The sequence below is a fragment of the Nicotiana tabacum genome, chromosome 1, assembly GCF_000715075.1.
Source record: "Nicotiana tabacum cultivar K326 chromosome 1, ASM71507v2, whole genome shotgun sequence".
In the NCBI taxonomy this organism is placed as follows: domain Eukaryota; kingdom Viridiplantae; phylum Streptophyta; class Magnoliopsida; order Solanales; family Solanaceae; genus Nicotiana; species Nicotiana tabacum.
This window is the reverse complement of record NC_134080.1, coordinates 22,796,658-22,868,746: the sequence shown is the minus strand read 5'-3', so window position 1 is coordinate 22,868,746 and position 72,089 is coordinate 22,796,658. Positions and strand designations below refer to the sequence as shown.

Genomic DNA, 72,089 nt, shown 5'->3' with positions numbered 1-72,089 from the left:
TGCCAACGTGCCGGTGGAATTTCAAAAAGGGATGAAATGCCCCTCAATACAATTCTCGAGGTAGACATTTTTTATGTTTGGGGCATCGACTTCATGGGTCCTTTCATGAGATCTTGTGGAAACACTTACATTATGATGGCGGTAGATTATGTCTCCAAGTGGGTTGAAGCCGTGGCTTTGCCTAACAATGAAGCCAGGAGTGTTGTGGCATTTCTTAAAAAGAGTATCTTCACGAGGTTTGGCACTCCCCGTGCTATCATTAGTGACGGGGGATCTCACTTTTGCAACAAAGCTTTTGATTCATTGCTATCCAAATATGGAGTTAATCACAAAGTAACCACCCCCTATCATCCTCAAGCTAGCGGTCAAGTGGAAGTCTCTAACCGAGAAATTAAGAGTATCTTGTCTAAAACTGTAAATGCAAATAGGACCAATTGGTCGAAAAAATTGGATGATGCTCTTTGGGCCTATCGGACAGCTTACAAGAGTCCGATTGGTATGTCCCCATACCGGTTGGTGTTTGGGAAAGCTTGCCATCTTCCGGTGGAAATGGAGCACAAGACTATATGGGCCTTGAGGAAGCTGAACTTAGAATGGGATGTTGCTGCAAATCTGAGGGTTGAACAACTTAATGTGCTCGATGAGTTTAAATTCCATGCATACTCCAGCTCGTCCTTGAATAAGGACAAAATGAAATACCTTCACGACAAATATGCTCGGGGCAAGGAGTTTAAAGTTGGGGATATGGTTCTCTTGTTTAATTCCCGGTTACGTCTGTTTCCGGGTAAGCTCAAGTCAAAGTAGAGTGGGCCATTTGAAGTTGTGTTCGTGACCCCGTTTGGTGCTCTTGATCTTAAAAACAAAAATGGCGAAGTCTTCAGAGTCAATAGTCACCGGATCAAGCATTATCTCGGAAAGTTCGATGGCAGCCATGTAGTGGCGCTTCTTCATCTAAAGTGATGTGGTGGTAACATGCGTCGTGTCGCGACGTTAAATCAGGCACTTCTTGGGAGGCAACCCATGTGTAGCTTAGGATTTTTGAGCTAACTGTTTATGATATGTTGCAGGGATTGTGTTGAAACAGTGCAAAACAAAGTTGGAAAATGGCATAGTCTCTGAAGATTGCCAGCGCGGCCGCGGTGCATTTTGTGTGGTCCGCGCTGGCAAGAATCAAAAGGGGGACTCTCTGAAGTTCTTCATCGCGGCCGCGGTCAAGTTAGTGCGGTCCGCAGTGGACTGACGCGATCGCGGTACATGTCTGTGCGGTCCGCATAGGCTTCATCACGAGGGGTCACACAAATAAACCCAGCGCGGTCCATGGTCACTTTTGTGCGGCCGCGCTGGTAGGTGAGTACGGGTCCTATTGGGGCTCTATAAATAGAGACCAAGGGTCTCATTTTACCCTTTTGCAAATTGGAAACCCAGAACCCTAATTCTACTGTTCATCCCCGTCCAAAACTGAGATTCTTGCTTGTGTGGATATATTGCATTCATTCTTCATAATCCTGGTAACATTTCATGCATTTTTTATTATTACTCTTTTATTTTTATTTTAATTGCTTGCCAGTAGTCTGTAACTTCTTTGCCTTCACAATTGTCTTTGAATTGTTAGTTTAGGGTATCTTCCATGTTAGTTTGAAATAACTAAGGATTGGGTACATGAGTAGGGACAAGTAGGGGTAAAAGGTTGAACGAAAATATAACAAAAGCATGCAATCCCTAGTTTACTCACTAAACCTAACCCAGTGCGACCCGCGGTCGCTTTAGCACGGTCCGCGGTGCCCTAACGCGGTCCGCGTTACGCTTCCACGCAGTCCGCGATGCTTGAATGACTGAGGAACAACTTGTGTCCAGCGCGGCCGCGGTAACGTTTGTGCGGTCCGCGCTGGCCCACCGCGGCCGCGAACCCATTTTGTGCGGACCGCGGTGTGAGATTCAGAGAAGACCCTTCCTGGGGGTTTTATCAGTGCGGCCTGCAGTCGCCTTAGCACGGTCCGCGGTGCCTCCAACATGGTCGCATTCCTAATGGTGCGGTCCGTGGTGCTTGGTTCTGCAGTAGTGTCTGCAACTTTCATTTTGCTTCTGCAATTTTAATTCAGCCGCATGTTTCACTGCCTGTGCTTCAACTAACAATGTTAGATGTGTTTGTTTGCAGACAATGGTAAAACAACGAGGAAGAGGTGCTAAACAACCCGGCCGAGGTGACTCCTCCCGGGGAGGAAAAGGGAAACAAGTTAAACTCACTTCCCGACCTAAACTGAAAACAAGGAAACAAATTGCTATAGACGACCAATCGGGGAGTGAGTACGTACCATCCCAGGACCTCTCTTCTGATTCAGGGCCAGCTACTGCAGTCCCGGCTTTACATACTGCCCAATCCCCACAACGTATACATTCTGAGTTGTCTGATGGCTCAGTAGCAGGCAGTGGTGAATACTCCACCTCCCCCACAGCTTCAGTACCTAGGGAGAGTGCAGAAGGCGGGACTAATAGTGATAATGAGGTACCAAGCAGTGGGGTGCCCCAGGTTGGGGGTGTTGAGAGAACTAGAAAACCTGAAGTTTGGGAAGATCGGTTTGTCATCCAGGTGGCGTTTCACAAATTTAGAGAATGGTGGCCGGCACGGAAGTTGATACTTGAGCGGAGCTTTATTGACAAAGACCTTCTACCCCTAAACCCCAATGTGCATAGACAGTTCCAGGCTCGAGCAGGTTGGGAGTTCTTTAAAGACAATTGTTTGAAGGCAAATGAGCATATGGTCAAGGAGTTTTACAGCAATTTGGCCTATATCATGAAAGGCACTAAAGTGACGAAAGTGAGAAACAAAAATGTGGTTTTCACCGGGAAGGCGTTGAATGAGTATTTGGGGTTCATTGACGAAGATGAGTCCCTGTACAATGAAAAGTTAGCAATGGGCGAGGAGGTTTGTCCATGGTTAGCTTCGTACCTAGCAATCCCGGGTACGGTTCCAGAATGGCTACAAGCAGGGACCAAAATACTTCGGAGAACTTTCAACTTCGAGGCTAGAGGGTGGTTGACCTTTGTATGCAGTCGGCTCGACCCGACCACTCATGATCAAACTATTCCACTTGCCCGGGCGGTTCTTATTGCTTCTATTATGGCAGGTTACCCTATCAATATGGGAAACGTGATGTCCCACACCATTTCTGCAGTAGAGGTTGAGCATGATCGGAACTACCCTTTTTTCCAGCACCCTTACTATGTATTTCTGGGACATGGAGGTGGAGAAGAGACCGTTTGACGTCAAGGTAAAACCTTTGGCTCCATTTTCCTGGTACAGTTTGAAGGGGACAGACAACCCCAAAGACAAAAGTTACAAGCCGCCTTCCTCTACTTCAGCTGGCCAGTCTGAGGAGCCAGTGGCGGTAGTGTCTTCGATTGAGCCCCCCACAGAGCCTTCCACCATGCATACGGTCACCACTGATGATGATTTGCCTCCACGACCCTCCTCCTTTGATGGCCCCAGTACTTCAATTGACATGGGGGTCCCTTCTTCCCGGACTCATCCTTTCACGGCCCATCAGTTGAACCGGACATTAGCCAGTTTGAACAACTGGATGTCAGCTGCGACATCCAAGTTGTCTACATTGTCTGCTACAGTTGAGGCCCATTCAGCACCTTCCACTACTCAGTTTCCTCAGTCCATTAAGGACACACTGCAGAAGCTCTTGGAAAATCAGGAGAAGATTATGAGGACTCAGGACGCCTTGACTATGGCGGTAGATTCATATGGCAAGGCTTTGAGGGAGCTTTCCAAGGAGCACAAGAAGATGAGGAAGTCAAGGGCGTCCAAGGAGTCGGTGAGAGTACTACGGACTGATGTGGATAGGCTATTGGCAGACCAGATGCCTTTAGACTTGTTATTCGGGGATCCAGCCCCAGCAGCAGCACCAGTGCCACGGCCATGGCAGGAGCAGGAGTAGGCACCCAGGCCCCCAAGGAAGAAGAGGAAGCTCCCCAGTTCAGTTGGTGCAGTTATTGCGCTACCAGACCCACAGGAGACCCCCTCCAGTGATGCACCTATTAGTCAGCCGGTTCAGGAGCAGGCCCCAGTCCCAGCAGCTGAGCAGCAGGAGATCGGGAACCAGTCTGAGGTTCCCATACATACAGAGGACTTGGGGACCACTGATGATCCCATACAGATGGACCAGGCCTAGGGAGATCCTATATCCTTTCTGTTGTTTTGATATTTATTTGATAGTTGGCATTGGGACAATGCCAGCTTTTACTCGTGGGCGTGTGCCCTACTTTTTCTGGATGACTGTATATATATAGATTCTTAGTTTATTTTTATTGATTTTGTGTTTTTTTTTACTTTAGGTTGTATATAACATTACATTTCTGTATATATTCATCCCTCATTGTATATTCTACTCCCCTATTGTACATATTCATTCTATTTTCTATTTTTGCTAAATTTTCATTTTTAGCTTTGTAGTTAGGCTCGTAGCCACTTGTTTTGATTTTGACGTTTCCAATAAGCCCTTGGTTTTCTTAATGCCACGGTTCTTTCCAAGGGTGGAGTACAGTGCGAACCGGGTGACTCTTCCCAACGATAGATGGCGTGACAACCTTCTTAAGGGTTTGAGTCCATTTCTTTGATTTTTCTTATGTTTTTGATAAGCGTAGTTAAAGGCACCACAAACAAGGTTTCACTTGGGCCTAACACATTTGCCTTTGATCCTATGGTCAAAGATATAATGTTGTGTTCAGGATGGTGAAAGTCGTGGCTTTGAGACTTTTGTATTGACCAAGCGATCATCGTGTGGTCTTTTTTAACCATTGTGTGTTTAAATCATAACTAAGGTCGTTTTGGGCCCTCGACTCGATGTCTTTAGCAAATCCTTAGCGTGTGTGGTGAGGAATTGAAATTTGAGTCCAAGTCCCGAGCTAATGGTCTAGAACTTGCCCTGAATGTCTGTTGATGCGAAATCCTAGGTGAAATTTGACTTGAGAAATGATTATAGGCTCTCCATGATCCAAATGCTAAGTTGAACAATTTCATAGCCTTCCAATGAAATAATCCCTAGTTAACCCTTTTGAGCCTTAAACCTGTTTCTTTCAAGAACCAATGCTACAAGCCTATACCCATTCTAAACGATTACCCTCTCTTGGTACCCAAATCTTCCCTTGAGTAATGGCAAAAATCTAAGTTTGGGGGGAGAGAAAAGAAAGGAAGCAAAGCAGTAAGGTACAAAAGAAAGAAAAGAAGGCAATGAAAAAGCAAGAAAAGAAAAGGTACAAAAAGAAAGTCCCATGTGAACAAGAAAAAAAAGGGATTCAAGGAAAACAAAAGTGAAAAAAAAAGATGTGCGGAGAAAGTAGAAAAAGGAGAAATGTTTTGAATTGTATAAGAAAGAGTGACAATGTGTCTCTCTAACCCCTTGTGAAGAAGTGAAATCCTCAAAAAGAGCCAAGAAAGTTTTGCCGAAATGAATCAAAAGAAGTGCTTAAGGGAAGATTGAACCCACGTGAATAAAAATATGTCCTACCCTTGCCTAAAAGCCTTCAAAATGACTCCACAAAAGCCCTATTTTATCTCAAGTTGAAGGGAGCTTACATTAGTGGATACTACATAAGGGGCAAGCATATGTTACTTAGAGCCGGACTTGTGACCTTCCTTTTTGAGAGAGATGAGTGAAATTTTATTTGTTTCGATTTGTGTGTCAATATTTAAAAGGTGAGGTTCGCTTAGGGAGAGTTGAGGATGTGAGAGTTTGGGTTCCACAATGACCAAAGTAAGTGAGAAAAGCTCTTTGATGAAATATATCAACTCTTGATGCTCTTGTGTCGCACTTGTTCCATAGTTTTCAAAGTTTTAAATGTGTTAATGATGCATTCGTATTGAGGGCAATTGTTAGTCCCAATTGATGCTTGTTGAGGTTATTTTAGGATAGCTGGAATCACTGGGATGTTCCTTTAAGGGGTGGGTCTTATTTTGTTTGCTTGAGGACAAGCAAAGGTTTATGTTTGGGGGAGTTGATAAGTTAGGATTTTAAAGTGTTTATGTCCCTACTTGCCTATGCTTTGAGTATAAATTGATACAAAAACAGTCCCAAAATGCTCACAAGTTGTGCTTGATTGCAGGGTTGATTAACAAAGTGACGAGATGTCAAAAATCGGCTCAAAAAGGAGTAAAATCTGCTCAAGTATCAAAGATCAAGAGAAGTGAAGAAAAGGGGGCCTAGTGCGGACAGCGTAACAATGACCGCGGCCGCACTAGGAGGTTCAGAGACTGGACATTTTCGAGCCTAAGGTCACGCGGCCGCGGTAGGATTCACGTGGACCATGGAGAAGCTTCGCGGCCGCACTCCTTCTCTGTGCGGTCCGTGCTCATAGGGTTCAGCAAATGGGCATTTGTCCTCATGCGGTCCGCGGTCACGTATGCGCAGACCGCACCAGTTGCCTTTGCGGACGCGGTACACTCCCACGCGGTCCGCATCCCCCAGTTCAAGTCATCAAATAACTGAAACCCAAGAGCCAGTGCGGCCGCGGTCCGTTTTGTGCGGCCGCGGTCCATTTTGTGCGGCCCGCACTGACCCCACAGGGGTATTTTTGTCCAGTTTTTCCAGCCTAGTATAAATAGAACATTTTACTATTTTTTAGAGAGGAGGTCAGATCTGAGAATAGGAGAATAGCTACGCTTGGTGTTGTAGCCATTTTTGGCATATTTGCTTCCCATTAACAATAGATTATTGTAGTTTCTTCTTAATAATTAATTAATATGTGTAGTTCTTCATCTATTTCTTTAGTTTCTTCTTTAATTATGTGTAGCTAAACCCATTAGCTAGGGTTGAGGCTCAACCCTAGTGTGGATAATTGATGGGTGTTGCCATCTAGGGTTAGATTGATTATGGGTGTTTGTTTTTTGGGTTGATTTTATGATTTAATTTAGAATTTGTGGTTGCAAATACTGATTCAAGCTTTGTGGGTTTAACTCTTCTTGAGAAAGAGAGTTTATGACCTCAAAATTGACCCAACAAGGAACTGGGATGGACTCATGGGAAATGATAGTCCCAATTAACGGGTTAAATCTCGAGAGAGTAATCACCCTACTTGAACCCTAGTTGCTTGGTCTAATTTGCAAACCCAATTGGTCTCGAGAGAGTCAATTGGGTAAAATCATTCTCTATACCGAGAGGTGTGACAGTGGGTAAAAAATTGTGCAACAATTATAGCATAACCCCCAAACAAGTCAATCGAACCTAAGTAACATCTACCCGTCAATTAGCCACCAAGGTAATGCCACAACCCTAGTGCTCTTCCTTCATTAATTACAACTTAGTGATATTCTCCTAGCATAATCTAGCTTTAATCCGTAGTTTTATAATAGTAGTTATAAATACAAAAACTCAAAAGATGATTGAATTGACATTAGAAGCACAACCACAACTCTATGCTAGACAGAAAATACAACTCCACTACTAGCTCCTTGTGGAAATTCGATCCCGGACCTCTATTCGGGTAAAAGATATTGTGATCCGCTCTTCCTACCATAGAGTAGTGTCGAGTCGGCAGTGATCATTGGCCAAGTAGCTTATGAGTTAGAATTGCCCTCGGAATTGGAGTCTGTCCATCCGGTTTTTCACGTATCTATGTTACGAAAGTGCATTGGCGATCCTACCTAAGTGGTGCCCACGGATGATGTACAGATTACAAAGGACTTGTCATATGAGAAAATTCCGGTTGTCATCCTAGACCGACGAATCCGCAAGCTACGGAATAAGGAGGTAGCCTCCGTGAAAGTATTTTGGAGAAACAACAAAGTAGAAGAAATGACTTGGGAGACCGAGGAAGACATAAAGTCTAGATATCTGTACTTATTTCCTCTTCTAGAAAAAGGTCCGACTAAGACGTCATAACCTTAAAGTACGTGTACGGATTCTTGTGTTAGTTATTGTCATTGGTCGTGTGAGGCCATTGTCGTTATTATGGACTAGTACCATGCACGGTATCATATGACAACTAGTACCATGCAAGGTACCGTATAATCATGGAAGTATAATGTATAAAGTATATTAAAAATAAGTAGAATTTTAAGTAATTTATGGTAATTTTTAAATTATGCAGGTAATTGATTAATAACCGTATAACGGAACATTAACCAGTTAACTAATAAGTGGATAAAAATTTATAAATTACACCTCCTCAAAAAACGTGGCAGTAGGCCACAAAGTGAAGGTATGACTCTTGCTAAATCCATGACTAGGTGGTAATTGGTGGCTAAAAAAGGGATACATTATTATGATTAATATAACATCTTACCATTAGAACTTAAGAAACTTTACAAAGACAAAAGATGTTGTCATATTGGAATCAACAGAAACGTTAGTCTCCATGGAAACAGTAACCATCTTCAAGCTTTCAACAAAAGCTCCATTTCTTAGCTTCATTTCGTTCAATACTTCAAAAAAAAGAAGCATAAGCTTAATTCCATCCGAATTTTGTGGTTCTAAAAGAGTACGGTGCAATCTTCGTCAAGAATATTATACGGAGTTTTCCCTACTCTAGGTATGTTAAGGCTATCCCTTCTTTCTTTTTGGCATGATCCAAATTATACAGAACGAACGAGCAAACACACGGTTTCCATAAATTACTCTATTCATAGAAATACTAGGGATGTCTATATTCTTGATTTCCCCATGTGAACTATTATTATCTTCTGTTCATGAGTCCTGGAACAATATGTATTTGATAATGTTTGTCCGAAAGGCGTATTGATGTTTATAGCTTACTAGAGGATTTACGATCCAGCAGAATTGCGGTTATAAATTTAATGCTAGATGTCTTGTTTATAATAACCTGTAGCATGAGAATATTAGGCCTATTACTAGCAATATAATGTACTCTTTTCATATTATGTCTATAACAATGTATTACTGCAAAAATTGAAGTTTCATTTCATATAACTATTCTATGTTGAAGTTCAATTAAACTTCATTTAAGGATGACACTCCGAAAAAATTTTATTGACGTACTTTTCATGCATTGCATTCATTTACATTAACCCATGACCAGATGACATAATATATGCGTATATATGTATATTATATGTATGTGGGATATGTGAAAAAGGTTACGGCATTATATATGCACCACCACCTTTATCAGTTGGTATATGTTGATGATATTGCCCACAGTGGCCGAGACGATATGGTGGGATGCCCTCAGTGGCGTGATGATGTTATGTACACCTATACCCATGTATGACACGACATTTATATACACGTGCATAACACTATAAATGTTTCAGTATTTACAAAGTTATTCACATTTACAGATGGATTTCTTTATTCCATGTTTCATCTATGCCTTTTATGTACAGATTTTTATGCCTTACAAACTCAGTACATTTTTCATACTGACGCCCTATTTCACGGGGCATGTGTTTCATGCCCGCAGGTGCAGGTAGGTGGTTGACGGTCCCCCTTCTTAGGATCCCTGATCAGCGAGAGTTGGCGTGCTCCACTTGATCTGGAGCTGCTTTTGATTTTGGTACGATATGTTTGTATATATATAGAGATATGACGTGGCTCAGTCCCGTCTTTGTATAGTTATATTTCTATTAGAGGTCTGTAGACGGTATGCCTAGTTGGATAGTATGTGGCCTTGCCGGCTTCCGGTTTTGAGGTATATAGTTGTCTATAGTAGCCTTGTCGGCTCGCCCTACGTATGTTGCACGTATATGTATGTATGCCTTTTGGGCAGGTTTCCTTCATGTATATTATTCTCGTAATTCAGCAGATGTTATTCAGGTTTATATCTTAGACACATGCTTAGGGGTGTTTAACATGTAGGACTCGAGCACCCGTCACGTCCCATCGGTCTGGGTCGTGACAACATTAAGTTGGTAGAATAAAAATTGAAGTTATAACACATATCTAATTAACTAGAATCGAACATCTGTATATCCAAAAGCATAGCCTACACGAAAGGGAAGCAATCCTAGCACATTTCTCTTATTTGTTACAACTATATCTTATTTGCACTCTACGTGTTTGACAGAATTCCTTAGTTAAATTTTAGAAGTAACTTTAGAATTAATTGAACCACTTTTTGTTTGAAGATTACATTAAGAATCATCGAGTTTGCACGCATTTGGACAATCTAACACACACCTACTCTTGGTGGAATTCAACCCCAACCTTTGTTGGATTTATTATTGCTAACGACTGTGCTACGCTTCCTTTGGAGGCGTAGGATTGGACGTCACCAATGGGAAAGGCAAGGCAGAATGTGAGGAAGCCCCGTGGTCTTCAAGTCTGCTTTTGATGAACCAAACTGTCCTAATTGGATACACATCAAACAAATGAAACATAGTGAAAAAACTGCAGAATATATATCTTCAACCAGGCAACATAAGGCATCACTCTGCCTACAGTCCTATCTTACAGAACATATATGAACAATTAGCAGACCACCAGAAGTTACACGACTTGCTATACAAAAGCAGCAAGATCGGAAAAATTGAGCATTGAAGATGCTACCGAGCACTGAGACTCCAGCTTCCTGAAGTCATACCAAGTGAAAAAACGCAGCATGTTGGAGAGGACAAGATAACCATAACAATGCTAGCAAAACTGATAACCTAATCATGGTATTTATTTAGTCAGATAAAGGATTATCAGGGTCAATCTCTTCTATTAGAGATCCATGCCCTTCCCTCAATCTCCCTTTTCTAAATTTCTGTAAGCTTTTCTCATCCAGGTTACTGCTATTGGATAGGTACCTATATCTTGAATCCACGACAGTTGGATTCCTTCTCGAAAACTGATCCTTGTTCTCTTTGCTTAATACATTAGAATAATTGTATGGTTTCTTACAGATACACGACGATGGAAATTCATGGAACTCTCCACGGCCTGGTCTCATTTCCTCTGGATCTCCCATGAAACCTCTTTGGCATGATTTGACTTTTCTAGAGAATGTGGCCCAATCCATCTTATCTCGTGCCATGAACAAAGCACTGAGCCTTTTGGCATTTGGTCTGATCGTCCTCCTATGCCCCATGTATCTCCTTTGATATGAACAACAAAACAATGTTATCAAAAGGACAGTAATCCCTACCATGCTACGTTGCTAATGAACAGATCAATAAAAATAAGCATAAAAAAGGACAGTAATCCCCCTACCTTCTACCGGCGAGGATCTTTGCCATGTTCCCATTGTTGTTAGTGACAAAGACATCACTTTCATCACATACAATGTAGTCAATTGCAGCAAGTCGAGAAGAGTAGGGGAGAAATGGTTGAAGTTCTTCACTGGCAAGCATCTCTTTGGTATAAAAGTTTGGAAAAAGCTCTCTTAGAGGCTGCAGAGTCTTCTCTCCACCATATATTTCACCAGATGCAACATAAAGGTACGTGTCATTTTTGAAGCCAAGAGCCCGCAGCATAAGCCCGACTTCATGAGGTGTTAGTGGGCATTTCCCTCGTGTTCGCTCTTCATCGGGGCTCAACTCCTGAACCAACAAAATGTACAGAAATTTTTATTGGAGTTTCTGCTTCAGTATATCACCAAACTTACCTTTCTTGTTGTGGAAATTACTCTGAAAATGCAAGAATGAAGAATTCCCTGTGACTCAATCGCATTGCTTCGTTAAATATTACTCCTATGCTTTATGTATTCAGGCTAAACTCCAAAAGAAATAGCATTTCGAAATCCTAAAATCGCAAAGCAGAGACAATGCTCGAGAAGAATAATGAAGAGGCTGCTAGCAAGGAAGTAGGAGTTCACAAGCTTGCAATTAAATTACAGCTCTACAAATCCACCCTAATATGCACTAGACACCTGATAGCACAGAAGTGATATCACCTAAATTGGCGTGTAATAACAGGCAGAAGCGAAATTCTTTAGTGATAGAGATCTTACAGGTAAAGTAGCCCATCGTTTTCTTATCTCACCCAATTCATATCTTTCCTTGTCACCCCCACCATAGTAGCAGCCAGAGAATGCCAACATATCAGGTTCAAACCTAAAACAAATAATCAAGCACAGCACAGATGAACGACCAGTAGAAATCAAAAAGTCGAAGGGGGGTCAATATTGATGGAACATAAGTATTAAATGGCATCAGTAAGATTCTAAAGCTTCATCCTGTCTAAGTTGAAAACTTATGCCACAATTTTCTACTAATTTCTAAGCAATTGCCAATTAGTGAAAGCAGACACTCAAGTACGACCAAGAATGAAGGTCAAAATACAGGTCCCTTCTTACCAAAAGGGAACATGGATTTATAGCCGGTTCTAATTCATTTTATCTTTTTCTAGATAAGTGACTTTTTTTGTTGTCTTCATTATTATGCCACTGAGAGAGAACTACTAAGTCCTAACCACTAAATTGAATACTAGATCCCTCCCTACAGCACAGCAAACTTGAAGAGAAGTGCGTGTGAATATCTCCATTAAAAATTAGATATATACATGTCAAAAAAGATCATGCTAAACTTAAGAGACCTAAATAGTTGCAACTTCAGTTCTCAGTTTTACTTTCACTAACATTGCTTTCTTAAATTGCAAGGAAAAAATTTAAGCTCAAAGAATCAGAAGGTTTAACTGTTTAATGCACTAAGTCAAACTAACCTCAAGTGAACTGCAATGAAACGGTTTGCCATCTTTCGCATGCGCAACACAACTTTCTGACCAAGATTTCTTATGGGTTTTGTGAATCTTAAGGCATGATAATTCACACGGCAACGCAATCTTTGTAGCTCTTCGTCGAGGTCATTAGCAAGTCGATAATCAAACTTTGTCAACTGAAGAACCTGCATGCAATTCGGAGCCCAAACATCAATAAAATGGAAACATAATCATGCACTTTCTAGAATTTTGTTTTTACTTTAATAAGACTTGACCAGCTTAGGTGAAATTGATGGACAAGGGAAAAAAATGAAAGCTCAATTTGAAGAACATACTAAAATAGTAGGCATACCTAGTTTGTTATCTAATTGGCTAGGTAGACAACCTTCCAAGAATGATACTTTTTAGGAAAACATAGATAGATATGACTAACTCACTTAGAGAAAAATTGATCAGCTGCTAAAAATATCTGTTAAATTAATTAACACAGAAATTACAAGCATCTTAGGAGTCATTTGGTTAAACGGATACACCCGGGATAAAATGTGGGATTATTTTATCCCGCATTTGACTGAGCTTTTGATTCTGGTATAAGCAATCCCGGGACGGTTTATACCACAATTATGGTTTTATTTTTATGCCACTCTATGCGGGATAACAATCCCGTGATTACTAATCCTAGGATAAACCAACAAAATGACATATTTGCCCTTCTCCAAAGTTCTTTTCTGAAGTCCTTTAAGAAAGCTAAAGTTAAAACTGAAAATAAAAGTTATCTAGTGTAAAACTAAACACATGTTTTATAGTATACCCGTATATTACATCAAACATCTACGGACAAAAGTATATCCACTAAATAATCCAGTCAATATTTAATCCCTGCATTATAATCCCCATATTATAATCCCAATATAACTTGCTCACAGACCAAACGACCCCTTAGTAGCTCAATTTATTACTCTCTTTTTTCCAATAATCGTGATGTACAGGCCAGTTCGCACACACCTCGACTAACTCTACTTCCCCATTTACCGAGCAATATGATTTATTATCCTTTACACACAACCTACTACAGATGTCATGATCAAGTTAACGAAATGACTTTAACAAAAGCCTTAACGCTGAATAGATATTTATGAAACAAAAGACAATAAATAGCCAGAGTGTCTGACCATGCCATTCATTATCTTTAATAAATTCCAAGCCTGCTATTATACGGCTAGGCCCAAAAATAAATGCAAAAATGATAAATTTATTGCAAAAGAACTGACTGACTTGCAAACAAGTTTAGCCATGTCTGAAATTGAGAATGGTTAGGTCAGACAATGGCCTAAGCTAATATCAGGAAAACAGAGAGAGATTTAGATCTTATTCGAAGTGCATCTTTGGCTCTTGCAACTCGACATAGTGCTCACTTAATAGGAGGTCAGGAAGCAAATGACACAACATATCCTAAAGTGCATTACTATTTCTTGGAATCATCAGCTCTAACAAGAAAATAACAGCTAGCTTAGTACGTTATTTTGTGTGTTCACTTACCCGTCTTCTTAAGAGTATAGGCAATACTTGCTCTAAATAATATTCAGGCTCCGATTTTCTAGGAACTCGCATGGTATATGGGGGTTTTTCCATTGACGTCATGACCTTCTCTGGAACCCTTTTAACAATTGTGACATCTTTTGCAAGGTAAGAGATGAACCAACCAACATCAAAAATGTTGACAAAATCACTGCAAGTAAACAAGCCTCAGTAAGAAAAAATCACACACTTGCTTAATATACCATGACGTTAAGAAAAACACATTCTCTACCAATAAACTAAAAGAAGCAGACAAACCTGTCATCCTTCCAAAATGAATGATGATCCAATTCAGGTACAACTAAAGTGGCATTGAGTATCCGTGCAACAACTACAGCATCAGTTATCTGATAAGCAAGATACACATTTCAAATTTCAGATCATTGTGTGGAATTAAAATGATTAAAACAAGAATATCACAGAGGCCCCAAAGATAAGTGAATCAATAAATGTAAAGTCAAGTAAAATATACTTACACCAGTTCTTTGCTGGTTGAGACCTCCACTAGTTGCAATAAGCAGATATCCATTTGAAGACCGCTCATGCACAGCAGCTACGTTTCATTTTGGAAACATTATAGTGTCAAGTTAACTCAAGCCAATAACAAAAGGAACATAATTGATATAATATTACATACCTTTAGACTTCTGGAGAAAAACACTATGTACCTTTAAAAGTAGGCAAGGATACCATGTAAAAGCACTAATAAACTTACAAGCAAAATGAAGGCCTCTCTCACTGCATCCATAGTAAGAACTTGAATATCTTGATTTCCAAATGTCAATTTGTGCACGATGACCTCCATCCTGAAACATGTCATAGAACCAAAATGTGATGCTCAAATATACCTAGACACAACGCAATAACTTAGCCTTCGCTGGCATGCATGTTAGTGTCATAGCCACAAACATTTGCTTTTCCAATTAAAGTTTGGGTCAGATTACCGGCAATGGCAAACTTCTGCAGTATTTTTTATCTACAACAACAACAACAGCAACATACCCAGTATTAACCCGCACTGTGGGGTCTGGGAAAGGTAATGCGTACGCAGACCTTACCCCTACCTTATGAGGATAGAGAGATTGCAGTATTTTTTATCTAAAAGAAGAAAATCTTTCGATGACTCCTCTACAAAGATCTAGCACAAGAAATGAAGATTTCTCTCTTTAATATCTATGAGAGTTCATTTCCACATGAAGACACATCCCATCTAATTCTTCTACTACAACTATATGCCTCAATCCCAGGCTAATGAAAGGGGCTAGAATCCTCAATATGCATTCTGTAGCATTTGGACCACTCTGTTGATACTAAATAATTTAAGTGTTAATGCTAATTAGGGGGTCTTCGAGCGAAAAAAAAAGAGCCAAATTAGGAGAGCGTTCTAACGCTAGTAGTTTCCTACCAACATACAAATCTCTAACAAACCAAAAAATAAGGGTAATATAGCATTTTAAGTGTATTGACATTTTCTTTTATTAAGTACTGCAAATCTAACAGCGTTACTAAGATTTAATCCTAACTTGCAGGTGTCCCCAAAGCAGATCTTTTTTTTTCCATTGTGTTATTTTCTTCAATGAGTCCGTGTGTATTTCTAAGAGATAATAGGTCAACTAGCACCTAAGGATGTTGGATAGCGGTCAATAAAGTGAGGAGACCCATGAGGTCTCAGGTTCAAATTCCAATTGGGGCAAAAAAGAAAACAATGTGTGATTTCTTCCCGTTACCTAAGCTTTGGTGGACAGAGTCACTCGGTGTCTTTGCTGGTGGGAGGTAGAAAGCAAACGGTGGAATAGCCGAGGTGTGCCCAAGCTAACCGAACACCACCATTATAAAATAAATAAATAAATAAATAAATAGTAGGCCAACTTGTGCAGGGTTTCTCAAAAGATAGAAGAGCTCCCACCTCCCTTAACAAGAACACTAACACATACATTGAAAGAGGCCGGACATCAGCACTTATTTTCCACATTCTAGCTATATGTGGGAGTAAGGGTTGAAAAAGATCAAAATTTTGAAGACTGCATTATCAAATATATCAATTGTAGCTCATACTCATTTAGCTAAATGGAACATTCCCCATTTCCTCAATTTTCTTTTTTCCTTTTTTTCAGACCCTTTTCATCAAAAATTACACTGAAGCATAATGTTGCCACAACAAACAAAAGGGTGAAAATTTAACATTTTTGTTACATTACCAGCTTATAAAACCAGGCCCGTTTGACGAGTCGCTGAGAGTACCATTCAAGATTAGATGCCACGTGTCCAGTGAAGAGTGAAATCAACCCCAAAGCAAAAAGCATAAACCCACAAATAGCTGTCCATGAGATCGGCCGACGCGATGGCGCCGCCGCCCCCAACGACGGCCCCGACGGCCAAATCTTGAAAATGACACTATATCTCCACACTTTGGCCACCCCCATTTGTAAAGATACTAACTTTTGATCTTCTATTACCTTTTTTTCTCATACTATTACCATTACCATCAATAAATCATATAAAAACTAATAAAATGATGTAACTAAATTACACTTTACTGTGCTGTCTCAATAAATGAACTTTATTTCAGAAAACCCTAATTGGGTTTTCACTGTAGAGGTGGGGTTTCAACACAAATGACAAATCTGTGTTAACGAAACTGTGTAGAGCTTTTCTCAAAGGGGTGGTGTGTGAATACGCTCTGTGGATTCTTTTTTTCTTTTTGATTTTCCCAAGAAAAATAAAAGAGAATATTAGTGTTAATAAATTAAAATGGGAATGAAAGGAAAGGGTGCGTAAGAAGAAAAGTGCATAAAAGCCATAAATGGAGGTGAATGAATGCTTAAGAAAGTAAGCTTAGGCTTCGCTTATATTTTTTTTCCCCCGTTTATGAGGAATGATGATATGAGATGACGGTGACAGTAACTAACTAACGGCGTTAAGATTTGTGGGAATTGGAAACTGAAACTCTGCTCTTTCTTTCTTTTGTCTCTTATTCGGTATTTCGGTGCGCTACCTAATTTGGGACTCAATTAATTCGGATTTGTTACTTGTATTGAAAATTTTCATTTTGGGTAAAACGCCATTTAGTAAGGGCATCTTCAACCTTTCTCATTTTGAAAACAACTTACTCCAACTATTTTCCTATTTTTTTCCCAAACTCTTTTATATTCTTCTCTCTCTTCTATATTATATTATTATCTTTCATTTCAATTTCATTTGTTAATTTCCATTAAACAAATTTCATTTTTTAGTTTTATTAATTTATAATTTCCATAATTAAAATAATTTCATAAAATTTTAAATAATATAATTTGTAAGCAATTATTATAAATTAACTAATAATTCAAATAAAAGTGAAATCATTGCGATACAAGATTAATTAAAAATATATTACATAACGATAAAATTCATTCGAAATATTAGATAAATATTTAACTTCAACCTCTAGTATTCTCCCATAAATGATCTATTAATGCATTACGAAGTGCAAAATGAGCATCTTTGTCCTTAATTCTTCTATGTCGAGCTAAAAATTCTTGAAATCGTTGATTTTCATCTACTGTTATTTCTACTGTTGGAGTTGGACCTTCCAAATCATCTTGAATTGGTGCAAAAAAAGAAGTTTTGACTGTTCAAAAGGAAAAATTAAGAGTAAAAGAAATGAAAGAAGAAAATAAAATTTTAATGATGGATGTAGATTCTATTGTCGATCCCACTCGTCGTGAATTTATGCGACAAGAACAACAACGAATAATGTATAAAAGAAGTCAAGAGTATTCACAGTCACAACCACAACAATCCTCAGCTCCATTAAGTCAATACTATAATGATTTTGGTGTATCTGAAAATGACATAGGTCCCTACTAAGTTATTATGCTATTTACCGTAGTTTCAATTTTTATGTATTTTAATTTAATGTATTTTCAATCTTCACTTTTCAATTTTAGCAACATCTAATATTTTATATTCACACCTTTCAATTTTAAAAACATCTAATATTTTATATTTGCACCATTTATTTTTTGAGATAATTATATATTTTTTATATAATTAACCTATAATAAAATTAACTTATAATTTTACATAAAAATAATAAATGCAAGAAAATTAATTTATCAAAAATATACACCAAAGTTAAGATATAATATTAATATTATAAAGACATTACATAAACATAATTAAGTATATATAAAGAGATAAATTAAAAGATTAAATAATAAATAATAATAATAAATTGATGAATAGTAATGGGGGAGATGAATAGTGTACCCCATATTTGAGGGAACACTGTTCATCCCCCATTTTGGGGACAAAAATAGGGAAGGGTTGAAGCTAAATTCCCCCAAAAATTTTCCCCATTATGGGAGATGGGGGCAAGGTTGAAGATGGCCTAAAGTAATTCTATTCTCTGAGCTCAAATCATAAATATCTAATTAAAAATAGAGGAATATTTATTATCTCATCACAATTTTAGTAATGAAGCTTTGCTTTTATGAATGCCCATTCATGTTTGTGTCAATGGTTCAATTCGGCTGGTTATTTTATAAAATTTATATCATACCAATTTTTCGATTATTCTTTATGTATTAGCATAATTAGACTTTTCGAAACTATCTCAATCATGTTGGTTTCTCTTCTGTAACGGTACGATTCGATTAATTTTCGATATTTTTTAAAAATAATATATGAGAGTCACTAGTAGAAGTAGAATGCAATACCATACATACTTTCATAGGACTTAGAAAAATTGTCTAGACATTTTGACTCTTTAAGGGTAATGAATTAAAAAAAAAATGAAAGATAGCCAGAGTGTAGATCCATCAACTATTCTACAACAGCGTAAAAGAAACTAATCAAAGACGAAACAAATATAAATCACACGAGTGAAAAGATATTAACCAAGTTGGGACTCAAGAATAAAGTCTATAGAAGATTAAATATTCAAATGATAAATCTAAATCGTGCAAAAGAATTCGATACATTGTAGTTTACTACTCATAATCGCTAGAATAGTTTGTATCTTGCTAGTGAATATGCTGGAAATAATTTAGTTTCAATAGGAGTAGCATAATAGGTTTTGGAATTAGGATTTTGAGTTTAATTACTTGTTGGATTGTAACCGTTTTCATAATTCCAAGGCCAAAGAAAAAATTTAATGCTTTATTATTTTTAAACTTAATATATAAATATATTTTTCATATGTAAATTTACTCAATACGGTTCAGTATTTTTTTCGATTTCTTTTTATAAATAAAAAACCTACCCTAATTATCAGGTTTATTAAAAATATATATAAAAACATACGATTTTATTTATTAAAATAACCTATAAATTGGTCGGTGCGATATAGTTCAATCGATTTATTTGATTTTTAAATATTCATTGACACCCCTAGATTTAGGTTAGGCAAGTGGAAAGGGGTTAATATTGAGAGTGAAAAGAGATTAATAGAAAAAGAAATGCCATGAGAAAGTAGAACTGAAAATTAACTTCTTGAACTGCTTTCCCTAGTTCCAAAGAAAACAACCACTAAACTACAATTTAAGCCCATAAAAAAAAACTATAATACAATTTAAGCCATGATACATGCAAAAAAAAAAAAAAAAATCACATGATGCATGCTTTGAGTTTAAATGGTCTCAAGATCACAGTTTTTTAATACCGGGTCGAACTACTAGTTAATTTACGTGCACCTCAACTGATTCATTAGATTTTTACTATTTGCCATAAGTATAGGTGCCAAATCGATTTATACAGTAATAAATATTATTTAGACATATGATAATAAATCACCTAATTCTTTTTTTGCCTCTATTTCAATTTGAACCATGATCATTGAGTCATTTTTTCCTGGTTAGTATTAATTGTATAGCAAGAATTATACTTTCAAGGTAGTTTTTTTTTTCTCATGATATTTTTTAGATCGATTGGATCAATGTATTGTTGTAACCTGTAATTATTAGTATTAGAGTTGGATTGTTTTAACCATGTTACTTTTCTGTTAGATTTCCGGAAAAATTAATCTATTTATAAAGGTTTAAAAGAGTTTAATTTCAAAAAGATCTATCTAGATACATTACTGATGTCACATGAGTAGTTATTTTGTTGTATTTATTAGTTAGGTCTATAGGTGTTTAGAGGTACTCTATGATGAAAATTTAAGTGGAAATTTCCCTTATTCAGTTTTTCTATAATCACAGCAATTAAAACTTTACGTTACACATTCAGAAGTTTGGCCAACAATTTCTAACAACAAAAGAGGTTTATCCGGCACGCACAAAGTGCTCATCACAGAGTGCTCACTCGAAAGACAAGGATTGTAACAAAAATTGTGGCGATTGCGAGATTTCCCTCTTACCAAAAAAGAATTAGGGACCTCTTTTGGGAGTTTCTTGATCAAGATTCAAGCTTGCACATGCTTTGTCACCATCTCAAGAATTTCATTAACTCTTTTTATTGGTTTCTTTTCAGAATGAATTAATGTGAAGAAACATGTCATTTCTTAAATAGAAACAATTTAAGTACGAAATATATGCTTTCTTTTGTTAGTATGTATTCTTTTGCACTCTAGCAAATTAAAGCACAAGTGTACTACGGCATACAACACTATAAGAAATAGACCCTCTCTCCATTAATAGTACTATAAATTATTGAACTTTTGCAAAAATCCATGTCTCTGCATGGATGGAAAAAACATTGTCATTTTTGAAATAGAAACAATTTAAGCACGAAATATATGCTATCTTTTGTTAGTATGTATTTTTTAAAACTCTAGCAAATTAAAGCATATGTACTAAAGCAGACAAAACTATAAGAAATAAACCCTTGTTCTATAAGAGTTACTATAAATTATTGGACTTTTGCATAGTCCAAGTCTCTGTATTGTTATTGGGATATTTCTTGCCAATGGTTTATGCTGTTTTCCTAGTGTACTAATTACTAAAGCATTTTTTCCCCTTTATTTGAATGTATAATGTGGGAGAAAAAAATCTCCATATCCGGCTTTGTTTCTTCGTATAATATTTAATATGTAGGAGAAGTATATTTGTTTGGTCTAAAAATGTTAATTTGCCACTAAATATCAACACAAGATTAATGATTAATGAATTGAAAGTTGATCTTTTTTAGTCTATAAATACATCTTCTTTTTTCTCTCTCACACACATATATATACCACGATATGGTTAATTTCACAAAAAAATAATTCTTGATAAACATCTGTATTTTTAATCCTGATAAATAACAGAGACGATCGTGGTTTAAATTGCTTTCTTATTGATTTGTCCATTGAAAAGTGTCGTCTCACCGATATATAGGAGTATAATTTTTTGGCGAAGGGAGTTCGGGTGAACACCCTTCCGCTCCCCTAAATCCGCCCTTGCTTGTAATAGCAAAATAGTTTGTGATAGGTTGTCAGTCAGGCACCAACCCTCTGTGCACATTACTTGGTTATTATATATATTATTTTTCATATCAAAAAAAAATCTACGTAGAATAAGTTTAAAATCCTTGAAAATTGCTGTTGGGACAAGTGATCGAAGACGTGTGAGTTTCCTCGTATAATTAAGTGCAAGTCTTTTTTCCCGACATACAGTTATGAAATAAAACTAACTAACCAATTCAAGGACACATAAACGCTACTGGAAATCCAGGAAAAAGCGACCGCAAAAAGTGATCAGAGTTGGTCGCTATTGGGCTAAAAAGCGACCAAAAGTGCCTGATAGCTATATTGATGGTCCCTTTTATTTAGGGACCAAAGTTGGTCGCTAATTAGCGATCAACTTTGGTCTCTAAACTAAATGGATCAATTTTTCCAGATATTGACTATAAAGACCAACTTTGGTCGCTTTATTAATTTAATAATATAAATTTGGCGACCAAAGTTGGTCTCTAAATATAAAATACGTTATTTATTTATTTATTATTAATCATTAAAAAGCGACCAACTTTGGTCTCTAATCCAAATATTATATTTTAAAATCTGGAAACTAGAGACCAATGTTGGTCGCTTTTTTATTCAATTATTTATTTATTTTATTAAACTAGCGACCAACTTTGGTCCCTAAATACATGAATTTAATTTATTTTTTAAATATTAGCGACCAACTTTGGTCGCTATATCACCAGAAATTTTATTTTTTTAATGAAATAGCGACCAAGTTTGGTCGCTTTTTGTAGAAATCTGGGTAAATAGCCGACCAACGTTGGTCGCTATTCTCCAGAAAATTATTTTTTTTAACATGAAAAGCGACCAAATAGAGACCAACTTTGGTCGCTTTTCTGTGTATTATTTTGGCAGAAATTGCCTGTTTTGGCAGCTACACCACCTGCCAGTCATACCAAAACCCTAACAAGCAACAACAACAACAATTCAAACAACAATTCCAATAACAATACCAAACAACAACCCAACAACAACAACAACACAAAAACAACATTAAAAACTACATTAAAACCAAAAAAGTGTAAATTTCAACAGAACTACCAAACTAAGTTAACTCTTATTACAACCCAATGGAAAACAAATTGTATTTGTCTAGTTCAAATTGTCTAAAATTCATTCATTGTTTGGTACATCATTATCATCACCGTCTGATGAAGTTTCATCATCATCACGGTATTGAGAAGGGTCTACTTGTCGATGACGGGAAGAATGATCACGGGGAGGACGGGAGGAACGGCCACTTGGAGGACGGGACGAACGAGCACGGGGACGGGCAGCCTCTGGCGATGATGGTCGAGACCGGGGTATCGAAAAAGATCTAGCTAGGATATTTTTGATCTGCTCTTGCATGCTCTGGCACTGAGCGACCACGCCAATATACTAAGCATCTCTAAGATTTTCTCTTTCCTTGGACGCTTCTAGCTCGGATGTGAGCTTTGTCACAGTCTCCCGCATAGCGGAGAGGCTCTCCCTATCAAGTTGCTCGGCTTGCGAGGAAGTCCCTATTCCTTGCATTCCATACCTATAGCGATGGAATATCTTAGTAGGAAGGCCGTATACCTTCCCCCATTTTGGACCGCCTGCAGCCCGCGTCCATAGTCTTTCAACATCCTCGGCCGAAAGTTGGAATGGCGCGCCCGACTCATTAGGTGGCTGGCTGCGTATGAATTCCTCAGCTTCAACTCTGAAGCGATCCTATAAGAAAAAGTAAATTGAATTAGTATTTCAAAATTTATATAAAAGTAAATGAAAATACTTAATGAAAAGTGAAAACTTACATGTACAGTCGAGGCACGTCCCTCGACCCACCTTTCTTGATCCGTCTCTTTCTTCTTCTTCACAATATGAGTCTCCCTGAATAGCTCATCTTGGTTCATCGGACGACCCAACTTCTTTTCCTGAAAACTCATAAATTTTAATTAATAAATAGAATAGATATACTTTGAAAATTAAAATAAATTAAGCAATTACGTACCATTCTTCTTTTTATTGTCCCCTGGCTGACCGCACCTCCAGTGTGCAATGATCCTCCCTTCTCAGATGCGCGAGCTTTCTTTCCCTTTTCGCTCTTCTGTAAGAACTCTGCAGTAAGCCATTGCCTTTGCAAATCATCCCAAAACTCCTGAAGCAACCAGCCAGGCTTCTGGTTCAGCTGTCTAGCTATGGAGAAAGAATGCGACAACCGCTTGCGAGCTTTGAGATTAAAATTTGCAGCCACGTCCGCGCTATACTGGTGTTCCCATACACACTTGCTCTGTATTTCAAAAGTTAAATATTATATGGAAATATCATAAATATAAATAATTATACTGCTTAAAAGAACATTTATACCTTAAATTCATTGAAAATTGCCTCCTTCAGTGAGAATGGGAATTCACGCCAAGACGCATAAGGGGCATCATAAAGCTTTCTGGTTGCTTTGGTGATTATCCTCGTAGTAATATTACTCGGGAGGAACCTGCAATTTAATAAATAAAACAAATTAATATCTTAGTAAAAACTGTACAAAAAAATAAACATAAAAATAACAAATAACTCTTACCCATCACCCTCAGGGACTATGATGATCCTGCCATACTGATCATAATGCACCTCCTCGTCAGAAGCAGTAGCAGCATCAGCATCATCGTCCGAAACATGTGTATCAGAGGCATGTGTGGAAGGAGTAGCGGGGTCAGAGCTACTATCCCGCAAGCGAAGGCCTCCAATAGGTGGAGTCGCTGATGACGATAGATGTGATCCCTGTGACTGCGACATAGCTGCACGGATCGCAAGTGGCTGTGATACTGACTGCTGTGACCCGAGTGGCTGTGACCCGACTGGCTGTGACACTGATGGCTGTGATCCATGTGGCTGTGACATGGATCGATGCGATCCATGTGATGCTGCTGGGTGGGATCCACGTGGTAGTGAGGCAGGTGGACTGTATGTCGGACGCACAGTCCGATGGCCCTGTAAAGAAACACCCAGGGTCTGCACGAAGGTGTAGGGCTGGTGATGTTGTGGCAGCTCAGTATAGCCATGGGGTAGAGGTTGTGGCATAGTGATAGGCAAATCAAAAGATGGTGGAAAAGATTGATGAGTAGTATCTTCTACCCTCCTCTTTTGCTTCCTAGCCTTTTCTCGACCCTGAGAACCACTACCTTCATTGTTACCTCGACCCTTGCCTGTCATCTGCATAATATAATATGTGTATCAGAGGCATCTTCAATTTCGTTACCCAATCACAAATCTGCCGTCTTTCCTCCAAAGTGAATGCGTAACTTGCTTTGGGCTTGAATAACTTACCATTGTTTGTTGTCTGCAAGTGTAATTCAGGCTGCCTGCAATATTCTTGTAAGTCCATTCTAGCCTTCGGGTTATCCTTTGTCTTACCTTTAACATCTATCACTGTGTTGAACAAATTGTCAAAATAATTCTTCTCAATATGCATGACATCAAGGTTGTGGCGGAAAAGATTATCCTTCCAATAAGGCAACTCCCAAAATATACTCTGTTTGGTCCAATTATGAGTAACACCGTATCCGGGGAATCTATGCGGTGGAACTTCAGTAACTTTACTGAAGTTCTGGACCCTCTCCCAAATTTCATCACCTGAAAGTATCGGAGGTGGATAATCATATTCCAGTTTATTCTTTTTGAAAGCATTTTCATCCTTCTAAACTCATGACCCTCAGACAAGAATTGACGATGACAATCAAACCATGATTGCTTTCGGCCATGTTTCAAAGTGAACGCTTTACTATTTTCCATGCAGTAAGGACAAGCTAGCTTCCCAGCGTCATCCACCCAGACAACATTACATACGCAGGAAAATCATTAATTGTCCACATTAAATTAGCACGCAAATTGAAATTCTTCTTGGTTGATATGTCATATGTTTCAACACCATCGTACCACAATTGTTTTAGCTCATCAATCAAAGGTTGAAAATATACATCAATCAAACTTTTCGGATTACGCGGACCGGGGATAATACAATTTAAGAATATATATGGACTAGTCATGCACAACTCGTGTGGTAGATTATAAGGTGTAAGAAAGACAAGCTAACATGAATACGGTGTCGCAGATATAGAAAAAGGCGTGAAGCCATCCGCACACAGACCTAACCGAATATTCCTTGGTTCACTAGCAAAATATGGATATGTCCTATCAAAGTGCTTCCAAGCTTCTCCATCTGAAGGATGGCACATAACACCAGGTGGTCTTCTATTTTCAAAGTGCCATCTCATATGAGGAGCAGAACTCATCGACGCATATAACCTCTTTAGCCTAGGTATAAGAGGTAAATAATGCATCGCCTTGATAGCGACCATCTTCCCGCTGGAAAGCCTCTTGAAACGAGACTTTCCGCAAAATTTACAACTGCTTAAATTTGCATCATCTTTATAATATAACATGCAACCATCTTCACAACAATCAATTCTCATTGACGAAAGTCCTAACTTAGAAACTAATCTCTTTGCCTTATAGAAATCACCAGGTAATTCGATTTCCTCGTCAACTAGTTCACGCATAAGGTCAATGAAAGAATCCATGGCTGCTTGAGAAATATTCCAATCAGATTTGATACTTAGTAATCTAACTGCAACAGACAACTCAGAGTGCGGACGTCCTTCACGTAGTGGACGACTAGCTTCCTCTAACTGTTCATAAAAATGTCTTGCTTCATCATTAGGAGTTTGTTCAACATTTTCGTTGGGCTCACCCCCAAAGTGCATTCCAAAAGCATTCGCAACCATATCATGAATTCTGGAATCACTATTTCTATTCTCCCTCGACCTACTACTTTCACCAACAACCATGTTATGAAATATCCCATGGCTACCATCCATCTCTCCATGATTAGTCCACACAAAGTAATTCGCTATAAACCCCACCATATAAAGATGAACCTTAATTTCCTCCGGTTTTCCAAACTTCATACAGTCGCACTTAACACAAGGGCACCTAGTTACTCCTTCTTTTATATATGGCGGAAGTGACATTGCATGTCTAATAAAGTCCTCAACCCCTTCTACAAAATCCTCCCGCAATCCCCGCCGATTAGGATAATTCCTATTGTACATCCAAGAACGATGTTCCATCTATTTAAATAAAGCAAGAACAAATTAAATTAGTTAATTCATAGCCTAATATTTTTTTAGTTAACAAAAAGTCCAATTCATATCCTATTATTGTTGCTTCGTAAAATGAAATTTAACACCATATATAAATTAGTCTACCTAAATAGTTAATTTATTTGAACCCTAAAAGTATTAATAAGAACCCTAAAAATTGCAAATAATATATAACATGAAGAAATTGAACCCTAACATGGAGAAATTGAACCATAACATGGAGAAATTAAACCCTAACATGGAATTAACTTTGAACTAAACATAGTTGAACAAATAATATATAACTTTGAACCCCTAAAATCACTGTTTTTCGGAAAAATAAAAGAAAGGAGAGAGAAACTAACCTTGGGAGTGGAGGTCGCCGGAATTTGCTGCTGCCGTCAGGGGTCGCCGGTGGCGGGGGCGTCGCTGCTGCTGGAAGTCGGAGGGGGAAGGGGTTTTGAGTGTTAGAGGAGAAAGATTTTAATTTGGGGAATAATTTTGAAAGAATGGACCTGAAACCCGTTTTGGCTCCTGTTAAAAAAAATAGCGACCAAACTTGGTTGCTATTTTGGTAGCCAAATTATTTTTGACTGTTTGACCAAAATAGCGACCAATGTTGGTCGCCATTTTTGACCGTTTGACCAAAATGGCGACCAACTTTGGTCGCTATATTTGAAAATAAATAAATAAAATAATTATTTTCCTCTTATATATATATATATATATATATATATATATATATATATATATATATATATATATATCCTACAAAAGCGACCAAAGTTGGTCACCATTTTGGTCAAACGATCAAAAATGGCGACCAACGTTGGTCGCTATTTTGGTCAAACAGTCTATACTTAGTGCATAGTATAGCGTAAGTATATATATTATATATATAAGCTATATTCGATACGGTATTACCTAATACACTTATACTTAGTGCATAGTATAGCGTAATATATATTATATATATATATAAGCTATATTCGATACAGTATTACCTAATACACTTATACTTAGTGCATAGTATAGCGTAAGTACATATTATATATATATATATATATATATATATATATATATAAGCTGTATTCGATATAGTATTACCTAATACACTTATACTTAGTGCATAGTATAGCGTAAGTACATATATTATATATATAAGCTGTATTCGATACAGTATTACCTAATACACTTATACTTAGTGCATAGTATAGCGTAAGTACATATATTATATATATAAGCTGTATTCGATACAGTATTACCTAATACACTTATACTTAGTGCATAGTATAGCGTAAGTACATATATTATATATATATAAGCTGTATTCGATATAGTATTACCTAATACACTTATACTTAGTGCATAGTATAGCGTAAGTACATATATTATATATATAAGCTGTATTCGATACAGTATTACCTAATACACTTATACTTAGTGCATAGTATATAGCGTAAGTACATATATTATATAGATATATAAGCTGTATTCAATACAGTATTATAAGCTATATTCGATACAGTATTACCTAATACACTTATACTTAGTGCATAGTATAGCGTAAGTACATATATTATATATATATAAGCTATATTCGATACAGTATTACCTAATACACTTATACTTAGTGCATAGTATAGCGTAAGTACATATATTATATATATAAGCTATATTCGATACAGTATTACCTAATACACTTATACTTAGTGCATAGTATATAGCGTAAGTATATATATATATTATATATATAGACACACACGCCCGCTTCGTAGTACTATTCATCCCTTGTATTACAAAAGTGTTAACGACTTACATTTATATTATTTACATAGTAAATACAAAAGTGATTTTTAATTTTGACCATATAGAGACCAACTTTGGTCGCTAACTGTAAATGAATTTAATTTAGCGACCAAAGTTGGTCACTAACAGTACATGAATTTAATTTAGCGACCAAATTTGGTCACTAAATTTTAATCAGATTTATTTATATTTTATATAATATTTAAATTAATAATAAAAATTGTTAAACGTTAGAACTGGGTCCCACATTGGCGACCAACGTTGGTCTCTATTTCATTAAGCGACCAACTTTGGTCGCTAGCTTTTGAATTATATTTATTTATATTTTAATTTTTTTTAAATAAATATATATTTATTAAAATATTATAACTGGGTCCCATGTTAGCGACCAATGTTGGTCGCTATCAACTTATCCTTCAATTAGCGACCAACGTTGGTCGCAAGTTTTAAATTATATATATTTATATTTTATAAGTTTTATAAAATAATAATAAAATTATTAACAAATTTAATGTGGGTCCCACTTTAGCGACCAATATTGGTCGCTAATCTCAGTATATATTTGACCAAGCAAGTCTGACCAGTCCAGTCAACAATTTGACTAAATTTGCGGCCAAATAGCGACCAACTTTGGTCGCTAAAGTATTTCAAATATTTCTTTTATTATTTTCGGCAGTTTGGCGACCAACTTTGATCGCTTTTCTTGACAGACCAAATTTAGTCGCTAATTTTTGATCGCTTTTTACAGGAATTCTAGTAGTGATATAAACATGATCATTTTGGAATTGATGTTTAGTGATGGATGAGTAATAAACTAGTCCCCTTTTTTGAACATACTTTGACTGTAATTAGTACGTACTTGAAAAGGGCCCCAAAGAGGATGATGATTTCTTCATTTATTATTACTTTTTCTTTTGAGTGATGTTGATGATAATTATGTCTACTCTTTAACACACTTATTTTGGACAAGTTAAGTTGGTTTGTATTCTCTCCGATCTATAATAAGTGACTTTTTAGCCTTTTTATTTTGGTCCAAAATAAGTGTTTTTTTACATAATCAAGAAGGAATTAATTTTATTTTTCTAAAATTTGTCCTTATTTACATATCCCAATGTGCCAGGCAACAATCAATTAAGGGTAGTTTAGTGCATTTTAAACAAGAAACACGAAGTATATCACCTTAGGCATAGACTCAAATATGTGTGATATTTTTTAAATTTGTGTGCCAGCATGTGTGTTATACTAACAGTATCATGATATTTGTTCCATTATTAGTAAATCTAACTTTAGCTAACTAGAGTCAATTATACATTCTGCAGCATCTCTATTTAAAATAATACTATAGTAGTATATATAAAAGAATACATTAAAAATGCGCTTTTAATTTCTCAATCACAACTCAATGCTATTTTCTATCCATGAAAGACATGATTCTCATAAATTTGGTTGTTCTTTTTCCTTTGCAACTCAAAGAAAGTTAGGATATTGTGTAACCATGGAAGATGGGAAAAAGAAAGAATAAAAAATAGTGATTTTTCCTAAAGAATAAAAAATAGTGATTTTTTCCTTAATTAGTTTTTGTATGTGTTTTTTCTTTTAGATGGGAAAACAAAAATTGAAGTAGTAGCCTTTTCTAGTTACTTTCTCTTTTCGTTTCAATGCAAAAATATGATTGCGTTGAGTTTTACTCTTTTTAAAAAAAAAAATATATACAGGCATTGGACTTATGATTAATTCGGATTCGCGTTGTGTAAGGTCCATTACAGGAAAAAACGCTCTCTACTAAAATTTATATATTCATTGCTCGAATACGGTAACTCTAATTAAAGATGAATGAATCCTATCTATCGACACTATTATGATAAGTTGCGTTGAGTTTTACTATGTATCATAAATCGTTAACTTGTCGGCCATAGATATTACCAATGCAAGGCCATTTTTTATTGGTGAAATATTGTAACAGAGGGTCCGTAATTCTCCTCCAACATTATAGTTTTTTAATTAGTTTTTTATTTAATCCGAATGTCTCTGCATTGTCATTTAATTTGTGTTTTAGGATCGTCCTTGAATTCACAACCTCATTTTTCTTGGGAAAAGTTCTTCATTAAAGAAGTAAACAATATTAAACCAAACATGAAAATTTCTACTTCTCTAATATCAACACGGGAACAAGAATAGTGTTAGATTCTGTCACGACCCAAAAATTCCTTCGAAGGAGTCGTGATGACACCTAGTCTCTAAACTAGGTAAGATGACACCTAGTCTTTAAATTAGGTGTCATCACGACTCCTTCAGAGAGATTTTTGAATCGTGACAGATTCATGTAATTGAATTTTATGTAATAAAGTTATCGGACAATTTTGTGTTATGTTAAAATAATTGAACTTTACCTTATGAATGGTTTGACTGTGTGAATGTTTTTCTTGCAAGTTGCAACATTATTATGTTAGAATTTGGACTTACGTTAATTGGTCATAGCATGAAAGGATAGTGATGTGCCCCAAGTAGTGGATAGATAAAATGCCTAATATTAAATACAATGTGTGTGGATAAGTGAGGCCCAATAACAATTGACATGTGATGGGTATGCAGTTATTATAAATAGAGGTCAAGCCTCTTTTCCCTTTCTATTAGAAAACTCTAGCGTATTCTACCCTTTTCCCATCAGTGGATCGTGAAAGTTGGTTGCTTAATCGTCGATCGCTATCCTTGCTGAATCGATGGAGTTGAAATGGTACGCCTCTTAAACCTAATTCAAGATTATGTTTATGCCTGTGTTTTAATCTCTGTTACGGCTGCGAAGCAAGATCACAAAGTGAAGTGAAAAGAACAGGATATATTACTGGAGAGATCTAAGGTTTTGGGCTGTATGTGGGGTTTTCTTTGTTCGGATCAATTAATGGAAGGATAGTACAGAAACTGAATATAGAGACTTGAGGTGGAGCAAAGATTTGAATCTTATGAGTTCGGAATTGTAATATTTTTAAGTTACTGGGTTATAAATTAATAATTTGCATATATTCAATGAATTTTTTAAGACATATTCAATGTTTAAATAAAAGCTATTGGATTCGGCCGAACCCGTATCCCACGCTCTATCTCCGCCCAGGGAATACTCTTATTCTGACTTATCTTGACCACTCAAAGGTGAGGAAGCAGGTCCCATGGCGAGGTTAATTAATTACTGCGCTTATTAATTTCACATGGACCTAGTTGAAAGTGAGAAGAGGATTTTAAATCTGATGCCCCTTATAATCCCCTATATGATTTAATTTATATATACATGCACAATGTGATTGTAGAGAATTTTCATGTACTATCAGGTTGTTTGTTTTATTTTTTCTACATTGTCAAATTAAACTTATTATAGACCGTTGTTACACGTCGTTGCGGATTACTTTAACTCGATGTTTCTATAAACTTTACAATATAAAAATTAAATTCATCACCCAAAACTAGCCAAATTATACATGAAATTTGATTTCCCCTTAAAATCCACTAAATAGAAGTCATTACATAGTTTCAAGGGAAATTAGTAACCTGGCTAGAGTTACCAAAACTAGCCAAATTATTACACATGCTAGCTGAGATGTTCTTAACAAAAGTAGCTCCTAAAATATCTGCTAGCACTGTTTCTAAAGGTTTATTGATGTTATACTAATGAGAAATTGCATATCGGGTTTATTGCTAGTAGCAACTTAATTTGGATGGTAGCTCTCTGGGGCTATTAATTATTATAAGAAACTACTTCAATGGTTTAGGTTGTAGCTATAGTAAGTACTATGTAATTATGTGATCATAATTCATACATAAATGCATAAATTTCATATTTAGCAAAAGAAGAAACAGGAAGCCTGTTTTTCCTTTGGTACTTGGTACAATTTTATGCAAATAAGATAGTCATTATGCTATAAAAGCAAATAATAATTTCATTTCTGTGTATGGTTGGAAAGTAAAGGAGGAGAAGAAATAATTCGAAGACACCCATCATTCCGTTGAAAGGAAGCCGTGGAGCAACGTCAAATTGTCTATGTGTGACATATATGCCATGGAGTAGAGCCGTGCAATCGGCCACCCTGTTTACATTAGGGTGGGATGCTTACATCATACTCCTTGGAGTGCGGTCCATCTCGGAATCTTGCCTGAGTACAGGAAGCTGAGCTACCCTTTTTACACCCATCCTTCTGTTGTAGCTCATCCCATGTTTTTTTTATTCTTATGCCTCATTTCATTTTATTCCAAATAAGTTCTCTCAATTTTACATTTTATGATTATTCATTTTTCTTCCTCTTTAACCAATCATATAGCTTAAAATAATTACGTCAATAAGCACAAATGCCAAATGAACCTTAAAAAGTAAGAACATTTCTTCCAAGGTTTTGGACCACTATATATGAACCATGCAATCTGGACTATTAAATAAGTGTAACCAACAAAGGATGAATTGTGGACCAATTTGTACAAATTCATAATTTGCTTCCATCTGTCTTGACTGAGGGAGTTATTCTTATACGTATTTAAGTTTTTCCCAGATCTATAACATATATACTCAGCTCAACGTTCTTGGTAGGTAGAAAAATAATCGACCATTTATCTTGTGACAAATAGAAAATGAAATTTAAAAAAGAGATGCGAACATAAAGAAATAACCAATCAAATTTTGTGCACATAAAACGGGCCTGCTGAACTAACTAGGTGGGCCCCATAGTTTTAAGTCCAAGTTTGACTATATTGTAGGTACATTTGCATCTATACCCGCTTTTTGTGTCACGGTTTAACTTGTGCTCGCTTTGCAAAAAAAAAGTACAAGCGTACCCGCTTTTTCGCATTACTTCAGCATACGGGGCTGAAGTAGCAAAGGCAATCACACAAAACTTCAGCATTCTAGTAGTCGGGCCTGAAGTTCAGCTTTAGAGCTGAAGTTTTGTTTTGTAACTGGCGAACTTCAGCTTTAGAGCTGAAGTTTTTATTTTGTAACTAGCGAACTTCAACTCTAGAGCTGAAGTTTTTGTTTTTGTAACTGGCGAACTTCAGCTCTAGAGCTGAAGTTTTTGTTGTGTAACTGGCGAACTTCAGCTCTAGAGCTGAAGTTTTTATTTTGGAACTGTCGAACTTCAGCTCTAGAGCTGAAGTTTTTATCGAAGGAAGTTTTTGTTTTGTATCTTGGGACAATCCTGAATATCCCAATCCTTTAATTTGATTTAAAAAAATAAGCTACTTAATTTGACTCACAAGTAGGAGTGACAAGACAGAAGAGAAGGGCAACGAAGGCTGTGTATTTAGCCATATCTAGCTTGTTTTCCTTTTGGATTTCTTGGTGAGGAAACTGACAACAACAATGGTGATATTTATAGCATGGAATATGCTCAACATTGTCTACTTAATTCATTTGTTAACTAATTCAAGCATTCACGTCATTATTATGTACATGAGAGTAAAAAGAATAAGTCTAAGTGATTCCTTCGATTCCCTATAAGATTATGAATTGGACGATGAGAACAAAGAAAGAAAGAAAGAAAGAAGGAGGAGGAGGAGGAGGAGGAGGAGAAAAGGGGCTGAAGTTATTTAAAAAGTGGGTACAAGTTAAAAAAAATTTAAAAAAATAGGTATAGGTTAGATGAGGGTGACCAAATAGGGCGCCCCGTGTAATTTTTACGGTATTGCCAGTTTGAAGCATGATATAACCAATCAATAAATAATATTACCAGAAAATTATTTTAGAGAGAACGAATTATAAAAACTTCAGTATTTGATACATAATGGAATAATAAGACAAAAACACTTGTCATTTTGAAGGCCATTGCAAAGTACGGGTGTCTTAAATCTTGAAGGGTGATTAACATGAATGGCCCCGTAAAGGGCTGATTTTAGCCGAATGTTTCAAAATTGGCTAGTTTTTTTTTACCTGCACTCAGTTATTGTTCTTCATCATTTCTTTACCGAATTAGTATAATTTATACTATATTTACTCTATCTAGCTGGTAAATTATTTATCAAAATCAACCATATTAGCATGATTTTGCTTTTCAGGGATTTCTCTACCGAATTGATAGAGTTTGTGCTATATTTACTTTACCTATATGTTATGTTGGTCTTCGAAGTCTATCCGATCGGTGTAATTTTTTTGTGTTGTTTTAATAAAGTGGTCTTCGAATTCGCAACTTCAATTTCGACCAAACCACCCCAAATTTGCTCCAAATGATCCCAAATTTAAAAATAAAGTTTCCAAATACCAACATAAATAATTCTCAATCACCAATTTAGTCAAATAATATTAAATAAAAAAGACTCACTTTATTTTCTTCAACACAATACCATGATGGAGTTTTAAGCTTTTACAATAAATTACTAAATTGGCATTTGAACTAGAAATTTAAACATTAATTATCAACATTCAAATGATTTTAACAATAATAGATCATTAACCTTCTATTTTTTACCACCAAACAAGAATTTCAAACTTTATATATTGAAGAACTATGACGTTCAAGTAAAATATGGGACATTTCGCTAATACCGTAAAAAAACGGGGACATTCCGCTAGGGCTGGGCATAATTTGGTAAATACCGAATCCGAAAATTTTGGTATTTGGTATACAGTATTTTGGTATTTGATATGGTATTTGGTTTAAGTTTTTAAAAAAATCGATATTAGGTATGGTATTTGGTATTTTAAAATAAAATACCGAAATACCGATATCATACCGAAATATATATTATATTACACAAAACACATATTATCAATTATAACATAAATATAAAAAATATAAAATTTTACTTTCCTTTATTCTCAAAGTTCATCAATTAACTCTAAACAAGTAACAAGACATTTCTAATGATCAAATATTCTTTAATGTACAATTTTCTCTATTTGGGTCGATATTTGCTAGTTTTTGACAAAATTTTTGTCAACAAATATTTTTAGTTTTGTAATTTTGAGTACTTTAATTAAGAATATTAGAGTGTATGGCTCTATGCACTAGTTAGTATTCAAACCGAATAAACCGAAGTTATCAAACCGAATAAACCGAAACCGGAAGGAGAAAAACCGAACCATACCGAATTTAATTAGATACGATATTGGTATAGGATTGTAAAAAACCGAATACCGAAAATACCAAACCGAAATATCTAAATACCGTACCGTACCGACCGACGAACACCCCTACATTCCGCCAAGACCAATCCCATATAATTTTTTTGAATCTTGAAGGCCTCGTACAACATCAAGCCTAATCCAGTCTATACAGACAGAACAGCTTGGACTATTACCACAAGCCCATATCTTAAACACATGTATGGGTCACTAGTCCAATCGGAAATCCAAACCCTTCTCAACTACAAAGGAAATAGGAAAATGAAAAATAAAATATTTTTAAACTAAAATTAATGCAGTGAATATATATATATATATATATATATATATATATATATATATATATATATATATATATATATATACTAGCTAAATGTTTTGCTCAAATGAGATAAATTCAAATGGATACTTAATTCGTGTTAATAAGTGTGATATTTGTAAAAGAAGATTTTAAGTTCTATGTCGCGACGATGTAAACAATATTAATACGATCATCAGGTTAATTATAGGGAAAATTTCACATAAGAATAATTGAGCTCCCTACTTTTCAATTTTATAGCCCATATTTCAATTTACAACCAACTAGCCCAAAAATAATAGGTTAATACTCAACATTCAACTCCAATAGGTTCTCGAAATTACTATTTAATTTTTTAAAAAGATTGCTCAAACTTTTAAGTTAACTTTTGAATCAGTAGTTGTGACTCAAATAGTAGTTCAACAAACCAAATCTACTTGGGTAGTGAAAATTAGATTTTTAACAAGCTTAACTATGTGAGTTTAAATTCCAAATTTAATTTTGTGAGAATTTTGGAGTGGGTATTATTTAAACTTGTTAGAAATAGTATAAGGAGGTTGTATATAAAATTTGAAGTCATTTAATGGAGATTTTAGATTGGTTTTGAACAAGAATTGCAACTGAAAATTGTGGAAGAAGTTCGTATACAAACGTTTATATAAAGGTGTATAATAATGTATAAGATGTGTTTATATATTCATATACACTATTATACAAGACTATACAAAAAACTGACTTCGTCTTCTTCCTTGCGTCTTTTCTGAAATTTAACTCAAATCTTGCTCAAATCTACTCCAAGTCACTTCAAGTTTAAATCTTGAACTCCTTTTGATATTTGCAATCAATTGGAACAACACCCAATCCAAACAACTAACAAACTCAAAGAATCATATTTTCGAAAGCAAAGCTTTGAATGACCTTCAATGGTGGACTTCTACTTTTTATTTTTCTTATATTGCAACCAGGTGACACGTGGGGAGAAGAAGAAAATACTCAGCTCCTTGAAGCATATGTAGAAGCTGTGAGAAGAAGAGAGAGTGAACGCAATGGTTGTGAGAATACATATTTAATTCCATAACTTTTAGTGGAATGATTGTAAGAACACATATTTTGAATTTGCGAGTGCTTCAAAATATGTACAATATGAGCTAGGTGGGATAAAACTTAAAAACATGAGCATTTTTTGTTATGGTGTGAAGTCATATGTATTTTCTTGTAATTCTTTCTTAATTATAAGCTATTTGCATGTAAACTTTATAATAAGTATTAACTGGTAACCTACTCAAATTGGTAATGAACATGCTTAAAGGCTAATTACATATAGACTCTCAACTTTAAGAGATTGATAGCCATACCTATCTAGGTAGGTGAACTGATTAATCCACCTAAATGCTCATATAAATATTATAAAATAATGGTACCAAAGTTAACATCCATAAATATTGGAAAGTGCAAATATTCTTTCACCTTTTTTTCACCCCTTTATCCATTTTAAAACTGCAGAGGACTTAATAGTAAATGAACAATCGTATCAAGAAAAAATCATTTAAATAGATCACGACACTTTTTTAGCACAAATGGGGGGGGGGGGGAACCCGTTTAATGTTACGTGCAAAGTTTAGTAAGAATATAAAGAGCTAAGTCTTCTTGCCGGCTGGATATAATTCCACATTGTGATTATCTTTCTTTAATTCAACCAAGAAAAGTTAAATAAAGGAATTCTATTGTCCTTGTTTAGTTTGTTTTAATTTCTTTTTGAAGCAGGGTTGGTTCCATTAATATTGAAGAAATTAAAGGAAAGATAAAAGAAGGAATTAACTTTGGTAAAATTGGAAGCATGCACTTAAATAACGCTACAAGATAAAATTTAGACCAATAAATTACACCGGCAATCCAACATTTCTATCTACTTAATGTTAATGAAAGACAACTTTTGTTATTTCAGTATCTTTTTGCAGGATTTGCACATATCGCTAGTTAATTTACAACTATTCACGGCTACACAACAATATATTGAAGGAAGATTATGATACTGAGTTCCCCAAGTTAAAGGATCCGTGATATAGGACGGAATCTTGACCATCAAGGACCGTGATATGATAAATAAGATCCTTCCAATTTAATCGGAGGTCTCAATTCGAGTTTCGAGAATGAAAAAAAAAATCCTCTTTAAGGCCCCACACGGCACGAATTAGTCGAGACCTCACAATAAGTATCGGACATCAGAAGAAAACCAAAAAAAAAAGTGTAAGGAATTGTCCCTTGTATATTAAAGTAATTTTTACCTCCTATAGCAAATGTTGATACCTTATTTATTTTAAATAAATATCATTTAAAAAAAATATATTCCATAATTACCTTTTGATTTTTATTGTCAAATATCTATTTATGGTCACATCCTACTCTTAAGCCATAAAATACGCATTGTATTATTTTTCTCTCTCATTCTTTCAGATTTTTCTCCACCATCTCTCTCTCAACTCCAGTCTTTCTCCATGAATACAACCACAATTCTCTCAAACACAATTCTTCCCAATACAGACCGAAACAGAAATGAGAGAGAAAAATTAAAGAAAGCATTGTAATGCCATAAAATTGTTTACTGCTCGGATCGAAACGTGAGGGTTCTAGGGTTCTGCGTCTTCCTCGTCTCTTCAGATTATATTATCAATCCGGAATTTAGAAACAAAACTCTATATAAATCTCCATCTTCCTTTTCTCTTCATCGTTCTAGGGTTCTGCCCAATTTGGGGTTTTCCGTCTCAATCCACAAGCGCCATTCATATTCAGTTGTAAAGAATAGGTTTTTTGAAGCGCGCGTGAGGGTATTATGGTAACAGGAACAGTGGCGTTTCGAGTCAAAATCGCGACCCTCTCGCAGGAAATTAGGGTTTGTTCTTGAACAAAGACAACGGAGTTTGGGGCTGAGCAACTTGAATTTTCTGTTAATATATTTCAATGTATCTCGTTGTATTTTCATGTATTTCATTGTATTCATTGTCTTTTTTTTCATTGTATTTCAATGTCTCTCACTGTATTCAATGTATTTCATTGTATTCACTGTATCCTTGTATTCCATGAATATATTCATATATTTTAATTAATATAATTTATGTATTCAGATGTATATATGTATTCAAATTGCTCTGTTTTTGTGTATTTATCGGCTGAGAAAAATATTCAGCATATTTTCTCTGAAGATTGCTATGTTTTTGGGGTGTTTTTCGGTTGAGAATCTTTTTTATAACTGATAATACAAATTTTGTGTGCTATAATTGAGTTTGTTGAGTTATATTAGGAGTCTATTATGTTAATTGATTCACTTTCCGTTTAAAAACAACTGTAGTCCCCTGTTTCACGCCATGAATACAGTCGAATACAAAAATCTGTCTTAGCTGTAATCTCCTGTTTCACGCCTAGAAATGCTACTGTATTCATGAATACAGTGACTTAAATACATCGAATACACTCTAAAAAAATCTGAAAATACAGGTATAAGAAATAATATAGTAAATGACAGTTACAACTAGCTAATAACCACTAAAACATAGTGGTTTCTGAATATTAAATGCCTATTAAAAATACGGAATGTTCTCTTTTGGATTCTCAAAAGGAAATTAACATCGAGAGTTTGGAAAATCCAAGGTTATTATTCATACTTCTTTCTGGCAAAGCTTAATGTTGTAAGATGAGATCGAATTACAAGGAGCCAATTTTTCTATGGTAGCAAAATTAAAGCCGCCCAATGACTAATATTGTATTGACGAATGAAAATAATTAAGTGTAATAAATTTAAAACTATATTTATATGTAGAAAAGGGAAGGAAAACCAACGACCACTAGAGTTAAATAGACTAATATTGCAATGTGTGTAAACACTTTCGTCATTCCAATAATATAGTACTAGCTTTCAGTTGTACGTTGAAAACGATGTTGGAGAAGACTTTAGACCTATAACGTCTATTACCCTTCAAAACTAATCATTTTCAGTAGCATTATTATACTTAATGGTTTTGCTTTAAGGAGGAAGGGAAGGATAATAAGAATGGAAGGAAATAAAAATTATTTTTTTTGTTGAATTTTGTAATTGTGTTTTCTTAAGTGTCACCTAATGATATTGTCCAATATATAAAATATCCCTTGCATTATATTCTCAACCTTTGGACTATAAAATATATTAACTATAAAGTATATTATCTATTACATTTTGTTGGTAAATAATACACTTCTATATATTATTTTGACAAAACTCAATGTTATGCTGATATATTCCACAAATATATAGATTAATAGGTAGATTTTTGATAGAATAATTAGTCATTGCTATTACACTTTTTTATCTAGGAGTCCAAGTAAGACCTGGTAAAGGTCAATGGAAACCACAACGTACAATAAGTTCCAACAGGAATTTAAGGAGAGAATATATGTATTTGCTTATGCACTTTGAACGTTTTAGTTAATTTTATTAATTTTATTACATCTCTTAAATTTGGAAACCTTGTGGATATTTGTAATGCAATAACTATAAAGAGTTTTTAAGTTGAAAAGATATTATTTTGAATAATACCACATATGAAGATGGTACATTTGAATAATCAAACTCATGTTTCATTCTTTTCTTTTCTTTTTCTCCCCTTGATTTTGTCATATTAGATTAGAAGCAGCCTAGAGCAGGTAATTAAACATATGGTTGATGTCCTAATTCTGCTTTACAATTTCTATTTATCTTGCTTGTTATACAAGTCAGAAAAACAAAGTGTTAAGAGAATGACATCTCTAAGATTATGTCAAAATCATCTAGCTAATTTGGTCAACAAATGAATGGAAATCTTCAACTAATACTTAGAATATTCATTCAAACTAGTATTTAGGTTAGAATTTTGTATATTATTGATTTTGTAGGTGGCTGGCTTCGTTCGTTAATCCAACTTCATTTAGAACTTGTATAGTTTAGGAAGCAAAGAAACTACTAACAAAAAGAAAAAAGAAAAACTCTCGTATTTCTTCGAGATTATTATAAATTACTTCTCAACTTCTATTTCTGAATACACAACTCGTGCATCGTTTATCTTCTAGTACAACAACAATAACAGATCCAGTATAATCTCACAAAAGTGAAGTTTGGGGTGGGTAGTACGTACGCAGACCTTACCTCTTTCTCTAAGAAGACATAAAGACTATTTCCGAAAGTGTTTCGGCTTAGGAAAGATACTTTATCTTCTGGTACTCATCTTATCATCATTTCAAAATTGTAATAGAAATTAACTGCTATACACATACAAATCATCTAAAAGTTACACGTAATTATCTGTAATAAGCAGCGTCATGTACATACATTAAATTCATTTCATATTATCCTCTAATATATGAATTTCCTTTCCGATCAGAGGTGGCTAAACCCCAAGGCAGGTGAGGCAAGGGCTTTAGGCCCCACAAATTTGAAGGCCCCACTTTTTAGTATTTTTAGGTTTATGTATTTATTTTCCTTTTAGAAAATTTAAGTATTTAATGTGAACCGCTATAATTTTACTGTGAAAAAGGAAAAAAAAAGTTTACTTTTATGTTATTGCATATTGGGGATATGAATTGTTACCTTTTACCATTCTTGCCCTTTTGGGATTGACTTCTTTTTTCATTTTTTTTTTCATATTTATTCACAAATACAAAGTTGAAACCTTCTTGCTTTCTTCTTTTCTAGGTTAACTTCTTAAAAGCATTATGATAATTCTTACTGTTTCCTGTCAAAAAGAACTACAAGACTCTTTTGATCCTTCTTCGTGGGATAAAATACAAAGTTGGTAAGGACGAAATTTTTTTCAATGATAAATTTTTTCTTTCTTTCCAAGCATTTTTTTTACATATTGTACTTGGGACCGATTTTCTACAAGAATGATTTTATAGGTTTTCAAGCACAAAAGTATTAAAAAGTTATTTAAGATCAACTTATCAATTGAATTAGGTTTTATTGTTCTAACCTTTGGCTATTTTTTTAATTTAAAATCTGTCATTTTTTATATTTTTACTTTATAGATATACTGTAATTTTTTACTCCATTATTTACTAGGGTTTAAATATGTCTACTAGAAAATATGAATTCAGTTGTGCAAAATTTCAAAAAAAAAAAGAAAAATTGAAACTTTAATTTAACTTTATGAATTCGCTAGAAAATAGAATTTAAATAACTAGAAAGAAAAGAGAACTAAATAACTTCAGCTCTAGAGCTAAAGTTCGACAGTTACAAAACAAAAACTTCAGCTCTAGAGCTGAAGTTATTTAGTTCTCTTTTCTTTCTAGTTGATCAACCGTGAGACACCAAAAACAATAGTGATTACCTCAGATTTCAGCTCTAGAGCTAAAGTTTCCCAATTACAATACAAAAATTTCAGCTCTAGAGCTGAAGTTTCCTAGTTACAACACAAAAACTTCAGCTCTAGAGCTGAAGTTCGACAGTTACAAAACAAAAACTTCAGACCCGGCTACTAGAATGCTGAAGTTTTGCGTGATTCCTTTGCTACTTCAGCCCCGTATGTTGAAGTTATGCGAAAAAGCCGATAAACTTGCAATTTTTTTTGCAAAGCGGGCACAAGTTAAAACGTGACACAAAAAACGGGTATAGATGCAAATGCCCTTTTTTTTAAAGGAACTTAAGACCCTCATTACAGTTTGGCTTTAGGCCCCGAACTGTGTTGAGCCGCCTCTGTTTCCGATCTATGTATTTAATTTGTTTTTGTTTTCTTAAAAAAAACTTAATTAAATAATAGGATTACCAAATACAGTGGTTCAACCACCAGCTGCAGTCAGAATCTCAATAGAAAAGGCGAACACGAAAGAATCTTCATAGCTTTCTTTCAAACTATTTTCTTGTACATCGATCTTATCTCTATTAACCAACAAAACTTCTTTCTTTTGTTGTTCTCGTATAACACTACAACAAATACTACTATAAAAACATACAACCCATTAAACAATTATACTATAGTAGTAATATTTTTCATGTTATATATAAATGATTTAACATATCCTTACTTCTAATAAATCCCTCTCAATCTCTTTGTAAATCCAACAGAAAAAACTAACTCCATGTCTCTGTTTGCAAGTTATTATTACACTTTTGCTCTATTCATTCTCCTCCTTTCCCTTCCTTCTTTTCCCGCCAGAATCCTAAAACACGATCCTTTAACTGAATTAACCGCCGATATTCAAAACAACACGTGGCACGCTTTCGTTAAATTCCTCGATGCCGGAAAAGGAAGTGAACTCACCGGCATGTCGGAGCTGAAAAAATACTTCCAACGGTTTGGCTATTTGTCTAATATTCCCGATCAAAATTTCACCGATTTTTTCGACGAAGATTTAGAGTCTGCAGTACTCAATTACCAACAAAACCTCGGATTAACAGTCACCGGAAAATTAGACGACGAAACGATGAATGAAATTATGTTACCTCGTTGCGGGATGAGTGATTTAGCTCATGAACATGATCACGGCTCTTTACATACAACGAGAAATTACGCGTATTTTTACGGGAGACCTAGGTGGATGAAGTCATCGCCGATGATTTTATCGTACGCTTTCTCTGAAAATTACATGATTGATTATATAGATATATCGGAGATTAAATCGGCTTTTAAAAGAGCGTTTTCGCGGTGGTCGTCAGCGATTCCGGTAAATTTCACGGAGGCGGAGGATTACTACACGGCGGATATTAAAATCGGGTTTTTCAGAGGCGATCACGGCGACGGAGAGCCGTTTGATGGAGTATTGGGAGTGTTAGCTCACGCTTTTTCGCCGGAAAATGGGAGGTTTCATTTAGACGCAGCAGAAACGTGGGCCGTTGATTTTGATGAAGAGAGGTCGAGAGTTGCCGTTGATTTGGAATCAGTGGCGACCCATGAGATTGGGCATGTACTTGGGCTGGCTCATTCTTCGGTTAAAGATGCTGTTATGTACCCAAGTTTAAGCCCAAGAACAAAGAAGAGGGATTTAAAGCTTGATGACGTGGAAGGGGTCCAAGCTTTATATGGGTCAAACCCGAATTTCAAGTACACGTCATCGTTGGAACATGACACGTCATCATCAAATTGGAGAACGTCATCAAAGTGGACCACTTTTTTGAGCTTGGTGGCTTTGATCTTTTCTTTATGTTTATGATTGCTTATGTTTAGTTTATTTTTATTTTTTTTGGATGTTGTAAAGATATTTTACACAGAAAAAGGAAGTAAAGAACATTCTTTAAAGATGGGATAGAGTTCATATTCTTTGTGAATTATTCTTGTTGACTTGTGTTGAAATAGAGAAGGAAGATAAAAGAGTCAAAGAAGAATTAAAAGATGGGTTACTTTGTGACCTCAGTGGGAAGTTTTGGTTTTCTTTTTTCAACTTTACTTTCTTGTGGAGTGAAACTTTGAAACCTAATGGAAGTTTTCTGTATTTAGTGGGAAATTAGAGGGGAACATGACAGTTTTAATGGTAATTTCAAGATTAGGTTAGTTGGAAAGCAGGAAAAAATATCTAATTTCAAAATGAGCGTGAGGCTATGAACTTCCAATATTAATGGAGTACTAGTTGCTTAGTTGTTTAGGGAGATAAGATGGTTTCTACTCAATATAACAAAAAACTATGGTAGGAGATGTATTATGAATGAATTTACTATCTTGAAATTCACAAATTATAATATAGATTCTTACTACTTTCATATTCCATTTTATGTCACACTATTACTATTGAAAGAGACATATTTTTCAAACATTTAAGAAAATATTTAATTGTACAAATTTGTGATCTATGGTGTTTCTTGTGTAATTTCTAGAATGTGATTCTTATTTAAAAGATATATTATAGTGTGATATATGGTGTTTCTTATGTAGTTCTAGAAATTTTTAGTTTTTATTTTAAAAAAGTTAAGGCATCAATGTCTAAATTTACCAACAAATAGATAATTTGACTCTCATATTCTAACTATACGAATGTCGATTAAGTTGATTCCACCGTTCCTTGATTAATACTAAACCGAATAAAATATATTCGACTTTTTAGCCAGCTTGGTTTAGATGTTCGGTTTAATTCGATTAATTGATTTGGTTTGAACACCCTTAAATCATTACGTTCATTTCACTTTGTTTGTTGTAGTTTGACATGACACAAAGTTTAATAAAGAAATAAAAGCTTTTAAAATTTGTGGTATTAAATATTTTATAATATTTGTGTGGGTATAAAAATTTGAAACTTATGACACTAAAAATGTGATAACATTTGTGTGATTATAAAAACTTTTCATTATTATTCTTTTTTGGAACAAACTAATAAAGAAATACCAAATAAAGCAGAGCTGAAGGAGTACTTCTAATTGTTGGACGTTGATTCTTCTTAATGTTCATTTCCAACCTTCTCTTCTTGAAGACATCTAAAAAGTTTTGCTTTTGATTTCCCTGTACTTTTGGATTTATTCAGTCGAATGAATTTTTTTTTGCTTTCTTCAACCTAGTGTATAATTTACAAGAAATTTCTGCAATAAAGAAAGGACTGAAGTTTAACTTCTAAAAACATGTGTGCCTTTGACCCGAATAGGTTGGGCTACAAAACAGCGGGTCCGATCCGACTAATTTGACTAGGAGCTAAAACCCTAAACCCTAATAACCTTGTCTCCGGGATCTTACCCAAAACTCTCCTCTTTGCTTGGCTCCTACTAATTTCTACAGTTCTACATTCTACAATGGCTTCAAGGTGTAGCAGAATTATTAATAGAGCTTCAATTTCTTCTATCAGATCCGCCATTAAACCCAATTCCCAATCAGCTTCTTCTTCACAGTCGTTTCCCAGTTTCTCTGCCTCAACCAGATCTAAATCGTCCCCTCTCCGTCGTTTCTCTTTTTCAAGGTATTTTTCGTTTGCCCCAACATATATTGTTTGTTAATTCGTTTGTTATATCTATATTATTATTCGCTTATGCAGGATTCCGTCGGAACTGGGAGGGTTGCAGTCAATGTTGCCGCTACACAACGCAGTTGCTACGGCGAGGATGACGTCATGCCTGAGCTCAACATCGAGGAGTTCCAGAGCTCTTTCACAGGGTACTCTCTGCTGCACCTCTCCAGACCTCTAGCATGTTCCATTTATTACTCCCCCAAAATAAAATAAATTCAAGTATGTGCTTGTTCTTACTATTTGTTGTACATGTTTGTTAATTTTTCATTTTTTATTTTATTCTGCTACCTATTTCATCTTGTAGATGTTACAATAGGAGATTTGAATTGAGTTCTTTGCAGGGAGAAGGGGGAACTTCTTAAATGTTTAAATCACTAGTAACTGATGCTAGCAAAGGGAATTTTAATACGGGAGTCATTTCTAGAATTAATAATTACTAAATCAATTACAACATCTTGCAATTTAAAATGGACTTCTTTCCGGGTAGAAGGGGGATTTCTTAAATATTTAAATCACTAAAAACTGCTAATAACAAATGGAAATTCAATATCTGAGACATTTCGCAGAATTTAACAGTTACTAAAACAACTAGTGTACAACATTTTTTACAAACAACTACAACATCTACCAATCAAAACCACTTTCCTTATTAATACTATATCCAAATGATTGAAAAGAGTTGCATAGTTATAGGCTACCGAAGAATGGTACACCAATATGATTATTACTTTGAATGTGCAAAGCCATATGACATCACTTACTTACACCAATCAGAATTCGAGTTAGTGTTGATCAGTCTTAATTGGCTCAATGACTGTCTAATATTCCTTTTACTGGAAACATGTAGAGTGATCTTATGATGTTTGTGAAATTGTTTAATATTTTTGCCTATTCTGGTGCTATTTTCCTACGTCTTGTGAAAGCTAGGTAAACCAACTATTAAGGTTTTAACCCATTAGCAATCAACCCAAACAGATATAAACAATAACTATAGTTAAACAGATGAAAAATGCGGAAGAGTTATAACAAATTCAAATAATCCAATACATGTCTACCCACGAATTTGGTGTCACAAATTCACGAACATCTACGAATTTCTACATACTGGTCTGGAAAGAAAAGTACAACTGTTTTCGGAATGCAAAGAGATAGCAGAAAGCTAAAACAGGGAAGAGGGACTTTAGGCTCTGCGGACGCCAGCAGATCTACCTTGGTCTCCCTGGACTGAAGGCAGCTACCTCAGCTACTCACCGAGTCCGGTACAAAAATCTGCACAAAAGAGTGCAGAGTGTAGCATCAGTACAACCGACCCCATGTACTGGTAAGTGTCGAGCCTTCATATATGAGATAACTCTGCTGGTAGAATGACCAAGACCACACCAAACGAGGCAACCTCGACAATGCTAAGGTCACGGTCTTGGCGTGACAGTCCAATACAGCATGATAAGGGAATAACCAGTCCCTCCCCAAAATGACATCTAAGTCTGCCATATTGAGAAGTAGGAGATCTACATGGGTCTCAAGACCCCCAATAATAACCACACAAATGATAGACTTGATCTACAATAATAGAATCATCCACCGGTGTAGACACATATACATGAGCACTCAAAGAGTCACGAGGCACAACCAGATAAGGGGCAAAATAAGATGACACATAGGAATATGTAGACCCCGGATCAAATAGAACTGAAGCATCTCTACTGCAAACTGAAACCGTACTTGTGATAACTGCATCGGAGGCCTCGGCCTCAGGTCTGGCTGGAATAGCATAACATTGGGGCTGGGCCCCACCACTCTGAACTACATCCCGAGGACGACCTCCTACTGGCTGGCCTCCACCTCTGGCTGTTTGACCTCCACCTCTGGCTGCCTGACCTCCACCTCTAACGGCCTGACCTCCACCTCTAACACCTTGACCCTTATCTCTGGCTGAGCGGGCGGTGGAACACTCGGTAGTTCCCTGATGCTGAGGGCTGCTCGGTGCTCGAGGGCAAAATCTAGCAATATGCCTCGTATCGCCAAAAGTATAACAAGCCCTCAGCTCCTGGGACTACTGACCCTGACGGCCTGAGTAACCACCCTGAAAACTCTGGAGCGGAGGGGCACTGATAGGAGCTGGTGATGCACTGTAAGGTAGCTGATCTGAACACTGCATATGAGATCCACGGCCACCTGGAGCACCATGAGAAGCCTGAAGTGCTGAATGAAACGGCTTGGGAGAATGGCCCCTACCAAAAGAATCCCTGCCTCCAGACGAGGCACCACTGAACCTGCCAGAATGACGAGGCCTCTTGTCAGACCCCTGACCGCTCCCCTGAGCTAGAACCATCTCAACTCTCCTGGCCATATTGGCCGCATCCTGAAAAGAAATCTCGCTCCCTGTCTCCGTAGCCATTTGTAGTCGAATAGGCTGAGCGAGTCCCTCAATGAACCTCCTCACAGTCCCTCAATGAACCTCCTCACCCTCTCTCTCGGTGGGAAGTATAATAAGTGCATGACGGGCTAAGGCAATAAATCTGGTCTCGTACTGAGTGACGGTCATAGAACCCTGCTGGAGATGCTCAAACTGCCTCCGATAGTCCTCCCCTCTGAGTGATAGGAAGAAACTTCTCCAGAAATAACTGAGAGAACTGATCCCAAGTCAAAGACGGTGACCCAGCTGGTCTAGCCAAACAAAAATTTCATTCACCAAATTTTGGCGGAACCTGACAGACGAAAAGCAGCAAAGTCGACCCCATTGGTCTTCACTATCCCCATGTTCCACAGAACCTCATGACAACTGTCCAAATAGTCTTGGGGATTCTCTGAAGATGTGCCGCCATAGGTAGTTGGTATCAGAGCTCTAAGTTGTCTAGGTCTCACAATTCACGAACAAGCTAGGTAGAGTCTGAGGGATCGGTACGGAGACGTCTGTGCTTATCCCCAGAGGCTACAGGATTTAGGAATAACTTCACATCTATTCTTCTCTATCGTGCGATTTGACTTCTCAATGCTAATTGAACTTCTACTCTGTTCTTTCGTAGATGGCGAGAACACGTACTTCTTCATCCGCTGATCAGCAGCCCGAGCCCCCAATGGCAGCTCCTACAAAGGGTAGAGGCCGAGGTAGGGGCAGGGCTCAGCCTGGAGCAGTAGCACCAGCGGCGGAGCCTCAGGTAGAGTTTGAGGAGGAGGCTCCAGCCCAGACCGTTCCAGCAGGGCAAGCTCAGGTCCCAGAGGGGTTCATCGCCACCCTGGTACTCCAGGATGCTCTGGTCCGTCTAGTGGGCCTTATGGAGAGTGTCGCCCAGGCAGGCTTACTTCCTGTAGCACCAGCCGTCTCTCAGGCTGGGGGAGGAGCACATACTCCCGCTACTCGCACTTCGGAGCAGATGGCTCCTCAGTTTCAGCTCCAGCAGCTCAGCCAGTTGGAGTAGTTCAGCTGGATGTGGTAGCTCAGACCGGTTATGAAGCAGCTATGTCTGCTGATGCTTTGTGGAGGTTGGATAGGTTCACCTTGCTCTTCACTACTACTTATGGCGGTACATATTCAGAGGATCCCTAGGACTATTTGGACATCTGTCATGAGGTTCTGCGGAACATGGGGATAGTGGAGACCAATGGGGTCGACTTTGCTTCTTTTCGTCTGTCAGGTTTCGCCAAGACTTGGTGGAGAGATTTTTGTTTGGCTAGACCAGCTGGGTCACCGACTTTGACTTGGGATCAGTTCTCTCAATTATTTGTGGAGAAGTTTCTTCTTATCACTCAGAGGGAGGACTATCGGAGGCAGTTTGAACCAGCTCCTATCAGTGCACTTCCGCTCCAGAGTTTTCAGGGTGGTTACTCAGGCCGTCAGGGTCAGTAGTCCTAGCATCCGAGGGCTTGTTATACTTGTGGCGATACGAGGCATATTGCTAGATTTTGCCATCGAGCACCAAGCAGCCCTTAGCATCAGGATTCCCGTGCCATGGTTCAGGCACTAAGTGTTCCACCGCCCGCTCAGCCAGCTAGAGGTAGGGGTCGAGGTGTTAGAGGTGGAGGTCAGGCCGTTAGAGATGGAGGTCAGGCAGCTAGAGGTGGAGGCCAGCCAGCAGGAGGCCGTCCTCGTGATGTAGTTCAGAGTGGTGGTGTTATGCTATTCCAGTCAAACCTGAGGCCGAGGCCTCCGATGCAGTTATCACAGGTACGGTTTCAGTTTGCAGTAGAGATGCTTCAGTCTATTTGATCCGGGGTCTACATATTCCTATGTGTCATCTTATTTTGCCCCTTATCTGGTTGTGCCTCGTGACTTTTTGAGTTCTCCTATATATGTGTCTACACCGGTGGGTGATTCTATTGTTGTAGATCGAGTCTATCGCTCGTGTGTGGTTATTATTGGGGGTCTTGAGACCAGTGTAAATCTCCTACTTCTCGATATGGTAGACTTCGATGTCATTTTGGGGATGGACTGGTTATCCCCTTATCATGCTGTATTGGACTGTCATGCCAAGACCGTGACCTTAGCATTGCCGGGGGTTGCCTCGTTTGGAGTGGAGAGGGACTCTTGGTCATTCTACCAGCAGGGTTATCTCATATATGAAGGCTCGACACTTACCAGTACATGGGGTCGACCTCCAGCATGGTTCTATGACCGTCACTTAGTACGAGACCAGATTTATTGCCTTGGCCCGTCATGCTCTTATTATACTTCTCATCGAGAGAGAGAGAGAGTGAGGAGGTTCATTGAGGGACTCGCTCAGCCTATTCGACTGCAGATGGCTAAGGAGACAGGGTGCGAGATTTCTTTTCAGGATGCGGTCAATGTGGCCAGGAGAGTTGAGATGGTTCTAGCTCAGGGGAGCGGTCAGGGGTCTGACAAGAGGCCTCGTCATTCTGGCAGGTTCAGTGGTGCCTCGTCTCGAGGCAGGGATTCTTTTGGTAGGAGCTATTTTTCCAGGCCGTTTCATTCAGCGGTGCAGGCTTCTCATGGTGCTCCAGGTGGCCGTGGTTTTCATATGCAGTATTCAGATCAGCTACCTTACAGTGCATCACCAGCTCCTATCAGTGCACTTCCGCTCCAGAGTTTTCAGGGTGGTTACTCAGGCCGTCAGGGTCAGTAGTCCCAGCATCCGAGGGCTTGTTATACTTGTGGCGATACGAGGCATATTGCTAGATTTTGCCATCGAGCACCAAGCAGCCCTTAGCATCAGGATTCCCGTGCCATGGTTCAGGCACTAAGTGTTCCACCGCCCGCTCAGCCAGCTAGAGGTAGGGGTCGAGGTGTTAGAGGTGGAGGTCAGACCGTTAGAGATGGAGGTCAGGCAGCTAGAGGTGGAGGCCAACCAGCAGGAGGCCGTCCTCGTGATGTAGTTCAGAGTGGTGGTGTTATGCTATTCCAGTCAAACCTGAGGCCGAGGCCTCCGATGCAGTTATCACAGGTACGGTTTCAGTTTGCAGTAGAGATGCTTCAGTCTATTTGATCCGGGGTCTACATATTCCTATGTGTCATCTTATTTTGCCCCTTATCTGGTTGTGCCTCGTGACTTTTTGAGTTCTCCTATATATGTGTCTACACCGGTGGGTGATTCTATTGTTGTAGATCGAGTCTATCGCTCGTGTGTGGTTATTATTGGGGGTCTTGAGACCAGTGTAAATCTCCTACTTCTCGATATGGTAGACTTCGATGTCATTTTGGGGATGGACTGGTTATCCCCTTATCATGCTGTATTGGACTGTCATGCCAAGACCGTGACCTTAGCATTGCCGGGGGTTGCCTCGTTTGGAGTGGAGAGGGACTCTTGGTCATTCTACCAGCAGGGTTATCTCATATATGAAGGCTCGACACTTACCAGTACATGGGGTCGGTTGTACTGATGCTACACTTTGCACTCTTTTGTGCAGATTTCGGTACCGGACCGGGTGAGTAGCTGAGGTAGCTGCCTTCAGTCCAGGGAGACCAAGGTAGATCTGCTGGCGTCCGCAGAGCCTAAAGTCCCCCTTCCCTGTTTTAGCTTTCTGCTGTCTCTTTTCATTCCGAGAACAATTGTACTTTTCTTTCCAGACCAGTGTTTGTAGGAATTCGTAGATGTTGGTGAATTTGTGATACCAGATTTGTGGGTAGACATGTATTGGATTATTTGAATTTGTTATAACTCTTCCGCACTTTTCATCTGTTTAACTGTAGTTATTGTTTATATCTGTTTGGGTTGATTGCTAATGGGTTAAAACCTTAATAGTTGGCTTGCCTAGCTTTCACGAGTAGACGCCATCACAACTCCCGAGGGTGGAAAATCCGGGTCGTGACAAATCAGAATTCGAGTTAGTGTTGAACAATCTTAATTGGCTCAATGATTGCCTAATCTTCCTTTTACTGAAAACATGTAGAGTGATCTTATGATGTTTGTGAAATTGTTTAATATTTTTGCCTATTCTGGTGCTATTTTCCTACGTCTCATATTTCAACGTGCCAGTATTATTTTGCTAATTAGCTCTACCTGCATTCTTTGACCAGTAGCTCTACCTACACCTTGCACCAGCTTGGATATGGTGCATCTGTTTCTTGCATTTTGTGTTAACAACTGGACATATTTATGTGGAGAGGGGGCAGAAAAGCTCTTGTGGAGTGACTTCCCTCCTCCCTTTCCCCTTTTCAACAAACTGTATGGGAGAGTGTCTCCTATTGAGAAGATATTGTAGAGTAATATTGTATATCATCCTTGCCTTACTAGCTTCTTCAAGGCTTCTACATAGGATGAGGCAGAAGTACCATATAACTTGTATCACTTTTACAGGTTATTTATAGTGAGTAGTGACTAACAAAAGTAATGGATTCATCCCAATAGTGCTCTACGTTTTCACTTGTACTCTAGAAAAAAGAAAGACATATTTCTTTAACATAATGGAAAACTAACAAATTAAAAGTGAGATCGTGAAACCTATTGTCTCTATACATCTACGAACAGAACATATGGTTGTGCAGTTGAGGTTTTACCTTGTTGAATAACTTAGAACTGGCAACTAGAAAGAATGACATCACAAATTATTGGGCCGGAAATTGGATACCTTTTATTCAGTGCATTTTGAAAATTATGTTACTACATATCTCTTAAAAATATTTTTTTTTGAGTGTAACAGAATAGCTAATAACGTCATTAAACACCTACTTTATTCATACCTTTACTCTAGAAACTTCTGTTAATATTCATGCAAGTAGTAACTGGGTTTATTTTGATTTTCTATAATTCTACAATTTTTTTCTGCTGTCTTTTCTTAAATTCCCCATATTTTTGTTTCCTCGTTTGGGTAGGGTTGTGGTGGTGGACTGGTTGTAAAGGGTATGCAATGGGTTTCTTGGAAAATAGGGGCTTCTCTTGCTGAACCATTAAAGCTCTAAACATTACTGGGTTAGCATGGTTACTCCTATGAAGCAATTGCAGTCTAAGTTGGTCTGGGCTGAAACTTTTCACTCCTAAAATGAACCAAATATAAATCTTCTCATGCTTGTTCTTCTCTATGTTGGCTAATATATTTACCGAAACTCCGTACAAAAAAAGTTTTTGAATCTCTTGAACTCCCTTCCTAGTAACCAAACTGGGCATATATTTTGAGGTGGAAGGTTTTGATCAGCTATCTGACTGGAATATTTGGTTCCTGCAGGCACATGAGTTTCCAAAAGCATGAAAGAAATATACTGGGATATCACAGGACTTTCTATTTTGCTTAAGTGCGTTCCTATCTTAGCACCAAATTTTATCAGCAGTTTTAAGAAAACAATTAATGAGTAGGATGGAAGTGAATTGTGTTTAGGGCCTGCCATTTTTCTTTTCGAAACCTTCACATGCAATTACTGAATGTAAAACATAAACTTAAAAGCTTTCAGAATGAATAACATTTTATTATCTTGTCTTTGATAATGTCATTTGACCTAATTTTAATCGTAGCATTTTGGGTTATCTGACAAACTGTGTTTCTGCAGCTTACCATTTAGAAAAGGTTCATTTGATGGGTAATGCTCCAAGAATATGTTTTTGAGAGCTCCTTACTTTCAAGCGATTCCAAAGTTTAAGATTCACGTGCAAACTGAAAGCTCATAATCATACCTAAATTAATCTGTTAGTCGAATGATTTTCCTATGTTTCAAGCATCTTCCCGGGGCTCTTTAGGGGATCAGAGCGAGGGAGATACTGTATGGGCTAATGTTTCAGTCTTGTGGCGAGAGTGTTTAACATTACTAGGGTCGTTTTAGGCCATTCTTAGGGTAAAAGAATGATGGGTTCAGCAATACATAATGAAGTAAATAATTTTATTCGTAGAGCTGACCCCATTTTGTTTGGGATTGAGGAGTAGTTTTCCTTTCATGCTTTCATCCACTATTTTTCTTTCTGTGGTTTGCACTTCCTTTTGATTTGTTTGAGAAGGTTTGAACTTTCAGGTCATAACAATTCCATATGTCCACATCTTATATACACACTTCTAAGTAAAATGTCAATGAGAATGGTCTCATTGTTCTATAAGAAATCCAAGATACAGGTCTATAATGAATTCAGTCACCATTCTAGTTTTATCTTTGAAAGTCCTGCTATGATTGTTAGACATAGGTGGAGCCTGATCTTTAACAATTTCCATGCATTTTGACTTTCAAATAATGTATCTGCTTATAACATATAGCAAATGATGTAAAATCCCTAGACCCATTAATCTGGTGAGTGAAACTTCGATCTTCTTGGTGGGTTTAGGAAAGTGAGAACACATAGCTGTTTCCTTATCTTGGAACCCCATTGGAACTTACCCTCTGAGAGCCCTTCTTTCTGGAAACTTCAGCAACTTCGTCACTTTCGTGTACCCATCGGACGGCAGCCCTTTCGGGGGTTCAAGACAAAGTATCAGCTAAGAGGCGACAGTTCTTTGACTGTCACCTCCAGGTTTCCGTCAAAAAGAAAAGAAAAAAAAGACCCTCCAAGGGTCTGTTTGTCATAAAATAATTTTCTGACTTCAACTATTTTTATGTTAAGCTATTATGCCCCTATTTGACAAAGCCTATTTTGGTAACCAGAATTTTCGTTTTCCCAGATGATACTGAAGGAACGTGAAATTATTTGCTCTTCAGAAGGAGGTTGTATCTGCTTGAATTTAGCTGCAAGATTTTTGCCTTGGCTTTAACCATATTTTCAGACATATCATCTGTTTAGTGTAGAGAAAGATACATCAGAGTTGAGCCTCCCCTTTTCTTTTTCAAATACCTGAATGCAATTTTATCCTGTATGTAATGCGGTAGGTTTAAGTTTTTCTTTTATTGGCAACTGTATCTGCAGTAAAATGTATTTGATTGATTTAAGGAACCTAAGCTAACCTAGTTTTGATTTTTGTTTTTCTTCTTTGCCTGTTAATATTTCTCCTGATACGAGTCTTTTGTTGTTTGTGGCAATAGAGCTGGGTCTCTCGGTACCAAGGTGACTTTGTTAGCAGATTGTCAAAGAAAGTTGTCAACTCTTTGAATGGGAAGGCAAGATTTTGTCCTAGGAAAGACATTTATGTTTAATGACTGCTCAAACTTTACAAAAGTGGTAATAGTATTTGAATGTATTGAATTTTCAGCTGGTTTTGCTGTTAATTCTGATTTCTGATTTCTTGGAATATTACTATGGAATAATCCTTATTTCCTTCTTTCTTTTTTGGGCCAATTTGTTACACTGAGAATGGAAGAGGATGGAGTTTTATATTTCCATAATTTCTTATTTTTTGGCCTATTTGTTATGCTGAGAAGGGAAAAAGGTTGAGTTGTAGATGTTGAACAACGAAGGCACTCTGCCACTTATTTTGTAGCTGTAAAAAGTGATATGTTTGTTTTGGGTCAAATGAAAATTTTTATTTGACAAATAGAACACGTTATGTTTTCTTTATTATCAATGCGTCAATGGCAAAGAACAAACATGCATGCGTACAATGTAGTTAAGCGGTCAATAAAGTGAGATGAAAATTTTAGTAAAACAAAATTCAAATTATAGTGAAGGCAAAAATAGTAGGGAAAATAACACTGTATAGCCACTCCCAAAATAATAGCCAAAAAATATATGTTTTTTTTTTGTATATATGTATATATATACATATATACAAAAATTATACACTTTTTCGGCTATCGAATGTAAATAGTTTCCGGCGCGGGCTTAAAGTGATAATACCCAAAAGAGTAAGTTGAGGCAAAAGGAGGAAACATCAAACAATTAGTTTGTAGCTTTACTCCTCCCAATAATAGGTAAAAAAAGAGGCTATTTGCATTATACAGATACCTTCCCAACATAATAAAAAGGTACTTTCCGTTGTCCTCAAGCATGATTAGATCAGGCATCTCATCTTCTAAACCAAATCATGGCAACATAAGCTTAACATTTCCCAGTATAGTCGTAGCACTTCCACTTGTCAACCAAGTAGTAATAATCGACAGAACGAATATTCACTCTTTTCTCCTCAGTAGGTTACTGCTTCTGTTGTATGTGTTGATTCATAAACGTAACGATGAAGTTGGCAAACAGCCAGCCCCATTTAGCCGTCCAACATTTTCATTTTCATCTTCACTGTTTAAATAATGTACCTACATTACATCCTATTGTTCATTGAGGTTCAAGGTTGTAGGTCATTTTCTTTTTTGCCTTTGTATTTAGGTCATCAAGTGCTTCGATTTGTGACCAAAGAAGGGACCGGCTTACTTTCTTCTCGAGCAATAGTTCCATGATCCCCATTTGGAGTATGGGCATCATTATCATCGTCTTTTCATCACACCATGGATGAATTTATAGTTGAGTTTTCAACTTCGATCCAACTCCAACCAGCTTCTTTTCTCACTTTTCTCTCCTTCATCTGCTCCCTCGTGCCACCAACATCTATCCACTTCCTATGCAATGCATACATATTAGACATTAGTACATAAACAAACTCGTTATCACCTTCCAATTCTATCACCTTCGCAGCTGCAACTTCTGCTATTTTTATATCCCCACAAGTTACAGAAGCACCTAATAATGCTTTCCAAACTAATCCACAGTTTTCAAATCCCAGTTCATAAATCATTTTCTCGGCCTTACTGACATCCCCTTCTTGTCCCATGAGCTTAATCATCAAAGAACAGTGTTCCAGCATGGGACATATCTCATAATGCTTGATCATCAATTTGAAATACTCATTTGCAGCCTGCAGAGACATTTTATTATGCCAACATGCAGCTAAGACATTCACGAAAGTAATACCATCTGGTTGTAAATCTTTCACCAATTTCAACTGCTCAAATAGCCGGATCACTTCATCTGAATTACCATTATGAGCATATCCAGATATAATCGTGTTCCACGTTATCAGATTCTTCACAGGGAGAGATTCAAACAGAATTTCAGCTTCCTTCATTTGCCCACATTTAGAATACATGTCAATGAGAGAAGTTCCAACAACAACAGTCTCATTCACGCCGTACTTAATTGTGCAACAATGGATAAACCTTCCCCATGTTACAGCTGCTATGTTAGCAATGCCACTTAATATACTTGAAAAGGTGAATTGATCCATATGAACATTATTGCGATGCATGTTTTGAAAAAAATGAAGAGCTTCTTTTGCTCTGCCTCGGTTGACATATCCTGCTATTATCGAATTCCATGATGATGAATTTGGGCTTGGCATTCTTGATAACATACCTACAGCATCTTCTATTTTACCAAACTGCGCCATGCCACTAATTACTTCATTGTATGAAACAGTATCAGGTTCAGGCATTTGAAGCAAGAAATCAAATGCCTGTTCAAGCCTGTTGTTTCTTGCATTTGCTGCTATGATTGAATTCCAAGAAATAGTGTCCTTCTCCATCATACTATTAAACACATTAGTTGATTCTTCAGTAGAGCCACATTTTCCATACATGTCAATTAAAGAATTTGAGACCACAATGCTGCACCCAACACCAAATTTCACAATCTTAGCATGTAATAACCTTCCAACTAGTAGTAAACAAAGTGGTCCGCATGCTGATAAAGCAGCTGTAAAAGAGTACGAATCAGGACAAAGTTCCGATCTTTCAAGCTGAATAAACAAGTTCAGAGCAGCAGTAAACTGCCCAGAACGGACATACCCAGAAATCAACGTATTCCAAGAAACTACATTTGGTTGAGTCATTTCCTCAAACAACTGGTGAGCCTTATTCAAAAGCTGAGACTTCACATAAAAATTAACCAAAGCTGTAGTAACGAAGACATTGGTGACATACCCAGATTTTAGAATGCAGCAGTGAAGCTGTTCGCCATGGGAAAACAAACCAAGATTGGTACATGCTCGGGTCAAGTGAACCAGAGAATAAGCATTAGGCTTGGAACCGGAATTCAACATTTGAAAGTAGTCATTAAACAGGGCAATTTCAGAACTAAGGCCAGCTTGTGCCTGATTGGAAATAAAAATGATTCTTGAATTAAAGTCAACTTGCTGCCTTTTGCTTAGTAGTTGAATGGAACATTTCTTGAATAGTTCATAGTTGCTGAATCTTGGCATTGCTTTGTATGCATAATAACATTTTGGCTATATGCTCTTGACATGTAGTAAGTGAAGGCAATTTGTATATACAGAGACGCAACTAGTATTTGAATTCTGAATTTGATGCCAAATTGATAACATGTCTTACTTGGGGGACTATATATATATATATATATATATATATATATATATATAAAGTCTGTATTTTTGGAATTGGGAGGGCCAAATCCGTAAATAAAACCCTACATCTGCCCCTGTCTATATGGAACATGGAAATATTCGTTATACATAGTACTTATGGTTTATACACACATATGTCTGTAATTACTTTTACACTTGAGTCTAAGGCTCCTTCGACTAATATAGGCTATTTATCTGTTGGTTAGTTTTTGTTTATATAAATACTGAATGAACATATCAAACAAAGGTGAGAAAGTATAGTTTTTATATGGTAGAAATGTAAACAAATACACCTTTTTACTAAAACGGGCTGGAATGCAAGTATGCCTAATTTATACATAGTGAGCTAGAATATCCAATACTGGATTTCTCTATATAACTTTTTGGAGGATCTGCTATATAAGACATGGGTATGCTCCCTGTTGTCAGAGCTAAGGTTTCAACTAAGGGAATGGCAAATGGCGGAGAAATTAACGCTGCCAACACCCAAGTCAACATCATCCAGGATGCTGCTGGCAAGAGCGGCCGTAGCAAAAAGAGGAATGCCACCAACAAGAGCCAGGAGGTGCCACCTGAGGTTGTGTCAAACGAAGGGCTTACATCCCAAGAACCATCTGCCACTGAGGCGAGCGAAGATGAAGTGGAGGTCCTTCCACAGGACGTCTCGCTCGGTAAAGAGTGGGTGATGAAGATGAATGCGGGGATGAACGCCGTGGAGATCTTTGGCAAACGCTTGGGGAAGGTGGAAAGCACCCTTAATGTTCTTGAGGGGCACACTCCTGAAGAGATTGAGAGTATCTGAAATGACTTGGAGAGACGTACACAGACTGAGATGGAACTAAGGTAAACCATCACTGCCTTAGAGTGCAGACTCATGGAGGCTTTGAGTACTATCGATGCTATGAAGGCAAAGATAGAGTCACTCGAGGAGCATGTCAATGCTGGAGTGACCGAGGTAGCCAGCAATGTTGTGGTGACAAGGGAGGCCAAGATTGAGGCTCCCAAACCCCCAGTGTTCAAAGGTGTTCGTGATGCACAAGAAGTGAAAAACTTCCTTTGGCACTTGGAGAACTACTTCAGGCACGGCAAAGTGAGGGACGACGAGGACACGATCAATACTGCGGTATTGTACCTCTCAGAGTCTGCCATGCTATGGTGGAGAAGGAAGATGGCCTGACATGGATAAAGGTCTATGTACTATTAGCACATGGGATCAGTTTAAAGCAGAGTTCAAGCGACAGTTCTTTACAAACAATGTCTTGTACGAGGCAAGGCGCAAGCTTAGGGAATTGAAGAAAACATGGAGCATACGTAACTATGTCAAGGAGTTCACTGCCCTTATGCTTCAAATCCCCAACCTCACCAATGATGACTTGTTGTTCCACTTCATGGACGAGTTGCAAAATTGGGCTAAGCAGGAGTTGCAACGCCGACAAGTCATTGATATAGACCAAGCCATAGTGGAGGCCGAATCATTGATAGATTTCAGGCATGACAAGAACGATAAAGGCAATGACAAAGAGTCAAAGGTTAACAATGTCAAAGGTGGGGGAGACCGTGGCAAAGTCAAGGAGATACAACAACAATACTCCAAGAATAAAGATTTCAAAAAGTCGAGTGGCCGTAAGGGCTATGCCGAGAAGAAGGCACAGGTCGAGAAGAAGGGATGCTATATATGCGGAGGGCCACATGGCTTCAGGAATTGTCCTGACCTCAAGAGCCTCAGTGCCATGGTACGTGATCGGAAGGAGAAGCCACAAGGAGAGAGTCCGAGAACTACACAGTTGGGTATGATCAGATTATGTGGTGCTGTCACGAAGCAAGCTATACAACCTACCGAGAATGGCAATCAGTACGTGGATCTCACCATCAACAACAAGCTCGCTCGTGCAATGTTAGATACTGGAGCAACTCATAATTTTTTGACTGAGGCTGCCGCAAAGAGACTAGAATTGAAGCTTGCTCCAACCAACTCTCGCGTCAAGACCATGAATGCCGAGATACAGAATGCTCGTGGGGTAGCTAATGGAGTTGGTGTCAAATTAGGAACTTGGAAAGGTATGACAAACTTTACCGTAACCGCTATGGATATCTTTGACATCATACTGGGGCAACAGTTCTTTAGACATTGTCATACTTTGATCGACCCCTACCTCCAACGTCTCTTGGTTATGGATCGAGAAGGAGATTGCATGGTACCTGTGAGCACGTGATTTTGCTTCACGAAAACTACTCCAAAAGAAATAAAAAATAAAACAAAATTCTCTTGGGGTGCATTTTTTTTGGGATTTGCGTAACATTTTTGGATAATTATTTGTGTTTTTAGCCGTAAATGTTTACCTTGTTGTAGTTAATTGAAAAATACAAAAAAACAAATAATATAAAAATACATGTTGTATGCATATTTAGGATTTAATTATGCATTTAGGAATTAATTAAAACCGTCAGTTGGCTCTAAAAAAGAAAATCACAAAAATATGCGTTTTATTTTATTTGTTGTCATTGTGTGATTTTATTTTAAGGGTTTAATTTGTGTGTTAATTGTTGTAAGTATTAATTAATATTTGTGTAGTTGTATTTGGATTTTATAATTTAATTAGGAATTGTGTTAAAATTAGGAATTAAAGAAAGAAAAGGAAAAGAGTTCAAAAATGAATAAAATTCGGATTGGGCCACAAGGTTTAAAATGAAATTGGGCCCAAATCAATACCAATGCATGACCCAATCCATTGCCTGGTCTCAGATAACCCCAAACGACGCCGTATTGGCGTCTCAAATCTGAGCCGTTGATCAAACTGGATCGAGCGATCCAGTTCAGCCCCCGCATAGTTGAAACGACGCCGTTTCAAATGTTCAATCCAAGCCATCCATTTTTCTTTGATCCAACGGCCTCAAGGCCTAACCACGACCTGATCCACTTCACCCCCGGGCCAACCCATTCCCCAACTTAAACCAAACGGTGTCGTCCCCTTTAAGTGAATTGATCCAGGCCGTGGATCGTGATTGATCCAACGACCAAGATCAAACCACCCCAACCCTATAAATTCAATTCCTAACCCAGCCCCCTAACCAAACACCCCCCCTCATCTTCCTGTTCATCATCGTCTCTGAGACGATGCCCCCCAAACCCTAGCCGCCCTAGCTCCCCTTCGCCTGAAACCCGGCGGCAACTACGCCGCCGGCCACCACCTTAACACCCCTGAGCCATCTGACCACCCTCATTACAGATCCAGTACCCGTTGGCTTCGAATCTTCCTGAAACTCCTCGAATCTTCTTTTGAAGATTCGAGCCAAACATGAACTTACCCAGATCCGTTCCAAATTCATACCAGGTGACCCCCAGGCCTCCCTCACCCCTAAACCACCACTGGTTCCCTTCAAATCTAACCAGAAACCTTCAAGCCCCAAATCGACTGTATGAACCCTAAAAAAAATCCAGAACCTTGGGGTCTGTCCGATTAAATGAAGGGTTGGGGTCTAATAGACCTTAATCGAGGTATTCTCAGTTGAGAATACTTCGATTAAAGTCTGTTCGACCTCAAAGAGGTCAAGTCCGGTTCGAGACTGGGTCATTTCATTTTTTTAAAATTCAGATGTATTTTTCCTTTCCTTCTTTCTGTTCATGTATTCTATGTGTATCTCGTTGCCCATTTTAGTAGTTTGTGTGATTTTTCTACTTTTCTTTTAATTAATTCCGTTTCATCTTCAATAGACCTTTTTTTTTGGTCCAAATCTGTCATTTGCTTCTGTTTGCTATAATTGTTATTTGTTATAATTTGTATAATCAATATGATTAGTTTCGTCGATTAGTTGGTTGTATTACAACTCCCTTTTTCTGTCAAATGCTACTGGAATCACATGTTGTTGTTTTTTTCCTGATTGATTGTCGATAATTGTTGTACATTATGGCCTGTATAATCGATTAATCAAGTGTCGTCAAGTAAATTGCTTGAAAAATTAGAGAAAACATGATATCCAGTAGGTTTACCATTTCTTTTGTCTTCTGTGTTAAATGTATAATGAATTGAACCTGTTGTTTTCAGTCTTGTTTATTAGATTACTCGTTTATCTCATTGCCCTGATTAATACCATTTCGATTTTCTTCTGTTCTTCTGCCCTAAATCTTTGTGTCTGAATAGGATTGTGAATTGGATATAGCTGAAGTTATTTAGGTGTTTAACCAAATGAGTTTCAGGTTTGAACTTACATAAATGTAACTTCAGACTTGTAAAGCTTAGGGTAATGAAGTGATAACAATAAGGTTTCAGGGGTGATTTAAGAATGAAATAGTTAGGAATATATTTTAGTGTTAGTGCTTTGTTAGTGGAGTATTAATTAATACACTAATGAGGAACAAAAGGAAATGGGGGGCTGATTAAGTGGAAAATTCAGACTTAGTGGAGATTTAGTGGAAAAGGGGGTCGAGCACTAAGTTTGAAAGGGAGCAGGTTATATAAAAAGGGAAGAGGGGACAATTCAAAAGGAGAGAGGATTGAGAGCTAAAAAGAAAAAAGAAAAGACTATTTTTTAACTCTTAAAAGAATCAGTAAGAGTGGAGACATATATTCCACTGGAATTTTCAGTTTAATTTCCAGTTTTTCCTAAGTTCTGGTTTCAGAGACATATATACTGATTTCGAATGGCTTTAGGTCCAATTGAGCTAGATTTCAATTGAGTTTGGATTTGACTGGAAGTGTTGAGTATTTGTTGGGTAATTGTCAAGGTCATTTGGCCTGTTTCGAAATTGATTCAAGTCGATTTTTCTTTCGTCTGGTTGCAAATTTTCTTCTGGGCTATGTTTTGATTTTCTGGGCTGTGTATTGTTGCTGTTTGGTTATCTCAAAGTGCTGTTGATCATCACTGCTCCACTGACCTCCTCTTCTTCTTCTTACATTTCACATCTCCAGGTATACATTTGAGCCTGATTCTATGTAGATCTCTTGCTGGAAATGAAAAAATGAAATTGAGGCTGAACCTCTGCTGTTGCCTTGCAATTTTAGTGGCTTTATCATGTTTAGATAGAATTATATCGTTTGTTTGTTCGCTCATAGACTGTATTAGCTTTGGATTGTTTAAGTTTATGGATCATTGAACTCTTGCTGATAAGCTTATGAACTTCATAATTGGCAACGTTAATTTGACTTAGATATATGCTGGTGTAGTGTAGTATAATGTAAGGTAACTTGATTTGTTTCTCATTAATTGCAAGAAAAACAAGTCAAATGGTTTGGTTTTGATGTGCTACTTTCAGTGATCCATTTTTTTAATCATGAACTGCTTGAATAATAATTCAGTAATGCTAGATTGAACTGTCCTAAAATCAATAGGGTATTTTAAGTTCAGGCTATTGAGTAGTTCGCATGTAATGTAAATAAAAATTACCTAGTCCAATTGATTAGCTTATTCATGTGAGGCTGACGTTTAGGATCAATACTGTTAAGTTCAATCACCCCCAGTCTGTGTTCATCTTAGTGACATTCAATAACTCATCAGGAACCATAATAGAAAATGATATAAGTAGGGAATTGAAATTCAAGCGATTAGCATGTTATCAATTTGAACAGTGTCTATTCTATCACAAAAGCAATAAGTGAATTTGGGAACACTTTAGATCGAGTTTGGGCCATAGCAATTTTAAAATGTCGTTGGTATAAGTCTGCTGAAATTCCAGGCCATACAGCCTCGTTTTGCTGATTTGGGGCCTTAGTGATTTAGTGCGGGCCCGGGTCTTGTGCTGAATTCTTTCTCGTTTGGGCATGGGCCAAAGCCTACATACGGTTGATTTTGGTTATAGATTGGCTAGTGATTCTTACTCTTTGGGATTCCCTTGGGGCCTAATGACATGTTTAGTTTAGACCATTATTTAGCTTGCATTAGATCAATGATATTAACCAAGTAAGATTTTCCTTATTTTTAGAGACAAATAAAAATAGAAAATCATAGTTACTTTAGGTTTTACCTTTTAAAATAAAAATAAGATGAGCCGCGCCGCATAAACTATAATTTGCGGGGCCCTCAATAAATATTGTACTTGTTTTTAGACTTCGGGATGGGCCATTTTAGAGAATTTCACGGCCTTCCCCAAAATAATGACGCATTAGTCTCTTTAGGCACGTATTTTAATAACATTACCGTCCTAAACTCGAGTGCACATTTATGTGACTCAAATCCAAATCCCAATGAAGTCGAAATGTGTCAACAACCACGGGTGCATTTATGTGACGTGATTCGAGACGTGTTTTCACAACGTTGCAATTCTCTTTTAAAACAACAATAATAAAAGCGGCTAAAAGTTAAAATTTGCACATAGACTCATAATTGTTAAAATCAGATAATTTACGCCAAAGATAACAATTGAGCGACCGTTCTAGAACCACGGAACTCAGGAATGCCTAACACCTTCTCCCGGTTTAACAGAATTCCTTACTCGGATTTCTGGTGCGCGGACTGTAATACAGAGTCATTCTTTTCCTCGATTCGGGATTCAACCGGTGACTTGGGACACCATAAATCTCCCAAGTGGCGACTCTGAAATAATTGAATAATCCCATTTCGAATATTGTCACTTAAATTGGAAAAACTCCCTTGTGCTTTTATCACTCGGGGTAAGTGCGTGTAAAAAGGAGGTGTGACAGCTCTGCCGACTCTGCTGGGGAGGTAACCCAGAATCTCTGGTTCAGGGTTCAGAATTCGAGCTGAGATAAATTGTTATATTTGGCTTTATTTGATTTTTGTTACATGTTGGGGCCTAATGTGCTAAATGTTGCTTTTACCGCTTTGATATTATCTAAACTGTATATACACTGTGCCGAAACCCTTCTCTTCTTACATTCGGGGATGTGTTTGCTGGTCGAGACTCCCTATTCTGTTAGTGTCAATACCTGAAATAAGAAAGAGGCCGGTCAAGTTACTAAGCCGGATGGCCTTTTAGTTCCCGGTACGTAGCCCCCTCCTCGACTCGAGTTGTCCGCTCGGGTACACAGTCTAGAACAAATACCCAGGTTATGAACCTAGAGTAACTCAGCTTCATGCCGGATCCCTAGTAGGAACATTTGTTTGCATCACGTGCATTTGACTTTGGAGGCTCAACACATGGGTTGGGTCTGTCTAGGAAAGGTGTACCAAAAATGAAAATGACCATCCTGATGCATCTAACTTGCTCCTACTTGCGCATTTATTTGATTCGGACTTGTGTGCTGACTGTCTTGTGAATATTTTGAGGAAAGAGAAATATAGGCACGAGGGTTAATCACTTGTTTTGAAAATGATGTCGAAACTTTGCCGAATTTTGGAGAAAATAAAAAAAAAAAGATTTTTTTTTATTTGCCAATAAAATGGAGTTTTCTTTTTTCAAAATAAGTTTGTTTTATCGGTGAACTACGCTGGTTTGATTCTTACCGGATGTGAGATACGTAGGCAACCCTCATCGGGTCCAACCTCCCCTTTTGCTAAAATAGCCAAAAAAAATATGTCAAATTTTAATTTCATCATAGAGGAGTCGGGTGACGCTGTTTTGTCAAACATAGCTGAATGTTCCTAAAAGGGACGCCGGAAGGCTGACTTTACATAAACAGCCACCTTTGGATCATTTTTTAGATTTGGTCCAGTTAACCCACGCAGCCTTAAAAATCTTTGTCCCAGAGGCGCTGAAAGGCCGTGTTTGCAATACCGGGTCTTTTATTCTAATATGAAAAAAAACAAGAAAAGAGTCATAAATAAGTTGGGTCACGCCGTTTTGTCAAAAATAGCCAAATGTTCTCGAAAGGGACGCCGGAAGGCTAACTTTGCATAAACGGCCACTTTTGATCATCCTTTAGAGTTTTGGTCGGTTGACCCTCACAGCCTTAAAATCTTCATTTCCGAAGTGCTGGAAGGCCGTGTTCGGAATCGGATCTTCCTTTAAATCTCGAAAAAAAAAATATATATATATATAGCCAACGTGTTGAGTCAGATAAATTTTCAACTGGTTGAGTCAGATAAATTTTATTTTGCTTAATCACACTAATAAATGTGCAGAATGAGCACAAGTCAGACTTTGCACGTAACAATTGTGAACAAGATCCCTTTGGAGTTGCACATGTGGTGGGATGACTTGGGCGAGGCAGGACGTGACACAATCAATCTATACCTGGGAGGCCTCCCTGGGTTGCTGAAGATTAATCCTAGAGGGGATATCATAAAGGCCTTGGTCGCATTCTGGGATCCGGCTCACAACGTGTTTCGCTTCTTGGATTTTGAACTTACCCCAACATTGGAAGAAATAGCCGGGTACATCGGGAGCCCCAAATTCCTTTAAGACAAAGGAACCTGATCGCTCCAAGGGTCGTAGCCGTACACAGGTTCCTAGACTCTCTGAAAATAAGCAGGGGGGTCCACAATCCAGACTTGGCAGCTGGGTTTTGTACTTTGCGGTTTATATACAACAGGTATGGCCACATAGGAGGGTTCAACAAGCCGGAAAACAAAATCTGTAGCAAAGGAAACCGCCTAAAGTGGGAAGAACATAGGTGTGTTGCGTTCATGATAGCCTTTCTGGGACTCCTGATGTTTCCTAGAAAAGACAGGAACATTGACATACGAGTGTCCGGGGTTGTCAGCACTTTACTCACTCAGGCCAACAACACCCTCGTACCCATGATAGTAGCTGAAATCTTCCACGCTCTCACAGCTTGCAAAGACGGGGGAAATTTCTTTGAGGGGTGCAATGTGTTGCTGCAGATGTGGATGATCGAACACCTATGTCGTCGTCCTCAATTTATGAGTTATGGATCGACAGAGAAAAAATGCATAGAGGAATTTTCCACAAGGGTTGACGGGATCAGCTTACTAGAAGGGGTCACGAAATGGATAGCCCGACTCCGTTCTATTACTGCAGGCCGAATAGGATGGACATTTGGATGGTTGCCTATGAATGAAATCATATATATGCCCGCCAGGGGACCCCATTTCCTTTTGATGGTACTCCGTAGTATTCAACCCTACGCCCCGTATCGAGTCTTGAGATAGCTGGGGAGATGCCAAATAGTTCCGAAAGATGAAGATCTTAGTGGCCAAGTAGTCGAGATCGGGCCCATCGGACAGTTTCCTGAAGCAGCCGTCCGACAAATTTGGAGCGAATGTCAATACCTAACAGCCAATACATGTGTACGTGATCGGTCCAAGGGTGAACTTTCGCCGGGATACCGTGCTTGGTTTAGGAAAGAAATCGAGTTCGGGAGACCATCCAAAAAACTCCATCTCCAAGAGTTCGTCCAGGCATCACGAGAACAGTGGGATTGGTTGGGTAAAGAAGAGAGCTACAAGGCAGAAATAGGCAAGCTGAAACAACATATTAAGGATCTGAAATTTGAGAACAAAGTGCAGGTTGCTGCCGACGAAGGAGAAAAGAACAAACTAGCCAGAGAAAGCGAGATCCTCAAAGCTCAGATCCGGAAGATGAAAATGGATGCCGACAACCAACGGAGAAGCTGGTCCGATAAAAGGTTGATAGTAGGGTTAATGAATTAGGTCATTGAAAGCCGAAAAGACTTGGAAATATCCGAGGCTAGCATAGCAAGAATACGGGCCAGATGGGCAAAAGGTGCAGCAGCACGGAAAAAGCACCTATGGCAAGTGAGAAGGGATTATGAAGGGAGCATTGCAATATTGAGAGAAACAAATTCCACTCTCAGAGATCGGGTCCTTAAACAAGCCCGAGATGCTAGAACAGACAGGGAGCGCTGCTATGATTCAATAGCTCGAATGGAAGAACAAAAGGAGAGGTTCCAAGATCAGCTCGTTGACAACACTCAAGTATTGGGATTAAAAAATCAACGAATAGAACAACTGTGTATGGAAAGGGATAGAATCAGGGGTAGGATCGATGAGATTGGGAGGCTACATCACCACGAAGTGCCCAACATGTGAAGAAATGCCCCATGATACCCTTTTTGCCTCAGTCATGGGTTATGTCCACCGGATCATGGAGGAATTAAAAAGCTTTCAAAGAGGCCTGGCGCCAAAGCCCGCGGAAAGGCCGAACGATGCCTCGCGAGCACCAAAATTCAAGGCTTTAATGTATCCCTAGTTCAAGTCTACATTTGTTGTTTTTAAAAGTCTGTTGTCTACACCTCTGTTCTCTTTTCATATCAAACAATGTTAATAGTGTGGAGTCTGTATTTCGTTTGTTTGTTTTTCAAATGATAGCTTGTAATAGCATATTTTGGTAATAAAATGCAAAATTGTGTCTTTATGGCAGAACTACGCCCGATCTGATTCATGTGGGGACATGATACGTAGGCAATCTACATAAGATTCGACCACCACTAATAGATAAAAAGAAGAGGCAAAGTGAATAAAGAAAGGACATAAGCCGGAATGACGCATGCATTCGAAGCAAAAACATGTTAGAAATGGTTAACTGCCTAAGAACATTGCATTCCCCAATGTGAAAGTGCAATATATGTTAAACTCTAACGCTAACAAGTTTGTTGTTAATACCAGAGAAAGAGATTTCAAAACAGTTAGCTCGTTAGAACGTTCTGGCAGATTAACATTACCACACAAGATCAAAAGGGCCCATTCCGGAAAGTATGTCTGGTTCGGACAAAAGTGTTGAGGAAGAAAAAACGGAGATGCAAATGATGAAGGAGGAAGTGGACAGGTTGAGACAAGAGATTGCTGGGATGCACCTAGCCTGGGCTAAGGGACAAACACCACCAATACTTCCCCCTACTCCTACCCTTTCACCAGCTCGGACTCCGGAACACCCTTCCACTGGTCCATCAATAATCTTCCCCATTGCCCAATACTATCAAGGGGAAACTTCCTATAATCCCCAAGCTTCACCACCCAAACAAAACCCTCCTCCACCAGCTGTTCTTGTTTTCGTGGCACCTCCACCCGCCACATTGCAAAAATACCTGATGAACCAGTGTTTCAGGTCTAAGACAATCAATACTATCCTCCTGAACTCACCTTCAAACAACCCGAGCCATACATTTACACCCCTCACCTTCAGCTCCCGACAGAAACGGAGAGGCCAGCTAAGAATCCGGAGCAGGACGAAGTACTCCGTAAAGTGAAAAGCCTGGAGCAATCCTTCAGGAATATGCATGGATTGGGCAGCCAAGTCAGTGTGTCCTATAAAGATCTCTGTCCCTTCCCCGATGTTCAATTGCCGACAGGTTTTAAGATGCCAAAATTTGATCTATATGAGGGGCATAGTGATCCCATGGCGCATCTACGAGGTTTCTGTAGTAAGATGAGAGGGGCAGGTGGAAAGGATGAGTTGCTGATTGCTTACTTTGGCCAGAGTTTGAGCGGGTCCGCATCGGAGTGGTACACGAGGTAGGATCCTAGCAGGTGGTACACCTGGGACGATCTAGCACAAGCGTTTGCAGGTCATTTCCAGTATAACCTTGAGAACGTCCCCGACCGTCTCACCCTGTTAAAACTTGAGAAAAAGACGGGAGAGAGCTTCAGAGAATAAGTGGCAAGAGTCGATCCGCTAATGAGGGAAGGTGAAATGGTGGACTACTTCCTACAAACGTTGGAGCCAACCTACTTTGGTCACCTGGTAACGTCAGTTGGTAAAACTTTCAATGTAGTAGTAAAAATGGGTGGCATGGTTGAAGAGGGACTCAGGTCCAACAAGATAATAAGTTATTCGGCGATCAAGGCCACAACTCAGGCTATCCAAAGCGGCACGGGAGGTGCGCTCGGGAAAAAGAAGAGAGAGGAGGTCGCAACAGTCGAAGCAGGTACTTGGTCCAGAACAAGAGGTCCAGCCCCTCGCTATCAAACCAGACCCCATTACCCAAACTATCCACACAATCCATACAACCCTCCACAACCATATTATCCATCACAAGAGCCCCATTTCTCCGTCCATCACGCGCAAACTTACACCCAGCCTCTGGCTCACCCGCAATGGCGTGCGCCGGCTCCCCAACACACATATCCCCCTCCACAAAACACATATCCACCACCAAGGGCCTACAAGAATCCTTCAGGGCCAAGCTTCCGCGGAAATTAGGCTTTCAGAAACGAAAGGATGCAGAAGTCGAGAACATTCACTCCGTTAGGAGAAACCTATACTACTCTGTTTTACAAGTTGAGGTAGATAGGCTTATTAAGTCCCGTTGAACCCAAATTGCCAAATCCCCTTCCCAGAAATCTGGACCATTCAGTAAACTGTGAATATTGTTCAGGTGCTCCGGGCCATGATACTGAGAAGTGTTGGAAGTTGAATACTGCCATACAAGATCTTATTGACACAAATAGGATCGAGGTTCAGGCACCAGAGGCACCCAACATCAATGAAAATCCATTACCAGTGCACCATGAGGCCCACATGATTGAACTAGTGCACGAATGAGGGAAACTTAAAACACTCTCACAAACGGTAATGATGATTCGTGCCAGTTCGAACGAAAATTCAACCAGTGAAAAGGCAGTAGTACAGTTGGGAAAGGTAGATGACAAGCCATTTGTGGTAGTGGGGAAAGGTTCGTCTGTTGCTGCGAAGAAGCCAGAGACAGCCAAGGCAGTGCTGCAGGGAGTATCAAGCACACCAATGTTGGTGGTGAAGGGGGTCCACGTGGAACCAGTTGTTATTAGGACAGTCATGCAGTTGCCAATAACAAGTGAGAAAGCTATGCCGTGGAGCTACAGTCAAGTGACAATGATGCATAATGGGAAGGAGGTTGTGGAAGAGATATACGAGGCTCAGGGGTTAACCAGTTCGGGAAGGTGTTTTGTTCCCGCAGAATTGAGAAGGACCAATCCTGTAACAATAAAGAAACCAGTAACGGAGGAAGAAACAGAAGAGTTTTTGAAGAAGATGAAGGCCCAGGACTACTCAATTATAGAGCAGTTGAGGAAGACCCCAACCCAGATTTCATTGCTATCCTTGTTGATCCACTCAAGCGATCATTGTCAGGCCTTAATGAAGATTCTGAATGAAGCCCATGTACCGGACAAGCTCTCAGTAAACCATTTGGAGAAAATAGTGCACAAGATCTTTGAAGTAAATCGAGTGACATTCTCTGACGATGAGTTACCGGTAGAGGGTACAAAACACAACAAGGCACTCTACTTGACGGTAAAATGCGAAGACTCGGTGGTCACTCAAGTACTAATTGATAATGGGTCAAGTGCCAATATCTGTCCTTTGGCCACTCTGAACAAACTAAAGGTTGCTGATGATAGGATCCACAAGAATAGCATCTGCGTCTGAGGTTTTGATGGGGGCGGTACTGACACAGTGGGTGATATCGTACTGGAATTAACCATTAGTCCAGTCGAGTTCACCATAGAATTTCAAGTGATAGACATGGCAGTATCGTACAATCTTTTGTTGGGACGACCCTGGATCCATGCAGCTAAAGCAGTGCCTTCTACACTGCATCAAATGGTCAAATTTGAATGGGATAGACAAGATATTGTGGTACACGGGGATGACGGCACACATGCCGTCAGTGATGCTATTGTACCCTTCATAGAAACCGACGATGACAAAGGCCCATGGGTTTATCAGGTTTTTGACACAATCTCAGTAGACAAAATTCCTGAGGGTGGGGGCCTTCCACTTCCCAGAATCACAGCTGCAACCTTCATGATAGCCTCA

The 72,089-nt window shown here is 37.9% G+C and overlaps 4 protein-coding genes and 1 long non-coding RNA gene across 14 annotated transcripts; 3 read left to right on the top strand and 2 right to left on the bottom strand.

Annotated features, from left to right (window-relative positions):
• The first annotated feature begins 8,302 nt into the window (after positions 1-8,302).
• On the top strand, positions 8,303-9,766 carry LOC142179595 (uncharacterized). Its single transcript, XR_012708145.1, has 2 exons — positions 8,303-8,532; positions 9,424-9,766. It is a non-coding gene; the product is annotated as an uncharacterized LOC142179595 (long non-coding RNA).
• Positions 9,767-10,341: 575 nt separating this feature from the next.
• LOC107800832 (O-fucosyltransferase 29) lies at positions 10,342-17,120 on the bottom strand. The gene is made up of 9 exons (XM_016624073.2): positions 16,376-17,120; positions 14,893-14,983; positions 14,654-14,730; positions 14,436-14,524; positions 14,139-14,328; positions 12,603-12,784; positions 11,893-11,995; positions 11,154-11,482; positions 10,342-11,038 (listed from the first exon to the last, which is right to left on the bottom strand). Exons 1-9 carry the CDS (start codon positions 16,598-16,600, stop codon positions 10,627-10,629), a joined length of 1,698 nt encoding a protein of 565 aa, XP_016479559.2. The 5' UTR covers positions 16,601-17,120; the 3' UTR covers positions 10,342-10,626.
• Positions 17,121-42,789: 25,669 nt separating this feature from the next.
• On the top strand, positions 42,790-44,147 carry LOC107776901 (metalloendoproteinase 1-MMP-like). Its single transcript, XM_016596852.2, has one exon. It carries the CDS (start codon positions 42,989-42,991, stop codon positions 44,057-44,059), a length of 1,071 nt encoding a protein of 356 aa, XP_016452338.1. The 5' UTR covers positions 42,790-42,988; the 3' UTR covers positions 44,060-44,147.
• A 1,177-nt stretch (positions 44,148-45,324) lies between these two features.
• On the top strand, positions 45,325-55,465 carry LOC107776900 (protein NONRESPONDING TO OXYLIPINS 2, mitochondrial). Of its 10 annotated transcripts, none has more exons than XR_012705997.1 (5): positions 45,328-45,784; positions 45,860-46,051; positions 53,450-53,516; positions 54,863-54,905; positions 55,221-55,465. XR_012705997.1 is itself a non-coding variant. In XM_075246508.1 (4 exons), the coding sequence occupies exons 1-3, from the start codon at positions 45,621-45,623 to the stop codon at positions 54,880-54,882; spliced, it is 303 nt and encodes a 100-aa protein (XP_075102609.1). In that variant the 5' UTR covers positions 45,325-45,620; the 3' UTR covers positions 54,883-54,905; positions 55,221-55,465. The 10 variants fall into 10 exon arrangements, 5 of the variants coding, with proteins under 5 accessions (XP_075102609.1, XP_075102504.1, XP_075102524.1 ...); XR_012706042.1 differs by having other exon boundaries at positions 45,329-45,784; positions 45,860-45,978; XM_075246508.1 differs by lacking the exon at positions 53,450-53,516 and having other exon boundaries at positions 45,325-45,784; positions 45,860-45,978.
• A 361-nt stretch (positions 55,466-55,826) lies between these two features.
• LOC107830134 (putative pentatricopeptide repeat-containing protein At5g47460) lies at positions 55,827-58,441 on the bottom strand. The gene has a single exon (XM_016657615.2). The coding sequence runs from the start codon at positions 58,316-58,318 to the stop codon at positions 56,564-56,566; it is 1,755 nt and encodes a 584-aa protein (XP_016513101.1). The 5' UTR covers positions 58,319-58,441; the 3' UTR covers positions 55,827-56,563.
• Positions 58,442-72,089: the final 13,648 nt, after the last annotated feature.

Excerpts from the sequence above, each read along its gene's own strand:
- LOC107800832 (XM_016624073.2), bottom strand. The coding sequence starts at position 16,600 with ATGGGGGTGGCCAAAGTGTGGAGATATAGTGTCATTTTCAAGATTTGG. Across the intron at positions 14,984-16,375 it reads GGGCCTGGTTTTATAAGCTG|GATGGAGGTCATCGTGCACA; the intron begins GTAATGTAACAA and ends GACATGTTTCAG. Across the intron at positions 14,329-14,435 it reads TCATTTTGGAAGGATGACAG|TGATTTTGTCAACATTTTTG; the intron begins GTTTGTCTGCTT and ends GTTTACTTGCAG.
- LOC107776901 (XM_016596852.2), top strand. The coding sequence starts at position 42,989 with ATGTCTCTGTTTGCAAGTTATTATTACACTTTTGCTCTATTCATTCTC.
- LOC107776900 (XM_075246423.1), top strand. The coding sequence starts at position 45,621 with ATGGCTTCAAGGTGTAGCAGAATTATTAATAGAGCTTCAATTTCTTCT. Across the intron at positions 45,785-45,859 it reads CGTCGTTTCTCTTTTTCAAG|GATTCCGTCGGAACTGGGAG; the intron begins GTATTTTTCGTT and ends TCGCTTATGCAG.
- LOC107830134 (XM_016657615.2), bottom strand. The coding sequence starts at position 58,318 with ATGCCAAGATTCAGCAACTATGAACTATTCAAGAAATGTTCCATTCAA.